We start from the raw sequence: 71910 nt of genomic DNA on the forward strand, positions 1-71910 counted from the left end.
TTTCTTCTGCGCTGATAGCCGTTGTGTCATGAAAGCTTGGTTCCAAGACAAGGCAGTCCGACGGGCTGACCAGCTTGCCTCGTTAGTGCTAGCACTGCGGGTGGGTGAGACTGCGGGAGGTCCAAGCGCTCCCTTCATCTGGCTGCAAGATTCAGACAGGCTTAAACTGTCTCGGTTATAGGAGCTGCGCCTCGCAGAAGAGGAGCCACACCTCCTGCTGCAATTTCACAGCAGTTTAAACCTAACTAATTCGGTGCTACAGTGGTCTCGCTTGCTTCTCACAAATCCCCTTTTCAGGACTTCACTGGTGTCTGCGTGACCTTGTGCAATAAGCAGACTGCGTCCACGGGCACGGGGGAAGGCATGAGCACAAGCAGCCCTTTGTTGATTTTGGTGTGAGCTTACAAATTTGGGATCCCATCCTTGGTTGGTCTGTAGGCATTGAAATAATAAAGATCACTTAAACGATTACAGATACCTTTGAAATAGAAATGTATGTATTATACTTTGAGTTTACTATACTTTTACCAAAAGATGATAAGATTTTCATCTTGTTTTCACAGCAGGATTTCCCTACATACATATAAGGCACTGTGACTTTGGATGAAGCTAAATACTTCTTGTCCTGTGTGTACAATGCCATTTACTAAGAAAGATTGTGGAAAAAATATATAATTATGAATTTTTATTTATTTACTTTTTTTTTTTGAAAATGTGTCCCAAGAAACTGCTGGAAGTGGAAATATAAGCAGCAGAAAAATTAAAAAAAAAAAAGTGTCATTTTTTTCAGTGCATCGAAATCTGATTCTATGGTAGTGTCAGTTTAAAAAGTAAATTTCTTACTGTGAGTTTCAAAAGTAACTGCTGGCCTAATAGGATTGGCTAAAGAGAAAGTAACTGAGTTGATCATACTGGACTCTTGGAATAACAAAAAGCGTAAACAGTTTCAGTTCTGCAGACAAGCTTTCCAAAAAAAATCCCCTAGGAAATTAAAAATTAACCTTTAGTTGCAGTCCAAGTTAACATCAGTCTCTTAAGATAGGAACTCCTAAGTCAATAAGTGGGGGGAATCCCTTAGGACTAGCTTCTCTGAATTTCCCTTGATTCAGTGCAAATACATTGATGAGATAATCTAACAAGCTGTGAATGGCACTGACACCGAGGGGAAGGGTGAAGTATAATAAGGTACACACTTGAAATGTGGAAAATATTTTGTGAACTCAAAGACAACATCACAAAGCTATGCTAAGTGCAAAAAGCCATGCTGGGATATGCAGCCTTTTTTTTTTTTTTCCTTCCCCATTTCTTGTAAGAAGCACTTATTTAGAAAACATAGGAGGAAATATTTTTTATAGCCTTGCTGTAAAATCAGAGGATTGAACTACTGTATTTCCTTCTATTATTGCCTGCCAGCACCACTGCCTTTGTACTGGATGGGCACTGGTGATGGCCTTTTTGCTGCTGAAGTGTTGTTCATGGCATTTTCCTTTGAAATCCTAGCACTGAACGTTTTGTGGAGACAAAAAAAACAAAAAAAAAACAACAACAACAAAAAAAAACCCATGATCTATTTTTTCTCTCTGCAAACAAACAGCATTTTCATTTGGCAAGTAGAGCTTCTGGCTCCGCCTTTCTTTTTTTGGTAAGGCAGGAGCAGCACTCCAGCGTTGCATCTCGAGCAGCCTCCAGATCGGACAAAGGACTCAGTTCTGCCGTTAGATGTTCACACAGAGCCCTGGTGGACTTCATACACAGGGATGTGGGCTGGTCTCCAAGAAGAAGGCGTTTTCATTCAAGCCAAAGATCTCCTAAAGCCTCTTATGCTCGGTTAAGGAGATTGCTTCCTTTGGAATGCAATCTTCTTTGTGATAGGCAAGCATGTGAGAGTAAATCCACTACTCTGGTGTATTGGTAACAATGCATAATATTTTGCAGAGCAATTAAGCCCCATAATTGAATGCAGAATCAAAATTTCCTTCGTTCTTCTGCATGTGGGTGGCTAGCAACACAAGCAATTACAGCAGGAGCTGAGGTAAATGACAGTAATCCAGTGAGGCGCATTCCCAACCTCAACTGCACATCAAACCTGTTTCCATGCCCCCACTCCACCAAGTGAGCGGCACAATTATTGCATGTAATGTAACGTCCTGTTCTGAAAAGGGCAGGAATCGTGTGGGGAAATAGGCTGGGGAGGGAGAACGCCGCGCTCTTTGTCCCTTTGGTTAATGAGGAAGTGTGTTTCGGAGCCCTTCTGCCCTTTTCTTTCCCAGCGGTGCCTCCAGCAGGCTGAGGCCTGCGCCCAGCCCTGTTGCCAGCTCCCACGATGGGACTGTCAGTCACTGCAACAGGCAGGCTGCTTCCTCGCACAGACTTCTGACCAATCCTTCCCATACAGAAGATGTAATCCCACCGGTGAAGAAACCACAAAAATCCATTAAGAACCCCATGATTTAAAGTTCTCTTTATCACAGGCAGAAAGCACAGGCCCTAATGATAAAAATAGAGTGAATTTAAACATGAATCACGCAAAAGGTTTGAGTAAATTACAAATGACACCGCCTCAGTTTGAACTGGAGAAATCCATGAGAAAGTTGTCCTCACATTCCTGCCAGATTCCTCAGCAGCAGTCACAGTGCTCCTGCACCGTGCACCAGCTGGGCAGCGCTGGGATGTGGCCTTGGATGGTGCCCATCCGTTGCACGGCAGTGTGTGCTGGTACACCCCATGTGCTTGTATTTGTTTATAGGCTGGAGATCAGAGCACCCAGGTTTTTCTTCGTGCTGTCAGGAGGTAAAAGTGTTGTACTGTGCCATCTGAAGCAGAAATATGTCATTTTTTTTTGTTGCTGTCCGTGTTGTACAGGTATTTATTGTGTATCTTTTCTTACATTAATTGTAAAAGGATGATGTGTATCTTTTAGAGGTGAATTCATCACCACTGATAACTTCTAAGAATGGTTTTAATTCCCCCCTTCAAGGTGAATATCAGAATAGTTGAGTAATGCATATATTCTGAATGTAAATGGATTAAGACAGTAAGGGAGATCCTTCTGGTGATGTTGCAATGTCTGTAGCAAGTTGGTTAGAGTAAAAAAAAAAAAAAAAAGTTAAAGCCCATTTTTGTCACAAGGCATTACAAATATAACTATCTGTAACTGTCAAAACCTGACTCAGAGCCTTCTAACTTTTGCTACATTTGGGCTTCTGCCGCAGATGAAGTTACACATTTACTAGAGGTCATTTTCATGTGCCTGTTTATGAAACAGTCAAAAGTTGCAATTATTAGTCTTATACAACATATAATTATTTTTCTTATACATACTAAATGGATTTGATTGCAGAAATGAGTGAGGGCACACAGCCTGATGCCTGATTGCTGGATTACTCCAAGGCATTAATTTGTTCCTTATGGTCAAATATGTTCTAACATGTACATACTTCAATTACATAATGAATCCCGATAAATCTTTCATGAATCACTTGCTAACTTTCTTGATGTGTGTGATACAGAGAAAGAAGAATAAATTCAAAGGTAAAAGAAAACAATAATAACATAGATCAAGGATGCAGTGTCAGTGATCCAAGCTACTTGACCTGAAAAGTGAAAACCAGTCAGCACACAGTGTACTGCACAGCAGTATCAAGGGATGTGTGTAGCTGGGTATATTTTGGCCTTGGACCGGCAGAATCTCTGCTCTTGCAAAACAAGTCATGGCACTTTTATCATCTGCGTGAAACTTGCAAGACAGCAAGTGTGCTGAACAGCGTGAGAAAAAGCATTGTTTTGCTCATCCTGGTAATGCCAGCATGCCTGCAGACTGTGCCCACATCTACACAGAGCAAGCACTTCTCACTGCTTGGAGTTAGGTGAAGGGAAAGGGAAAATAGGTGTGTTGTCTCTGGGTCGGCTTTTTTTTTTTCTTCCTGTAATGCAAATCCTTGCTATAAATAGGACCAGGTTCAGCCATCATTTATTGCTTGAGAAATTCCTACTTTACCAGGACTGATCAAGAGAGGTTTTCTCACATAAGTAGAGTCTGCAGGATTCTTCCTCAATAAGGGATAGTCTTCCTTGTGTACGCACAATTTAATACACAGCTGAAGTTTCATACATATAGTATTAAATGTGGTGGTTTTAGTTCTTTTTTTTTTTTCGTAAGTAGTTGTGTGCATTTACATATTGGAATGAGTTTAAGCTGGCTGAAGGTTTTGGCAGTTGCCTAATTTTCATCGGCTTTTCCCCTGTCGGTGGAAAAAAACTGAGTGGCTGTGGAGAGCTCCCTCGTGTGGTGCATTTTCCTGGAGCCCTGAGCAAGTATTCCTGTCCAGAGGCACGTAGCTGAAACTTTACCTGCCCTATCTGTTTCTGATAACGCTGTGCAGAAAAGGAAAGAAGCCAAGACAGCAGTTGCTAGAAATATTTTCTGCTTGGCTGTCCGCCCTTCTCACATAGAAACTTACTAGGTTTGCACGGATGCAAATATAAATTGGTATTTTGGGCTGATACCTATAAACGATAAGAAAAAAAAATAAGTACTCATTTGTGTTCTAGGAAAACAAAAGCCAGTTATGTATATTTTTTTCCTTTTTTTAACCCTATAAAGTGTAGGTGGCTGTCCTTGTCTATAATCGTTTGGAATCCCCTATACTTGGGCTGGTGCTGAATGTGCAGTCTAAAGCGGATGCACTTAGCCGGGCCATCAGCAGTTCTGACCAAATACACTGTTATAGATCCATGCCATAGAAGGATGTGCTTTTACTCAGTCACTTTGCATTTCAGAACTCGGGAGGAGCACAAATGGCTTGGGAAAAGAACCTCAAGATGTCCTCCCTTCCCCCACATCCCCGCCTCCTGCGCTCATCTGGGAATAGATGCAGATCTGCTGCGACAGGGACTGGAGCAGCAGCCACGGATCCTGCACGTCTCTTGTGCAACGCAGTGAAGTCACGGGGACCGGCTCCGTGTGGCTCCTGGCAGAGAGGCTGAGTCACGCTCTGTGGTACCTCTGCACCCAGGGAGTGCGGAGGATGCTTCTGAGGATGCAGATGATGTGCTGCTCTCCTGTGGCTGGAGTTCAAGGCATTTTGGTGGTTTGTCCAGAAGCTAAAGTGAATCATACCATTTTAGAATGAAATGGAAAATGAGGTAACAGCCATAACTGCAGCTCTGAAAGTAACAGTGCTATAAATCAGGTAAAATCACTGAAAAAGTAAGGTGGATTACAGGGGAAGACAGTAAGGTTGTTTCTGTGTATATGTGTCTTGTGGGGTCTGAAATAGACTGTTTTAATTAAATCTAGTCAGATTCATAGTGTTTCAGTGATCAACAGAAAGCTTGCTTCATCAAGAAAATAAAGCATCTTGTCACATATCAGTATCTAGCCAAGAAACAGAACATATATCACAAAATATACAAGTCCAAGCAACTCAAATGCAAGCACTTTTTGAAAACTGGGGTTGGATTCAGATCCTATGGACTGATCAGTATAAGGAGTTGGGCTTGGTATTTTTTATTTATATATTTTTAATTTGCAGGAAGAGGTTGAGTTACTTATGTAGTCTTTCAATGAAAGTATGTGCAAATACCACTCAATTGAAATAACAGAAACAAGTAGAAGTAATCACAGAATCATGGAATGGTTTGGTTTGGAAGGGACCTTTAAGATCATCTAGTTTCAACCCTCCTGCTATAGGCAGGACGTCTTCTCTCTAGACCACGTTGCTTGAAGCCCCATCCAGCCTGGCCTTGAATGTAGTATAATCGTCAGAACATAAATGAGAAATGGCTGTATGTACACATTCACATGCAAGTTAACTTAAAGACAGTCTCTTTCAAAGAACTGTTATAACAACTTCTATTTGGCATTTTTTGAATCCACACAGACCTCCTCTTTGCTTTCCAGTATATCCCTTTGACACGCGCATATAAGGAATTCATTTATCTTAATCCCTAATGTTGCAGTTGAGTTTCATAAAATATTACAAGTCAATCTAGCTGTATTTTAATAATACTTTTAGGTATTTCCTCATTTCTATATTCTAGAATGGAAATGGTAAGAAAACCTAAGTTACAGATTTGACACATGGGCATTCGGGGCAGATAAGATTTCCTAAAGTTAAATTATCAATAAGGTTTTTGTTTCCATTTTAGAACCTCTATCTTTCCACTGACAAAACTCATTTATTCAAATTGCAGGTCTGGGGAATTATTTCATTATAGACTAGTCAAGAACTGAAAATATTGTACTACAGGCAAAAATATGATATCACTTTTTATATAATCCCAAGTACTGTCACATAGATCCATGATAGCAGAAGTGGACTCTTTTGAATATGCTTAACCTGTGTAACCATAGTGTCTGTGTCATTTAAAAATTATGTCTATATATTTTAAATAATATTTTATGACTCACAGCAGTAACATTGTTACATTCATTGCCAGTGTTTAAACACATTTACCTGCCTATTTAGAAGTCAATTCCTATTGAAATAAAAATTTCTGCAAATGGGCATTTCTGCATGCAGATGTATCCTGTACGCTCTGGATTTTCCAGAACACGTGCCCAGAGCACAAGTATGTGTGCAAGGGTGTATCAGCTGTCAGCATGTCATCAGATAGGCAGCAGTGTCAGTAGCAGCACACCACACGTCCACCTTTGCAGCGGATGCCTGAACCTCCCAGTCTATTCCTTCTCACTGATGTCACGCCAGGCACTCACAGAGAATCAAAGATGTATATAAATGGCAGTGATTAGCCAGCCACCACCTATGAACAGAGTTCAAGTTCGTCTAGCTTAGATACATGCTTCTTTTAAATGTGTTCGCCGATTATAAACTGGTTTACATACCAGTCTACAGCCTAATCCTTTGAGAAGGAAAAGATGGCAAAGCCTAAGCTAAAATAATGTCAGTCCAGTGACCAGCAGCTTGTTTTTTGCGATGAAACAGCGTTCTCCATTTTAAGGTCTTAGTGCTGTAATATTTACGGCATGGGGCAGCTGGGGCAGGGCACCGCCATACACAGCCCTGTGCTCTGCAGCATCTCTGAGGTTCCTGCTACTGCACGTAGGAGAACTTCTATCCCGCTTCTGTCACAGAACTATGTGGTAAAGAAGGAGTAGGAGCAGTAAAACCAGTCCATCTGAGCTACTGATTTAAATTTGAGATGGACCTGAATGACAACAACTAACATTTCCACACAGAGTCTGATTTTCCACCCACAGTTCACTTTTGTTCCTGTCTGTGGTTTTTCTGTGGACCATTGTAAGGGTGAGGAGTAGCTTCAAGACTTGAGCTGTAGACTTGGGCTGAGATTCAGAAATCCAGAAAATCCTGCTGTGATGAGGCTTAGCGTCAGTCCTTACCTAAGTACAACTTCCCTTGATTGCAGGGAGAGTTGCTTACGTATGAATTTCAGAAGTATGCCCAAAAATAGGAATGAAGAACATCTTGGCAATAGCTACAATTCCTCTTATTTACTCAAGCAATCCTAGGGCATGATGATATCCTCAGAACTAGCTTCCAGTTATATGTATTTTCGGGAAAAAAAAAATCAAGACATTCTTCAACAGAGGATGAGAATTTATTATTATCCCAGTCTGACTTGCCTAAAGTCAGATGAAAGGAAACAGCTTCCGGATCATCCATCTTATAAAAGCAAACATTTCAGTCAGTCAGATCTTGCTAATGGAAAAGACTTTTGGGGAGACTATGACATCTCTCGCATTTTGTAGCACTCCTAGGAGGTTCACACGAACTGTGCTCTCTGGGTTTCTCTGGGACAGACTAGAAGGGAAACATTTTCCCTTTTCAGTGCAATGTAATTGATATCTCGATGCTGCTTTGAGAAATGTTAACTTGAGCCTGGAGAATGAAACAGATACTCTGACTACGCCCACACCATATTTGAGGGTATTCTATCCATGTTCACAATGCAGGGTGCTTCTAGACTATTATGGAGATATCCATACATAGGGATACACTAAAGGTATGTCAGAAAAAGAAACCAGAAAGGGGGCATTGAAAGCACTTTTGAAAGTGTATTTGTGCAACTTTATTTGCACTTAAAGATGTGAGAGCGTGCAAACCAAAAGCTATCTCCAAGGCACCATTTCAGGCAACGTGGTGTTTGTATGGTTTTGTGACTGTTTTCCTGGCCAGACCCCAAAGCCAATATTATTCAAGACAAAACTCTTTTGCTGTCCTTAATAGCATAAGCTGTAGCCCAACAGAGGCTGTTGCAGTCAGCTCTAGAGAATGATGTTGCCATGATATTGTCCCCTGTTGTTCTTTGGAAGCCACCCAAAACCTAAATTGTGCCTTCCTCTGCGCAGTTTTAGAGTACCTTGCAGATTCTTTAAAATGCAACAGCTAACAGCCAGTTGCGGGTAAAAGCCAAAGCTAGAGTGTAGGTGTAGATGCGGTGGTTGTGTTTGTCTGCCAACAACAAGGCCTTCTGCTTGTTTCTGTAGGCAGAAGACAGATTCTGGATCCAGTGAGTCACCAAGAGCTTGGACCTTCCAGCGCAGGCGTGTGCTAGTGAGGTCCTCCCTTGTGTCTTGTGGGCGGTGTGGTGAGCACAGCAAACAAGGGCTAAACATCCTACCTGTGTGGCAGAATTTCTGAAGAAGCATGGCACGGGTGAAGGCACGCACAAATGTGTAGGCTGCAGCACAGTCCTGTTGGCTCTACGTTGTCCTAGCAGCAGAGCTCTTGAGAACAGATAAGACCAGGCCTCCTGACCATGTGTGCTGCTGGGCACTGCGAGGAGGATGCTCGGCTGGCTTCATCGGGCTGCTCGCTCAGTGCCTCGGGCATGCAGGAACAGTGGGCAGTGGAGAGCTGGGGCTTTTGGCAGTGTATGATGTGACTATATGCTACAGTTGAGAACACAGAACACGTACCACAATGCAGAGTTGCAGGAAGACTCCATAATTTCCCTGTCAAGACGTGCTCAGTGTGGGAAGATCCAAGAACACCGTTATCACGAAAAGTTTTTTCTGAGCTGTAATTGCTTCTGGTAGCCCATGTGAACAAATATTGAATCCAAACAATATTTTTCCCTGAAGAAGCACTTCCCATTGAAACATAGCACAGACAGCATCACACAGAACTACCCAGTGGTTATGTAATCTTTGCTTGAATCCAGATTGTCTTTATTGGCTTCAAAATGTGTCTGCAATCTCTCTTCACCAGCATATGGCTCTCGGCAGGTGTTTTTCCTGATGAGTTATACAGCAGTGAGCTGCCTGAGAGTAATCAAGCCAAGGCTCATCATAAGGTTTCAGTAGAAAACTGCTCCTGATAGTTTAAATCTTTTCCAGCTTTAATTAATTAAGTTGAACTGCCATTACAGACCCCTATTTAACGTACCCCATTATAATTTAATTGCAGATTTACTTTCTTTCCATAACCACTAAATAGCACTCGGTTTATGAGCCTTGTTTTAATCCCACGCTGATGAAAGTCCATTATACCATAAAATCTGACTTAACTTCAGATGTCTTCTGGTCACTGCATTTTTTTTCACGTGTCAGCAGATCTGATCCTGCAACAAGGAGAAAATCTGATACCAAATTAATACACAGCAGCTTTGTACAGCATAAGCTGTTGGCTCCGAGAGATGCATTTTGTTAGCATGACATTTGCAGTTGGTAGTAGATTCGTAACATACACCACTACTCTCAGGAAATAAATCAAAAGCACGCCATGAATATTATTACTTTTAGCTTTATCTTGTGGCTAGAAGAAAGGAGCTTCCTGTCACTTTTATTAGGATCCCGTATTTAATTAAGCAGTACTGATGGCAAGGGTGGAAACAATATTTACATGCTAATTGTTTTTAAAACCTTTTTCATTCCCTTCTGTAAATGAGTTTGTAAGATAGAAGGGGAAAAGTGCATTTTATTCCTGGACAGTAACAACGCTGTGGGCTGTACATTATGGCATTACAGCCACCTCTGTGCTGTCACCCTCCATACACCGTGCTGAGATGCAGAGAGAGTTGGGTTGGGGCAGTGCTGGTAGAGGTTTCCAGTTTGGGAACTGGTTCTGGGAGGACTACCTCAGTACCTGCACTGTGCCTCAGATAAGTAACCTTGGACTTTCTACCTGTCTTCAGCTGTCTGCCTTCATCATGTATGTTGTTTTGGACGGAATTTTTTCATTTGCATGTGCAGCACTTCAAGGAGGAATGTTGTGTCCTGTGACTGAGTTTGCCCTGCAGCACAGGAATAGAAACATTGGAAAACTGAGACAATGTCAGCCAGATCCTCTCAGGTGTAAGAAATATACAGTTACCTCAATTCTGAAGTTGCTTGTTTGGTCCCTGGAAAAATTCCAGCTACCCTAAGAGTTGCCCTAACTTGTACCATAATTGCTGTTTTCCATAGGACCTTTCAGCACTAAATGTGAGAAGTACTGAAGAACATCTCAGCCACACCTCAGGCTGCTTTCCTGCTGGCTGGCACACTGAAAGGTCCTTAGCAAATAGCCTAGGTGTTGCTTCATTTGTTGGGAAGACCTTGTGTGGTGCAGGTGTTCTTGGGAACGTGACGAGAAGTAAAAGGGGAGAGACAGGGATAGCCAAGGGCCACAATGTGTCAGTGGAATCTAATAATGGAGAAATACTTGGTTCTTATCTTGGGCCAGGCATGAGAGTTCCTCCAGCAAATGAATAACTTCTGTCCTATATTTAAGACAGGTCTATTAGAATATAATTCTTTCAATATATTGCCTATCATCTTTATTACCAAAGTGTTCCTAAATCTTTGCAAAGACCCTTGCAAATAGCTACAGTACTTTAACAGGTATTACAGCAAATGCAGCCACACTCCCAGTGTCCCTCACTGAACAAGTTAAAAGCTGGAAAAAAAATGGACTGGACTTGGTTGGGACACCCCAAATGTGATGCTTTTTCACAGCAAGTACTCTGAGTCATCACTTCAGCTTGCAATAATTGCCCACAGTCCTTTCTTGCCGCCTTTTCCTAAAGCAACAACATTCCTATTTCCTCTTTCTCTGCATGTAATCTGGCTAATGTGCCATTCTCTGACATGATTTATTATTCTGTGTGAGTCCATGAGAAAACAGGAGGGAAAACAAGTTGGAGCAAACTTTTTTCTTTGCCCGTGATGAGGTACAGCATCAGCATGCTGCTACAAGAGTGCAAATAAGTTCTGGCCAGCTGGAAGGTTTCATTTCAGTTTTTATCTTCCCACTTAACAAATAGTACACCACAAGCCCATCTCTCACCGGGCTGTTTTTCGGGAACGATGTGTATATATTTAGACTTCATGGGAGTTTTATAAGAAGAGATATGGTTAGCACTGAATCACTGCATGCCTCTCTGGGCATTAAAGCAGAATGTTTAAATAATCAGCATATAAACACTGGGTACGCTGAATGAAAATCATATTGAGTCATCTACATAGTAAAGAAAAAAATTCTTCATCCCAGAAAATAGGCACCTCATGAATCACTGATAAACTACTGTGCCAAGCAGGTAATACTGGTAAGGTTGAAATGGAAAAAAAAATGATGGTCATGAGATGGAGCAAAACACGACAAGGGAAAATGAAATGGCCTGCTCTGATGACTCACATTCAGCTAACCAACCTGAGCATAATGCCTTTGAGCCCTGTGGAAGGCGGAGGAAGTAGATGCTAGAAATAGGCAGAGAAGTAGAGACAGAATGCAAAAAATACAAGAGTGAAAGTAGGCAGACCCATGCACATCCAATGTTACTGGAGTTACAGAAAGGCAAAGGATTCTGCCAGTAAATAAGCAGTTGGTCTGTACTTTTTACTTTGAGAAAATCACTTGACTCCAAGGACAATTTTATGTCAGTCATCCCTCGTCACTGTCAAATTCCTAGCTCAGTAGCTCATAGGTAGTGACTGCTGATAAGCCTGTCCTGCCTGCATGAAGAATGGAAAGTAATTAAACATCATTTAAACATAATATTTGAAGCAGGAGTATACTATCTTGTGAAATACCTTATTTGTGCATGTCAGCCTCTGTCTGGAAGTAGGGGAAACTGCGTCCAGTTGCAAGGCCAACCAGTTTGGAAGGAATGCCACGCTACAGTTGATTCCAGTCGGTGCAAATAAAAGAAATGTTGCATACGCAAATCAGCTGAATGTCTGATTCCACAGTTACACAAATTTCATTCTGCCTGCAGGCCAGTAAGAACTTCCAGGGCCTGCAGAGGGAATGCCAGGTGTACCAACCTTGGAATTGGAAAGGTAATCACCAGGGGTAATATTCTGAGCTTTGCAGAGCATGGTATACGTGCTAAATTCCTCACAGTAACATTTTAGGTGCTAGCATAAGTCAAGCCATGTCCAGATACTTCATGCCAGAATGAATCATATACGCCAACCAGTGAACTGGAATCTGCCCTAATTTATATAACTTCTGCAAAGGTGTTGTTGCCTGAAGTGCACTCTTCTAACGCCAGCCAGCCCTCTCAGTGTCTCTCACACACTCCTCTTTAATGTCTGAGTCAGCCTCTGTGATGTCCTATAGATGTCCTACCATGATTAAAAGCCACATCAGTCACACCTATCTCCTTTTGTGAGACAAAAAAAAAAAAAAGAAATAGACACGTATGGTAAAAATGCCCTTGGATCAAACCATCCTCCTTTTCCTATTTCCGTGCAATTGGAGTGCACTGCTGATGCTGCATCTCGTTGCCTGCTTGTACCACAAATGTCCATGCACAGCCGGTAGTAGAATGATGAAATAGATTAGACCACATATTCTGCATCTTACGCTTTGAAGTCTGCACCAGTCCAAGTTTGTGTATCATTTCGTCTTTGAAAACTGCAAAGCAAGCATTTTTAGAAGGAATCCTCTGGCAGCACTGTTGGCAAATCCTGTTGCCACTTCTTTATCCCTGGATTTTTGTGGCTGGACAAAACTTTGCAAATGAACTGTCTGTACTGGCTTTTGTAACATTACGTAACAGAGAAACTTTGTTCTGATTCATAACGTTTGGAATGTGTAAGATAAAAACCTGACATTACGGGCAAGTTTAACAGCGGGATACGAGAATCTTTGCTGCTTTCAGAAGTGGATTTCCTGTGTTGTTATTAGTGGTGGCTCCTTGTAACGCTGTCAGTGTGGGTGTTAAGAAGATGTCTTGAACTGGGAAAAGGCACAACCCCTTCCGTGCATGGACCATGGAACAATCATGTTCTCAGCGGCTTCTATGTTTGATTTGTAACTTCCTTTTTGCAAGGTCTCAGGCGTTTTTGGAGTTGTTTCCACCAAATAAGGCCTACAGATGTTCTTTCCATGGTGTCTTCCTGGGAGCAGTTCCTTCAGTTACCACATTAAAAGGAGATATCTTGACTTTACAGCTCTTAAAACAGGTTCTTTCTCTGCTCCTTGCATCCTTGCCATCCCCTTGGATGTAACATCAGGCCTTGGCCCCTGCTGGCACCTCTGAATACTTCCCCAGCAGCATGGGCCTGTTCCGTCTGGCCCATCATGACAGACACTTCCCTCCCTGAGCTTCTTTCTGCTTAACAGACTTCATCCATACACTGCCAAGGGCAATGTGCCTGGGTGGGGATCCAGAGGAAAGATCTGTAGGAGCATGCGCCAGTACGTCCAGTTTTGGTCATATCATGTACACTCAAAACACAAGGCTGGCTTGTGCAGTGATGGAGCTGCAGATATTTGGACTACGACTTTCTACAGCTCTTCTCTACTGGAAATGCTGAAAATATAATACTTCCTTGTCTGTAGAGAGGATTGCACAGCAATGTGAGCCTCCCAGTTGCCATAAAGAGACCTTAGAACCACAGAGCCGAATTTCAGCAGTGTTTTTGGGTGAACTTGGCCAAGTGATGGTATTTCTGTTGGGATCTTATTTACCATCCTGCTCGTTCCATGTAGCAAGATGTGATCTCTCTATATTAACGCACATTATGCTGTCTAATGACTACATCCATTTCAGACCTATTTCAAGCTCTGTGAAATAGAAATTATTTGAATATATCATGTTTCAGGATAAGAAATACTCCAAATAGAAAATACTATTAAAATAAATGCTAAGTCAAAGATGACTTGTAAAGGATCTTCTCAATTAAGCAGATCTAATTTCTTTCGTATTTTCAGTGCAATAAACCTCCTAGTCTTCCAATTACACATGGAACTTTCTAGTCAGACTCTGTAGTTGCAATGTCATAAACAGGAAGAGGAAATTTTCTTGCATTAAATATATAGGCAAAAACAATATACAATTTAATTACATAGTGCAAAACACCAACAAAGGAAAATATTAATTCCTACTTCTTTGAAGGCTACTCTGTCCTTTGAGGCAAAAAATATTTGAATTGGATTGATAACATATTTAGACCAAATTATTTATAAAATGTGAAATGCGATGCTTTAAATAAAGAAAGCAATATCTTACAGTGAATAAAACAAAGTTGCTGGTTTATGTATACCCTGTATTGCAATAGTTGAGTCAATGTTGTCCAACTATATTTCATGTGTTTTGTTACTTCCCATTACTGACATCTTTGCACTATTTGTTAATACAGAATTGAAGTGAAAACTCTCTGGCTTTCAGATCTTAAGGGTCAGCTTAATTAGCCAAGCTTGTGAGAGCAATTTGCAAAATTAAAAACTCATCTCTTTCTGTCATGAATAAAGAAACACATACTTAAATTTCGATTTAAATTGGAAACAGTAGAACTATCATATAGTTACGGGAAGAATACATTAGAAAAACTTATGTTTCAAGGTTATTAATCCTTTATTCTTCTAACTTTTAATCTAATTAAAGATGTGATAACATTAGAATGCCATCCATTTCCTCCTGGGGGCTTCTGAAATCCTATGACAGTTCAAGGAAATGTTCATAGCAAGAATAAGTGCAGCGTAAGACAGAATTTTGTTCAAAAAGCAGACGTTTGATTTTTCATCTACTTTCAACACAGTATGACAGGTACTTTGTTTCCCATTCCTAGGGGTAAAAATTATTTTAAATACATAATCTATGTATGCAAAGCAGAACTAACCATTTATTAAGCAGCAGTTCAACACTGACCAAAGGTAGAACAAGTTTTTTTCCTTCTTTCAACAAACTTTTGTATAAAACCTCTGAATGTTTTTCAAAACACACACCATAAAGCTTGCACCAAAATGCAAATGGCTACAAAGTTGTCATGCCAAAATCAGATTCAAATAGTCACGCATGAATTTTTCAGAAGATTATATATGCAGGATTGGGTTCAGTAAAGGGCTGTGCGTGTAACCAGGATCAAATGACGACGATATTCCCCATTATGCTCACCTCTTCTTATGCATAGCTGCCCCTCAAGCAATAGCCAGGAAACAGGAGGTAAGCATGTATACGCACAAACACAGATGTACTGACTTGCGCCAGTGTATCTATAGCAGTGCATATGTGTTTTGCATTCCATCAGCATAATTTCCTATAGAACCATTGCATCATTTTAAGTAGAAAGTACATATCCAGAGGCAGAATGTGACTGTACCTTAGTTCACAATATATAGGTCTATGGCAGTATAAGGAAATCGAAAGCAGTTTTGATGAATACATCATAAGGAGAATTTTAAATGTTTGTATTGACACATCTTGCCCTAATCCTGACCTTCAGCTTTTGGAAGAGATGTTTTAATTGCTCCTCAATTATTTATTACTGAGTGTTGATGCTGTCTTCTACAAGCTGTTCTGCTTTGTAAATCTTCTAAAACCACAGATATGAATTGCACAAACAGTAAAAACAATGTGTTAAAACTCTTAAAAATATTTTTGCACAGAAGAGAATTTTACCACATTTTTAATAAGATATATAAAAATAATTTAGCAATGGCGCATATTATGAAAACCCAATCCTATATAATATGATGTTGAACAAGAGCAAGTGCTGAATTCTGCAACTGGAAAAAGGCAACCTTGGCTATACATAGACATTTGGGGGCCCTGGTTGACCAAAGTTGTACATGAGTCAACAGTGTGCCCAGGTGGCCAGGAAGGGCAACCATAACTGGGGCTGCATCAAGCACAGCATTGCTGGCCAGTTGAAGGAAATGATTCTCCGGCTCTACGCTGCATCGGTGTGACCTCACCCTTATTAATCTACTTGTGCATAGATTTCTTTAATTGCATGTAACTGGAAGCTTCCTAGTTCTCACTCTTGCATGGTTTTTTTTTGTTTCTATATTTTCATTGAGTTCACTCTCAGTCTTTCTAACATTTTCCGTATGTCACCATTGCTGAAGCTGCTGTCAGTTCCTAATTTACACACAGTTTCCACCGTGACCCCACCAATTCATCTTAAATTGGTCACTTTCAGCGAGTCACAGAGTTTCTGTGGAAAGCTGAGGGCTGAGGAGATGCTGGCTTTGCTCTCCTCCAAAGAAATGTGAGAGAAACATGTGGTTTGTTCTTCATCAGAAAAAGTTTGTGAATCCTTTTCTTCCTTTATCCATGCTGCAGCAGCATCCCAAATTGTTCCTTCTCATCCTGTCAGGAAGGATGAGGAGAAGGGGAGCCTGAGGACTCAACCAGCTTCTCTGGCTCAGAAACAGAAGACCTTTCTGATTCAGGTGGTTCAATTTTAATTTTTCTTGTCTCTGTTTGACTGAAGTTCTCACATAGAGGCATTTCTGTGATGAGCCAGTCTTTGCCCTGCCAGTCAACAAACAAAGTCCAACAGAACTACCGGGGGGTTCTGTTGGGCAATGCTCAAACGTCACGTTGATGCCCACATGTCATCACAGTGACATTGCTGTGTGGCGCCCAGGGCCTGGCTGGCTGGAGCAGCCAGAGCAGGTATCGCCGACCAGCACTTGTTGGTCCTGCACAGAGCCACGGGTGTTTGAACTTGAGTCCAGAAGCAAAGAAAACTGTATTTAAAGGGGATCACTCCACACCTGGACCTTGCTTCACTTTCCCTGTGTGGTTCCTGAATAGCTCCCTTCTGGTCTCCTTGGTGTCTCTCTGGTTCTCCAGATGGGGTGGAGGGTATGTGGGGGGAATCAGTTTCCCAAGCAATATTAACAAAAGAGAATAGCGATCTCTTCCCAGTTTGTCTCCATGTCTTGCAAATGTTCCATGATTTTAATAGCAGAATAGCTAGGAGAATTTTATATTTTCTTTTAAATGGGTAGTAGGACTAGACAGGTTATTTAGTCCAGTCAGAGCCCTTTCTGACTTACAATTTGTTTTCTGCATTCTCTGGTTTTGGCAACTCGGGCTGCGACTCCTGAAACTCATGTCAAAAGGTAGTGGTGATTAAAGGTTTGGGGATTACTTTTTGTCGCCAGAAGTTTATCTCCGGAGTGACAAAATGACGTTGAATATGAATGATGAAATGAAGTGTTATGCAAGACGTCCATCAGATTTAATGAACTGAACAACAAAGTGCCTTATCACTTCTTTTTGCTGATTTTTCATTTTTGTAGAGCATCTGCCTGCCAGCTAGTGTTTTTGCTACAAGGCAACCCTTACACTATGGAAAAAAGGGCAAGCTGAAGATCTACAGAATAAAATCTTGCCTTAGTGAAAGGTCTGTATACAGATTTTTTGCACTCAAAGCAAGTGTATAATAGAACATCAGTGTTCGGTGAAAACTTTTACGTCCAAAAATCCTAGACAAAACATATGAAGCATGCAGAAACGCCAATAGCATACTGAAATCAAATCTGCCTTTTAGAAACACTTTAGCAAAACTGCCATGTTCTATATACACATAATGGTTGTTTAGGAAAGAGAGGAAAACCGGGGACATCTAATCATCTGTCTACACCAAAATTAAGTATATCAGTGACCATGGTTGTGCTTACATACAGCTAGCTTGTTTATGCTGCATTACCTTAAACATTTTAGGGGAAAGCTGTTTTTAAGTAGTTCCTTTAGATGCTATCATGAATTTGTTGAAGAAGGAAGTATGATCTGCTGTTTAAAGCACAGCACTCTGAGTCAGAAGATGCAGATTATGCTCCGTGTGCTGCTAACTACTATGTGCCTTCTTCATCTCTAAATTGGGAAATAATACTTAACTGGTTACAAGGTAACAAGGAGACAAGTCAGTACTACTTATGATAATTGTAATAATCAGAGCAAAGTTATCGGAGGAATACTGACTAAAAAATCTGTGGGAAAGAAGCAAACCACCTGTTTGTTTGAATTTCTGGGAACTTACTCTGAAATAAAGTGAAACTTCTGTGCTGTGTTGGTGGGCGGTTTAGGAATGAGAAATATCGGTGGTTGCATGTGTTAAGCAACATCAACTAAAGGTCACGGGGGTTCCAAAGTAAAAGCATGATCTCATGGCTGCAGTCTTTGCCCTTCCCTGTTCACACCCTTTCCGTGTTTATGACTGTTGCGCAGGGAGATATTCATGGCCTCCCCACCCTTATACAGGCAGCCACGCATCGCGTAATGCCGTGTGGGCTAACTATACCTCATAAAGTCTTGATGCCGGAAACAAAGAGAGGCAATTGCTAGGCAGGCTCTATCTTGAGACTGATCACGATCTGAGCTTGTGAGGGTGGAGGTTTTCTCTGGGACTGGAAAATGCCTTCAGTGTAAGGCTGCCTGGCTGCCTCCGTCCAAGAGGCAGAGTGCTCCCAAGTGGGCGTGAGGCAATAAGATCTGGGGAGAGGAAGTCACATACCAAGATAGGAGTAAGGTGGGACAGCTGTCTCACTATATTCATTGTATGATAAAATTCCTTCTATATTAAATGTAAAATTCAGTCAACTACAGTATGTTTTGGATTGAGCTATGAGAAATTGAAGGAGGAAGAAACTTACCTCCATTACAGCTGAAACCAGGACAGGTGTTTACTGCGTGTGGGGCACCAACACACAGACATACATACAAATATACCACGTACAAAATATACAGAGAGATTTTTTAGTGAACATAAGTTTGCAACAGAAGGAAGGTGCTAGGGCTGTAAGCAGCCGCCTCACCGCGCTGCCCCCGCATGCAGCACCAGGAGCCCGCTCCGCTCCCCCTTCCCCGCCGCCTCGCAGTTCTGGGCTGCCGGAGGACCGCCCCTCCCAGCGGCCGCGCAGCAGCTGAGGCTCTCTTCAGGCTCTCCCTCCTCCCCCTGTGCCACTGCTTCTCACGTACACTGAGCAGCGATGAACGTTGCCCTGCTTGGCATAGCTACCTCCGGCAGGAAGCGGTCCTCGGCTGTGCTTTATAGCAAAACTCGTGATCAGTTTATAGCAAAACACAAGATGCAGAGGAAACCCTTTAACCTAATTTTAAAAACAATTTTTACCACTTCATCGAGTATTTGTTTTCAGCTGCCAGATGAGCAAGCCTCCCAGGCTGCCTTGCCTGCCTGGCTGAGCCACGCTGGGCTGAGTCTGCAGAAAGTGAGCGCAGTGTGCCTGACATCTCCGTGCCCACAGAAACTGTGAACCTGCCTTGTGCTGCCAGCAGAGATGTCACAGACTCACAGTGGGTCTGAGGTGGGCAGTATCTCCAGGTCCATCTGGTCCAGCCCCCGCTCTAGCAGGGACACGCAGAGCAGGGTGCCCAGGCCCACCTCCAGGTGCTTTTGGAGGTGTCCAAGGAGACGCTCCAGCTTCTGGGCAGCCTGTGCCAGTGCTCCATCACCCACAGAGAGCTACCTGGCGCTCAGAGAGAGCTCCTGTGCTCCGGTTTGTGCCCATGGCCTCCGGTCCCGGCGCTGGGCATCGCTGAACAGAGCCTGGCTCCGTCCTCTGTGTGGCCTCCCTCCAGAGATCCCTGAGCCTTCTCCAGGCTGAGCAGGCACAGCTCTTTCAGCTTCTCCTCACAGGAGAGGTGCTCCAGGCCCTTCATCATCTTCACGGTCCTTCAATCCCAGCATTTGCCACGAAGAACTAACGCTCCAACTTATTTTTAGGTTGGATATTAGGAAAAATCCCTTCTCGCAGCAGTGTGGCACTGTCACAGGCTGCCCAGGGAGGTGGTGCAGGCACCGTCCCTGGAGGTGTTCAAGAACTGTGTGGGTGTGGCACTGAGGGACACGGTCAGTGGGCTGGTGGTGGTGGGCTGGTGGTCGGACTAGGTGATCTTAGAGGTCTTTTCCAACCGGAATGATTCTGTGATTCCATACACCAATTTTTAGGGCGCTTAGGACCCTTCGCTTCCCCATGCTTCCCCGAACTTCTAAACCACCTCCACACGACCGCCTCAGCATCTCGCACCCAAGACGCAGCCGCAGCGACCGCCGAGGACCGACGGCGATTGGCGCGGGCGGTGCGTGAGGCGGGGAAAGCGCGCGGGGGGCGTGCGTGCGTGCGTGCGTGACGCCGCTGCGTCGGGAGCGCGCGACGATCCCGGAAGTGCGCGGCGGGGAAGGAGCGGGCCGGCAGGCCGGGTGCGGGGATCGGCTGAGGCGCGGAGCGAGTGCGAAGCGGCGGTGAGTGCCGCCCGTCCGCGCTGGCCATGACGAACTTCATCTCGGTGCAGCTGAAGAAGGCCTCGGAGGTGGACCTGGCCAAGCCCCTGTGCAAGTTCATTCAGCAGAGCTACCCGAGTGGCGACGCCCAGGCCGAGCACTGCCGCGCCGCCGAGGAGCTCAGCAAGCTGCGCAAGAGCGCGCTGGGCCGCCCGCTCGACAAGCACGAGAGCGCGCTCGAGACCCTCCTTAGGTAAGGCCGAGGCGGCCGCGGGGGTGGTGCCTGCGCCTCTCGTCCCGTGCTCGGGGGCCCCGGGGCGCGGTGGGGCCGGGCCAGGTGCGGGCGGGGTCCTCGGGAGGCGGCCGGGGCTGTTGGGCCGGCTCTGGCGACCCGCGGGCTGCGCCTCGGGCGGGCGCCTGGCGGCTCGGGGGCCTGGGCCGGACGTAGGGAGCAGGCCTCGGCCCTCCCGGCTTCCCCTTCCGAGTGGGAGCCGGGTAAACTTGTTACTCTGGGAACTAGGTAAACGCCGTTGGCTTTACGGGATGTGCCTTCCATTTCAGCGTTACATCTCGCTGTTGCTGCTGACGGCTCCTCTTCAGCTCCCCTCTCGCTCCTGACCGTGTTCAGCAGCTGTTCAGAAACTTCTAAGTATATTTGCAAAGTCACGGCCTTATTTCCCTACTTGGCATTTTCAGTTTGCTAAAAGGAGGTTTTGCTAAGAGGAAGTATAGTGGTGCCTCGTGCTTAAAGTTGTGTGGGTTGGATAAGTTTCAGTCTGAGCATTCTGCCTATTAAACAGCACGAGGGCTGCTTTGGGACTCTCTGCTCGGTAACCTGCAAAAACTCTCACTCTTTTGCATCTCTGTGTAATGCCGACGCATCGCAGCGTTGGCTTGCTGTGGTAATCCTGCTGCTCTGTCTCTGCGTGGGAAACGTTTCAAGCTCAGCTATTTGTAGCTGTAATCGCTGAAGGCACTGTGATTAACCCAGTGATGAACACCAAGCACAGACTTCAGTATTCATGGTTAGAATCGAAGATTTGATGAGTTTTTAGCATTAAGAGTCTTTTTTTTTTTTAAGAGAGAAAAATAAGTAGGGGGATTTCCTAATTCAGAGAGAAACGATAGCCATGAGGTTGATGTACTTCTGCAATGTAGTCAGGAACAAGCATATTGTATGTTCATTGGAGTTTGATTTCTAAACTTTAAAAGGAATGGAAAAGATATGTGACATAGGAGAAAGATAGTTACTGTTTTCTGTTGTTTAAGAGATTATCAAGCCCACACTGGGTGTTTGGACTATGAAAGCTACACGTTTTACAGTATCTCTGCAGCTTCCTGTTCTATTCCTGCTTATTGCCATGCACGCTTTTGAAGGTATTGCTATGTATGTCTTTTGAAGGTCAGAGAAATAAATGAGCATCTATGAACAGAAAGATTGACTCAGCCAAGTCGAAGGGTGTAATGTCCCCTTCCCTCAAACATTGGAATTGAGCTCCCTCCCTTTTCTGATTGTGCCAATCAGGTTTGTGATTAATTTCTACCTGAAATCCCTGTTTGGCCCAGATATGTCACATGAGCTCTCCTCATCTAACTGAATGGAGAAAGCGCTGCCGTATCTCTTCAGTTCTGGTCTTTCTCTTACTCCAGTTCTAGAAAGCAAAAGGTGTACGTGGCTTTCTCTCAGGTTTGAAATTTGAAAAGGAGCTCAGCACGAGGTCAGATGAACATCAGAGCTGGAACAAAAGAGGATAAGAGGAGTGTGGCTGAAAGCCAAGGGCTTAGGGAAACCTCCCTCTTTCAGGCCAGGTCATTACATTAATTCAAGCCATGCTATGCAACTACCTCAGGTTTCCTGTCTGAATTATGAAGGGAAACTGATCGCAATTAGCTAATTTCCAAGTCAGTTCCATATGCGGAGATCTGTTCTCTGCTATCCATCACTAGATGACTTTAGTTTGCCCAGGTGCTGTTGCAGCATTCAGAGATTGAGTGTGGCTATACACTGCCCCATTATGTATGAGCAAGTCATGTCCTTAATGGAGCTGCTGTGGGACAGGCCTCCTCTCATGAAACACCTGCGTTTAAGATGATGCTGCTTGAGAATGTTCCCTTTATAGTGGAAGTGAGATACGATGGTCTGAATTATCTGTAACTTCGGAGTTTATGACCAAAATCCTTTCATATTTACTTCAGTCTTGTTCATGGAAACAGAATAGAATAGGCATAAAGTGTACTTAAATGAGAAATAAAACTGTCAATTTTTTCTTCTTTTTAACAAAAAGTTTTTGTCCACGTCTGACCATTTATATCCGTTCCAGTTGTTGGAAAATAAGTTCTTACTCTGTAAGAATATCCTGCTGTATATACTCTGTTCTGTAAGGTGCCAGCAGCTGCTGACAAGCTGGAACAGAAGCATCCAGCTGAGCTTTGCTGGAAGAAGCCCAAGCTTCCGCCTGCCTCGTGGCTCCTGGGAAAGCTCTCAGCCCTTCCCAGTTCCCGGTATCTTGTTGTTGGAGCCGTACGAAGTCTCATGTTTCAGTTAACAGCTTTAACAAGGTCTGCGTTAAAGCTGGATTTTACACTCGCTGCGTTTAAAATGGGTTTGTTAGTGAAGCAAAGTTGGAAGACCTAATAGCAATGTGCGTTCACTTCTTTGTGGCCTTTCAGACCATACCTAGTAGAGCGCTGCAGGCTCCTTAATGTTAAGAAACGAGGACTTAATCTTCTGCTAACGTGTCTAGAGCTGTCCGCTGTTTTGCAGTCTTTAGAAGCCTTGTTTTGCTGCGTTGTTCCCGCATATTTATTCTTTTTTGAGAAAACTCACTCGCTTGTGGCTCCATTACCTAGATAAACCCAGAACAAAAGCGCTGGGAGCGGGTGGTAGGCCGGTTGTGTGGCTGATGAATGCAAGTGCTTCTTGGAGAAGTACTTGAGGCTCCCGGTGAAAAGGGGGGAAATGTAAGCGGCAAGGACCCCTGCCTGCTGCCAGGCTTTGTGTTTTGTGAGAATCGGAGTGCTCTGAGGGTGACGTAGGAGAGCTTGGACACATGTTTCTCCTTAAATTCTGTCATACCCAATCTGATGTAGTGCTCTTTTCCTTAGCCTAATAATAGCTTCAAGGGGTTCCCCGCTTCCTCTCTTAATTCTGAAGATAACCAGGACTCCATTTCTGTTCTCTGGAGTGTTGGGGCAATGGTATGAGTTTAAATGGTTGAATTTTGCTAACAACACTTGCAGATTTTTTTTTTTTGATTGTGTGTATGTGACTTTATTTTGAGTGGTCAGGTTTTGTGGAGGCTGAAGGCAGCTCTGGTTTCCAGCTGTGAGTTCAGAACTTCAGTTCTTATCTGAGAGAGTGGGCAGATCTTGGCCTCTTTTATCTTCTTTTGAAGGAGATTTTCTTTGTGGTTCTTTGAAGGAGAAAGAGGATTTGAGCTTCTTAATGTGTAAATCATATAGTTACATTTTAATGAAATTTTAATTTAGACCTTGATTTCCAACTCATTTGACTGCTGTAGCTCATTTCTGTAAGCATTTGGGAGCACGTAATGCCTGTGCTAGGGAAAGAGCCCTGTACTTTGAGCTAGGTCTGGGTTGCCAACATCTGTTCTGCCTTTGCTGTAGCTGGAACTCTGGCATACATTGATACGTTTGTGTGACTTTCTTTAATCCATCACATTAGCACAGCCAAATGTGCAGTGCCCATCTGTGCTGCACAGCAACTTCTGCTCTTTGTGTCTCGACAGTTAGAAATTACTGTAACTTTGTTTTAAATGGCACCTTTATGTCAACCCTTAGCCTTCCCTGTGTTACTGACTCATATATCAGATGTGGCCTTTCCTTTAATGTTTTCCCTCGGTGCTGTACTGCTAGCTTGATGCTGTTCTGTGGTTGGTGTCTTCATTTACCCTTATCGTTAGGTTTAGTCTCTGCTAAACAAAACTTTTGTGGAGCAGGAAGGTCTGCGGAGTTTTAAAGAAATCTCAGTCTTGAATAGAATTTCATGTTCTTCAGTAAGAAGAAATGACACCATCACGTGCTTCAAACAACGAAAAAGATCTGAATTTGTTTTTAAAAAATACAGCCAAACAAAAAGCCCTCTGTTGTTGGTATCCATGGATGTTAAGTGGAGCGACCTGTGTTTGTAGGAGCTCGCACCTCTTGATTTCTTTGTGGTTGTCCTGTGGCCATACAAAGAAAAGACTTTGCTAGCAGCCAGTGCTTACACCACCCGACTTGCAAGGCCATTTAACGAGCTGTTAACCTACTAGGAAATGGAGGTGAGGGGGAGCGTAGTTGGTGGTGATGAGGTGACGATTCAGACCAAACGTAATCTAATGAGAGCATCGCCATGCAAAACCACGCTTCTTTTAAGTACGAGAGGACTGCTGTTCTGTACGCTTTTACAAGATCAGGTCTTGGATTAAGGTCGCTAAAAAAGCTTAGTCATAAATTCTATATTTAACTACTGCTTCATTTCAAGGGCTATGTGCTTTCAAACGATGGTCAGCTAATGAAAGATGGAAAATAGCCAAAAGCAAATAAATAAATAATTACCAAAAATAAACATTCTTTTAAAAACCGCTGCCTTTCATGTGCTAACTTCCGGAGTGTTGAAATAAAGTAGTTACCTTGCTATTACAGTCACGTAGTTTATCAGCTTATTGCTACTGTTTTAGTTCTTTTGGGAAAACACCTTTGATTTGAGTAGGTCTCTGAGTGGAAGCATATCTCAAATCCGACTCCATAACAACAGCTCTTATAGCAATATTATTAGTGAAGTATGATAGAATAGAATGCAGATTGATGGGTTTGTGTAGACAATGGAAAAATTGTCATGAGCTTTAAAGCTTGTATGAAATGTCTTAAAACCCTTTGCCTTTTACATATTTGATAAGTGGCTGTAAGTAAAAAATTAATCTTGAGTAAACTGCTGTCACACTAACACCTGCAGAAATCTTTCCTTGGGAGCAGTCTCTTTTAACTCAGTTTTATTGGTCAAAGACCTTCTGCAGAGTCACTGTAGCAGATTATTGTAGCTTTTGATATGGCTTAGGGTGTTGTGTTTTGAATTGCAGTGCCTCAGTTGAAGCCATAAACCCGTATCATTATATACATTGGCAGATGTAATTTACTGAAGCATATGCTAATGCTATACTTATTGTATATTAAAAATGTTTCCCAAATTTTTAAACGTGCATTCCTTGCCTGTGGAACATCTGTTTCGTGTCCAGACCTAGAGCGGTTAATATTTAATAATGTAATCTAAAGAAAGGGACAATGTTAACTGTGTTTCACAGATTGTGAAATTAGATGTTTTGAATATTGGGAATATAAATTGCTTAAGAAATCCTGCCTAATACAATGTTGGGTATGTGCCCGTATGGCAGTTCTTATAAGGAAAAGTGTAGGAAACAGGCTTCACATGGGATGTGTTTGCAGTTCAGTGGTTTTGTGTTCTGCGTGCAGCCTGCCACTTAATTACTGGTGCAGGTGTAGTGTGTGACTTGGGAAAACCTTCAGCTGCTAACTGTTGCTTGGAGAGATTGTGTGGGGAACTGTGTTGCTCTTGCCACCTTTCTGATACTTTCCCAAACATCTTCTGCTGAGTAGACAAAATACTGCCGCTGAGATTTGGTTTTAGTTCACAGTGACTGCGATAAAATACTCTAATGACAACAGCTTACAACTGAAGAATTTTATCAAGGATTGGGCTTTTCAGCTGATAAACTGTGAAGCAAATTCTATTTCCAAGATGTTGAAGTTGAAACGAGTCAGAAATTAGACGGGATTGGGTTATAATGTTCAGAGCAAGAGCCCACTGAGTAGCACTAAATGTTGTACTTGTGCAGCATGATTTAATGTCTAATATATTTCTGTGTTTTTATGTATATGGGGGCTCCTTTGTATAACACTTTTTTTTAATCCATTTTCTTTCAGAATGTGGCATGGGAGAGCTTAATCTGTGCTACACTTCTGATTGATTAATTCTTTCACTGTCACAGAATGTTCCTCCCTTTGAACATGTTCCTCTTCTGAAAATAATTATTTTAGGCAGAATTTGTCCTACAGATGTCTGCCATAGCTGTGAGCGAGCCCCATAGTGTACTGGCTGGCGATGGGGAGCTTGTGGTACCCTCTTCTTTACCTGGAAATGTAACAGCTAAGGGTCTTGGTTTGAATTCTCATCGCTTTTTCTTTTTTTTTGTAGATATTATGATCAGCTGTGTTCGATTGAACCAAAATTTCCATTCTCTGAAAATCAGGTAAGGAGATATATCAAACCCTTAAACAGAAGTAACTGTAATCATGGCAACTAGGATGTGACTTCCAAGCCTGTGCATAATCCGCTAAACAGGACTTTGCTCAGGCAGGGCACTTAATCTTTGATCCTTATTTTTGTAACCTTTGTTTATTTTCAGTCTGTACTCATGTAATCTACACTAAAACTTCATCTCTGGTGGTCACGGTCGCCTTTGTATTAAAGATTGAGGAAAGTTTTAGCATTGACTGATGGCTGTGGTTTAAGTTAGAAAGAGTTGTGCTTGGTTGGAAGATTCTGCTTCAGCTCTCCTTCTTCCAAGAAATCTATTTCAGACCACGTTATAAAGGCTATTTTAAAACATAATTTTTATGGGAAAACCTTTAGTTAGTAACGGATGCAATATGATGGTTTTTTTTTTGAGGCAGAACAGCCGTTTCATTCATAGCGGCAAAAAGACTAAGTCCAATGAAGAGCTTACTAGTTTTTCTTCCTCTGCATCTATAAATTACATAGCTTCTGAAAGGTGTGGCGTTTTTTTCCTACCAAATTTCTTTAGTATTTTGTGATTTAGAGGACAAATTCTGCTTAGCTTCTGCGTACTGAGATAAAAAAAATTTCTTTCCTCAGATGGAGACTGGAATACGTTTATAGACTATTGTATTTTGGGAGAAAAAGATGTAGGTTGTTTTTCAGAGGCATTTACAAAAAGGACAGAATTTCAGACTTGGAGATTGCAAGGGAGTGGCTTTGATGCAATTCAAACTGATTTGAGTTTTCTTTGTAGCTGCCTTCACTTGTTTGTGAAGCAAAGCCAAACTATACTTAGTTTTAATTTGCAATAGTTTTGATGTGGTGATCTGCAAATCTTGAGACAGGGTGAAATGAAGAACTTTACAAACAGGATCTACAGATCTGTTCAGTTAAATAGAAGTAGTCAGTGGAAGCAGGAATGAGGAGTCGGGGACCAGAACTTCCTGAACCAGCATTTCTGCTACAGGAAAATATGTTTTTGAGCAGTATTGTGCTCTGTCTCCCAGAGCATTTTAAAATGAAGTGTTTTGCTATCTTTTCTGGGCTGATACCTGTGGCCTACAACCAGTTTCATCAACTGAATCAAACTGTGGAACTTCAAAGCAGGTTCTGTGAAGGATTTGTATTGTCTTTGAAATACGTGCTGGAAATGTAATATAAGAAAGCATTGTTTTTACCTGCTTTCTCTTCTGAGTGCATTTCCTGACAATGTCGCTATTGAATTCACTCTAAATACAGTTTTTATGACTCACATATTACAAAACATTTCCAAGTATGCTGGTGATTGGGAATAGTGGAAGCTGCCTGGTTGGGTGGTTTCTTTTAATGGTGACCATGCCTAGTTGTGATGCTTGGTGTGAGGGGAGAAAGTTTGGAAAAAAAGTGTCTGTCACTCAGAGTAGGAGCAGAGCTGAAGAATTATTTTTAGAACTTCTCTTGCTTGCATGAAAAAATACTTTGGAAAAACTATCAGGAAGGAATAAATATGGGATAAACATTTTAAAGTAATGTTGATTATTTCCGGAAACTTCCAGAATGTGTGTAATGTCACAGGTGAAGTAAATGCTTCACGTAGTTAGAATAAAAAGGGATAAATAGTAACTTTGGGATATTTTCTGAAGACTTATCATTTGATTTTAAAAACAAACATCTTTTTTTTTTTTTTATACCTTTCAGATCTGTGTAACATTTACATGGAAAGATGCTTTTGATAAAGGATCACTTTTTGGAGGCTCTGTCAAACTGGGTATGTAGTTGTACTGAAAATACAAATATTAAAAATATTATCTAGATTTAATAAAACTATATAACTTAAAGGTTAATAGTCTTTATGGTATTTTCAGTATAGCATTCCATGAGTTCAGTAATAACAGATTAACCTCTTAGAATCATAGAATGGCCTGGGGCCATTCTACGATCATCTAGTTTGAACCCTCCTGCTGAGTGCAGGGTCGCCAACCACTAGACCAGGCTGCCCAGAGCCACATCCAACCTGGCCTTGAATGCCTCCAGGGAGGAGGCATCCACAACCTCCTTGGACAACCTGCTCCAGTGCATCACCACCCTCTGTGTGGAAAAACATCCTCCTAATATCTAACCTAAACCTCCCCTGTCTTAGTTTAAAACCATTCTCCCTTGTCCTATCACTGTCTACCCTTGTAAGCAGTCGTACCCCCTCTTGTTTATACTCTCCCTTTAAACATTGGAAGGCCACAATGAGGTCTCCCCGGAGCCTTCTTTTCTCCAAACTAAACAAGCCCAGTTCCCTCAGCCTTTCCTCATAGGAGACGTGCTCCAGCCCTCTGATCATCTTGGTGGCCCTCCTCTGGACCTGTTCAAGAGCTCCATGTCTTTCTTGTGCTGGAGGCCCCAGGCCTGGACACAGTACTCCAGATGGGGCCTCACAAGAGCCCAATAGAGGGAGATGATCACCTCCCTCTCCCTGCTGTCCACTCCTCTTTTAATGCAGCCCAGAACACAGTTGGCCGTCCGGGCTGCAAGCACACACTGCTGGCTCATGTCCAGCTTCTCATCCACCAGGACCCCCAAGTCCCTCTCTGCAGGGCTGCTCTCGAGGAGATCTTCCCTTGGTTTGTATAAATACCTGGGATTGGCCCGGCCCAAGTGCAGCACCTTGCATTTGGCCTTGTTGAACTTCGTTAGGTTCACATGGGCTCACTTCTCCAGCCTGTCCAGGTCCCTCTGGATGGCTTCCCTTCCCTCCAATGTATTGACTGCACCGCTCAGCTTGGTGTCATCTACAAACTTGCTGCGGGTGCGCTTGATGCCATTGTCTGTGTCACTGACGAAGATGTTGAAGAGCACTGGTTCCAAGACCAAACCCTGAAGGACACCACTTGTGACTGGCCTCCACGCTGACATAGAACCATTAATCACAACCCTTTGGCTGCGTCCAGCCAACCAATTCTTAATCCACCGAACAGTCCATCCTTCAAATCCTTATCTCTCCAGTTTGGAGAGAAGGATGTAGTGAGGGACCATGTCAAAGGCAACATAACTAATAAGTCAGCACCATGCAAGTGATTTCTATAAAATTGAAATCGAGATTCAAGATTAGTTTTCCAAAGGCACAAATTAGGGAAATGGTTTTAAACTGGAAGAGGGTATATTTAGAGTAGATATCAGGAAGAAATTCTTTACAGTGTGGGTGGTGATGCACTGGAACAGGTTGCCCATTGAGGTTGTGGATGCCCCCTCCCTGGAAGCATTCAAGGCCAGGCTGGATGGGGCTTTGAGCAACCTGGTCTTGGGGGAGATGTCCCTGCCCATAGTAGGGGGGTTGGAACTAGATGATCTTAAAGGTCCTTTCCAACCCAAACCATTCTATGATTCTATGAAATAGATATTCAGTCTGATAATAGTTCGGTTAACTTGTACATGCCAAACTGACATTAGTCAAAATCGTTCAAGTTAATGTGAAGTTTCAGTAGTAAGTTATTGGTTAGCCAGCCCTTATGCTTTACGTGAATTTGATCCTCTTGAAATGTGCTTGTTTTGGTGAGTCTTTACCAGGAGAAAGCTGACTTCAGTGACCTAATTGGACATCACATTTTGTTCAAGAGAATAGAAGGATCTTCCTGCCCATGCATTGAAATGATTATTACTTCTTTATAAAATGTCTTCATACAGTGGTGAACATTTAGAAGAAAAAGAAATGATATTAGTCTCCTGCAGACTTGAAGGAATTTGAGTCTGTTTTGTTCTAGTTGCCTAAGGAGAATTCTGCACTGCAAAATCATAAAGTGGATTTGGAACACTTGCCAATGCAGAAACTGAGACTAAATCCTTTTGAATTAAGTGAGAAGCTTTTCAGCCGTGTCATCATTCTTTAGTGTTTCTATTTATACCTAAGCGTTCATCATGACTTGCATTGCAAGGTGACCATTGCAATTTTGAAGCTCTAGCCTAGCTTGAAAAATGTTAGAAGACCTTTTTTTGTAGTTTTTTTTAAAGCACTTTTATCTTCTGAATACAGCTGCAACAGCTGTGCTTAGATGAACTATATGCATAACAACATACCACGTCCCTGTGTCTAAGCAGATGCTACACATCTTTTCTCGCTCTGTTTTCTGAACTACTCTAGCAAGTTCTTGTGGGTAATGAGAGACTGTCCTGAAGATGCTGTCTCTTTCTTTAAAGTTTGCTTGGCTCTGATTTCTGGGGAGCTACCACTTCACAACAAATAACTTTTTTTCATAATGAAGTTCGGAATATTTAGTCGTTTCTTAAAAAGTCTGTCAATTGCCACAGATGTGTAAAAAATTAGGAAAGAAAGTCAGTAATCATAAGGTTGGTGATTGTCCTGAGAATCTGAATACATGTAATGTTACAGCAGTTTGAGAAAGCTTGCTTGTCTGCAGGTTAATTATATATTAGCCTAAATAATGTGAGGCAAATGGCCAGAGATTTATGCAGTAGTCTGTGTGCAATATCCAAGAAATCCATAATTGAGTGGTGAGTAATGGTCAGTTAACGAGCAGCAGAATAAAATTTATTTTGAAGCTTAAAACTGACCTTAGTGGGAAGAAATTAAGAAAAGGAGTTTACTGGTCTGTAGTTTTAGCGCTCTATTGCAGATTGTCCAGATACTGCTCTCCAGGTGAAATACAGCACGTGTATGAATCTTTCAGGTGAGAATTAGCAGTGGAGTTTATCAGTATAAGGCAAAGTGTTCCGTTATTGAGGGAGTAAAATGAGCTTACCTCTAATGAGGAGGCAATTCTTTCTCCAGATGAAAATTCAACGTGAAACTCCTTGGACTTCTGTGGAAGTGAGATCCAGGGGTGTGGCTTCAGAGTTCTGGCTTGCACTGTGGTGACTGCTTTCTTCCTGTCTTCCCCTGTATCCAAATCTGTATCACAGGGGTAGCTAGCAGATACTGTGACTTGGAAAAGTGACCCAGTTCGTAGCATGGCATGCAATCTGAAATATGTTGGCTTAAGTTAATAGGTAGAGCTATAAACAGATGAGTCTGAGGAAAAGCTATATTGCTTAACAGCTGTTCTCACTGTAGTAAATCACACTTGAGACAGTCCAAAGTGTAAAGTAGTTCTAGATACAGAGCACTTCTGTTCTTCAGAAACATGAAGACTGTATTTTCTTTACTTCCTGTGTTCTGGTTTTTGGAATTAACATGTAACCTGTACAACATGTTGTTTAGAAAAATTCTGGGAAGTAAACTTCAAAGGAGGAATGATCTAGATGAATGACTATCACCTAGATGAAATACAATGGCCGCTTGTCTTAAAATTTAGTGTGGGTCAGGGAGTAAAAACTTGAGAGATACAGAAATAGGTAGCTGTATAAAGAAGCTGACTGATAGTGAAGCAAAACTATGTGCCCCGTTAGTACTACTTCTGTGTTATAACTAGGCAGTTGGACCGGGGTTTGTGAAATTGGGAATTCGGTAACTGAGTTTTATGTCTTGTCCACGGAACACAGGAGATCTGCAGTCTTTGGCTGTATGCCAGCACTGGAAATTCTTAATAACCTTTGGAAGGCAATCAATCAGTAGATTCAAAATAGTTGCTGTTCAGGCATAACTGTTTCTAGAACTGTGGGCTCCATCCTCTGGGGCTTTGAAGTACTGCAGGAATTGAGTCTGAACAGGCCATGCTGCTCTCTAGTGACCGCATGTTTTAATTAAATCTGTAGCTGTTTCAGTGCACTTATAACCAGAATACATCCTAAATATTTGTTATATATTCAGTGTGAAACGGTATTTTTGAGAGGTGGGAAAAACTCCCTCTGTCTCAATGTATAATAAGACAGAGATTGTGAGTCCATTTGATCTCAATGAGAAAAGGGCAGTTTGCATTCAAGACACAGTAAGAGTGTGTGAATGGGTGCTTGCTGCAGAGTGACTGATGCTTAGAAGGTCACACACATTACTGAATGATTATCTGAAATATGTTCTTATACCTTCAGGAGCGCCCCCCCCCCCCAAAAAAAAAAAAAAAAAAGCCCTGCATTCTAATTGTAGCAACTTTCTAGCTATTTCATGTATTGTGTAGATATTTATGCTATGGCTATAGTTCCTTACTTTGAAACATTTAGTGGAAGTATTGAATAGGCTCTGTTCAGCCTTCAGGTCAAAGATAATTTTTACTTTAAAAGTTCATTACAATTGTTCTATTTTTTGTTTGGAACTATCCTTTTGTCTGTAGGATGCTCAAGTACTGAAGATTATTATTTTCTTAAAAGTGTGGATAATTGTTTTTCTTGATTGCAGCTCTGGCAAGTTTGGGGTATGAAAAGACCTGTGTTTTGTTCAACTGTGGAGCATTGGCAAGCCAGATTGCAGCAGAACAGAATCTAGATAATGACGAAGGACTAAAAGCAGCAGCTAAACACTACCAGGTATAAAGACTCCCTGCTTATGCTTTGGAATTCAGAGTTATCTATCTTAGAACATCAATTTTACAGCTGCATAGTTTTTTTTCCTTTAATTACAGTGGTGGATTACAGGTGATTGGCTTACCACCTGGCATTGGCTCATGCTTATTTGCTAGTTTTGAGAGATTTCATTCCATAACGGTTTCCCTCTGCCCTTTCTCCCAAGACTGCTGGTAACTAGTAATCTTTAACTAAGCACTTAGTAATTGTAGCTAATATGAAGTTTATTCTTAATAAGTTATACGGTAGTACTCACTTGAATTCTTCTTGGTAGAGTCATTACATTTTTCCTGTTCTTACATGGTTAGCTATTGCCAGTATAGTTTGACTTGTGTTGTATGTCTTGATAAAAATCTCTGTGTGAGTAACAGCAAAAATGAGAAGTTGCAAGTTGGAATTGGTTCTGGCAATTAAACAATAAATGGGAGACTGTGTACCAAAGAATTTATCGTTGTATATTTTATATTTGTAAGAGCAAAAACCTGTTTGGGAATATGAAGGGTGTTATTTTTCTATTTTGTTTAGTTTGCAAGTGGTGCTTTCCAACACATTAAGGACACCGTCCTGTCAGCGCTGAGCAGAGAACCTACAGTGGACATCTCTCCAGACACAGTTGGAACTCTCAGTCTTATTATGCTGGCTCAAGCCCAAGAAGTGTTTTTTTTGAAAGCAACAAGAGGTATACTTTAATGTTCAGGACATGTATTTATGTGCTCATTATAGCTTCCAGAAAAACAGAAAAGGATTTTAAATTATTAAGAGATGATGATCGGCCTTTCAGAGATTTTCAGTTTTGCCTTTACTGATTTCCAACCCTCCTCTGCAAATACAGGTCATCAAACATGAACTACAGATGTCAGTTTAGAATTTAAGATTCATTTGACAATGCATTTGTTCCACTTTCCTTTCCTTTCGTATTCAAAACAATTAGTCTTTCTTTACAAAGGATTTTGCTGGATTACCTGCCTGTCCGTCTTGGAAACAAAAGATCTTGACTTGTATGTTTCTTCACAGGGGAAAAAATCTTGTAGCCTTTTGTCTTTTAGAGAATCTCAACCAGCAGCTAATGTCCTTTGGCTTATTAATATGCTGCGTTTATGTTCTTTATCATGCTGGTAGCAGTATTTTGGTGTCTGGCTAGCTGGACATGGATTTCAAATACTTTTGTGTAACTAATACCTGAAACTTTTTTCTTCAGAGAGAAAGTGGATTGAGTGCTTATCATTTTGCGTGGAAAACAGATCTTTCTGTCCCCTTCTTCATTTCTTCTTTTTCAAAACATGATAAAGCATTGAAATCCCACATGCATCTGGTTAAGCAGTAAATTTGGTTATTCCTAACGCCACAAGTCTTCCCACTTGGGAAGCACAGGTTCGTAATAATCTGACTAGGAAGGCTGTAGATTTTGCCGGATGTAGAGAGGTTCTTTTCCCAGGCAGGAAAAGAAATGCGCTGTGCTAAGTGTTGTAGTTGACAACATGGAAAACCTGTTTTTCAGGTGGAAGTGCTTCACAACCTGGTCTCAGAACTCCAGCTCAGCTTCTTGCTGCATTGTCTATTTGCATTACTTGCAATTTTTCTGATTTGACTCTCATGTGACATGGGTTGTTCAGTAGCCTTACTCAACTGATAATACTATATCTGATGAAACTGAATTTTTTCACAAATTGAAAGTGGAATTGTCCGACAAAAAAAAAATTGGTCAGCTAAGTTCTTCACTGCAGAACTACAGATTAGTTCTTCCATTTCTGAGCCTTTCTTAATGTTTTAAGTGTCTCTAAGTCTACATGTATTTGCTATTCCATCTCTAGGCTTGCATTGTAGCTGCAATATTTTTAGGATGTGTGAATGAAAACTAAAGCCTGTAACAGGGAAATATCTATTCCAAACTGTCTGTGTGGACAGTCTCTGATATTTACACTGCTAATAGAAGTGTGGTTAATCTGTCAATATTTATTTTTCATTAGAGCTCAGGTTCTATGAAGGAAGGTTAAACTACCACACGCTAGGTGGGACTAGAAGAATATTCTATTTAGATGTTATGTGTTTTTATTAAATATTTAGTTAACTGAAGAGGAACACTTCAACAAAAAAGTTGTCAGATCACATAAGCTCCTTTTTATCCGTTTGTCATCTCAATCCTAATCCACAGTGAAAAATCTACAGTGTCTAGGATACTTTAAATGCACTGAAGTCATAGAACACAAATGTGTAACATCATAGCTCATATCTGAAGTGTTGTAGATGTGTGCATGTGCTGGAATGAGCAGTGCATTTGGGATTTCATTTCAGTGATTTGAGTACTCCAGGCTTTCTAGTCCCCTCCTCTCCTGTACCTCCTCCTAATGTGTATCAGTCTGGCCATACATTTAAAAAAAAAAAAAAAATCACGTGAATCATAGAATACTTGTAAGAGCAGCTGTTTATGTGGTCAACATATGCATTGCTTGCTTGCTTCATCTTTGAGGGCTGAATTGCTAGTGTAGGCCAGAGATGATTATAAAAGGAGATAAGAACAGATGCCTGTTCTTTTTTTTAATAGTTCTGACTTCAGAAATGAGGTGAGGACAGGAGGCAGGGAATGCTTCTGAGCACATGTGTCTGTGATGTAAAATGGTGGACACTATTTGAAGAAGCTATGGTTACTGATGTTTAAGAGTGTTGTTACTATGCTTGCTGTAAGTTGACCTTGATGTATACTGCTGTGGAAGGACCAATCCTTTCTCTTCTGTTGTTCTGCAAAACTTTGGATCTTGACATTGAGTGTGCATAGAGAACAGAATCTTCTGAAAATCAAGTATGTTTTCTGCTAGCTGTATTACAGCTAAATTCTTTGACTATGGCCACACAAATGTTTGTGCTGGCACAGGGGAAGATCTGAGAAGGAGCTGCCAATGCTTGGGTGTGTCTTTTATTGGCAGCCTATCCTTGGTTACAAGGTGAGGCATCACTCCGTAATTACAGCTTCATGACTGAAGTGGAATGTCTGGAAACTGCAGCTGCATGTCAAGAGAAAAAAGTGAGAGCCCACCCTTGTGGGAAAAAAAAAAAAGAATTAAAAATGTATATATATACGTGTACCTCACGTGTACCTCACCCTCACCTTTTACATTATACATTTATCATATATAACCTTAGTGGTTATTGCTGTTTGAGAATGAAATAATTAACCTGTTGAGTTGGGAAAACTGATGATGATCATAATGTTTCATTTTCTTCTTCCCCCAGATAAAATGAAAGATGGTATCATAGCAAAACTAGCTAATCAAGCTGCAGATTATTATGGTGATGCTTACAAACAATGTCAATATAAAGATACTCTGCCCAAGGTTAGTAACTCTCGGAAATAACATGGGATCTGCTGCTGTTGTGTACAGTGTGACTTGATGAAATATGCATCACGTGGTATCCTCAAGAAAAGCTGACCATTGTTGTTACCTTTATGTTTTGCGTGAACCTGTAATTGGAAAAACTGAAGAATCTAGGAAGAAAAATGTATCACTTATTTGAAACAATTATTTAAAAAAATGTAATTCCATGAAGTGTGTTTACTTGGAATGTTTGATGCATTCAAGGATATCTTCTTACTTAATATCTTACTAAATCTGGTTTTCAGACTAACATTTCTAATGGGGCTTAATTGGTTAGTCGTCTCAATGTTTTTATGTGAAATTTGCTTCTTGATAACAGGTTACTGTGGTGACATTGATCACCTACGTGTTAAAGAAAAGCATGGGTGAAAGAGTGTGTCTCCTCTTCCTGCCTTCTCCTCTTCCACCTCCAAAGCAATTTTGATATTTATAAATTACTTCAGTTTAGACTTGACTGTTACAGTGCTCTTAATTTTTGGAAGAAATGGGAAGATTGTTTTTACTACACTCTTTAAAGAACAAGTACTTTAAGAATGAACAAGTTGGGAAGGTTCTGTTGGCTATATTTAAATAATGAAACAGTAGGAATTCTTCTGTATTGTGTGAGCTACAAACTTTAATCTTGGGTAAGAGATGCTTAATTCTGATATTGTTAATCTCTTGAAATTTATATGTAGTGAAGTTGGAGTTTGTTTTCTGAGGTGATTTTGGTGTGAATATCCATGGGAGCATCTTAGACTGCTAAATCTCAGTTATTTTCTATTAATAGTTTCTAAAACTGTAGTGGTCGGTTATTGTAAAAGTAAAATGTGAAATATACTAGATTTACTAAAACCTACGACCACCAGAAAAAAAAAAAAAACACAAAAAAACCCACAACCCACCAGAACCGAACAAAACACAGAAAATTTACTAGAAATATTTTTACCAGTGATGAAATGATTATGTTTGGTCCAATAACTTCATATGTGCTGTAAGCCACATAGGTGTCTTTAGCAAATACTTAGGCAGTTGTTTTCTCTGGAATAAATCACGTCAGTTTACTCTTACTTTTTTCCTATTTTTTCTGCAGAATAGAATCTTGAGAATTATATGAACAGTGTAAGGGCTATTCTGCTGAAGTAAAAATAACATACGTTCTTATTCTTAAGGGGTAAATTGCACAAATGCCTTTGCTCTAGACCATCGGAGACTTTTCAATACATGTTTTGGAAAAAAGATAAATTGATATTTTACTTGACTGCAACTTTGGATTCTTTTGTGTGCATGTATTTCTTCTTGGACGTGCAGTGGCTTTTTACAGATTGGACCAGTTTCTTGCTTAGGTGCTGCGGCTGTAATTGAATTCTGAGGGGTAATGGGATATAATGGAAGCCCTTGTTTTGTCTTTTGTGATTGTGGATCTTTCTAAACTATAGACTTGCTCCCTGTTCCAGTTTTACAGTAATCTGTCAATTGATTATTCGAAATAACGTAAGGCTTGCTGATTCTGTGAGTTAATATCAGCTCTGAGAACCATTATGTGTTTAGGGCTGTGAAATAGAAGTCAACATGATGCATCAGATTCCAGTTGCAAAGCTTCCCAGGCTGCTGATCTTTCAAATTGGACTTCTCTTTTCATCTCTGGGGTGCATCAAGGTTGCACAAGTGTGAAGAAGCAGGTTTTTGTATGCTGAGTTCATTAAAACATCACTCTGCTTTTCCAGTGCTCCTTGGTTTAAGAAATAGAACAGTAAGGCCAAATCCTTGATCAGAGACTATGCCTAATGCTGTTGCCTGCAATATAATGTTTTCTTCATGTCTTGGTTGGTGTTCCTGTGAAGATAAGTGTATTTATATGAAAGTCTAAAATGACTTTTTAATGGCTTTACATCTCAGTATTTTTGGTTCTTTTTATTTCTTCTTTGTTTTTGTGGTTTTAGAGTTATTTTCTTGATAACCTCTTGCTGTTACATGTAAAAAAAAAAAAACAAAAAAACAAAAAAACAAAACAAAACAACAACAACCAAAAAACCCACTGTTTTCCCCTTCTACCCTTTCCTCCTTTTTTAAGAACACTGTCTTGTCTTGGGGCATTTGGGTGTGTTCTTGTAACTATCCTTTTTAATATATGCATGCATTCCTAATCTTTGGACTAAATGTTGCGACTTCATGGCTTGAATTTAAATTGCAGTTCATCTAATACAAGAGACACTAAGAAATTTACAGCAACAGATTGAAGAAAAAAAAAAAGAAAAAATTGATTCAATCCATGTGAAGTCGTGTCATCTCTGACATTTACCTCTAATATTTTAACCTACCTAAACCATTAATTGGGTGATTCTAATTTCCTTTTCTTCTTCCTTTTTCTTCCTGCATCCCATGTTGTCTGTGGTGGTTTGTGTGGTTGGACTTTCCCCTGGTCAGTATTTTTATTTCCAGGAGGTGTTTCCTGTTCTGGCTGCAAAGCACTGCATTATGCAGGCCAATGCAGAATATCATCAATCTATCCTGGCAAAACAGCAGAAGAAATTTGGTGAAGAAATCGGGAGGTTGCAGGTGGGTAACTTGTATACTTTTTATCTTCTCTGAAAAATATGGGAAAACATTAAATCCTGAAGTGTTAGCCGAGAGTCTGAAAACTGAAATAAGCAGGACTGAAACATTCAAAAATTTTAGAGCATATTTATCACGTGAATTAAATTATTAGTAGCTGCAAAGATGAGAAATATATCTGTAGCTTTTATAGTGATGCATTTTCAATTTGGAGCGCGTTGATACTGCTTGACACGTTAAATCTATATCTTTACATTTACTCATGCTTCTTACCTCAGAATAGTTAGCAGTTTTGTTAATAAATGTTCCTAAGTAATTTTATCATAAAAAGAAAAATTCAGCTTTGTCTGTCTGTACTTAACTCTTTTCCTGCAATCCTGATACAAATCTGAATTATTTTTCAAAAACACAATTGTATTGTTAGCCTTTTTTTTTTTTGCCTGTACATCTGATTTACAGAGGGACTTGGATGTGCCTCTTAGACTATAGTAATGGGGGGAGAGGGAAGCAACAAAACTTCTGGTGGGTGATTTCTTGCAAAAGTCTCAGCAAACTTAAGTTTTACTTCTAATACAGAAGCTTGAGTTCTTGAATTTCTGCAGGTTTATGTAGGCCTTGATTAAAATTTCCTCTTAAATATGTTGGTTTTATGTATTTGCAACACAAATGTGTTCAGGATGGAACAAATGCCATCTAAGGATGATGTCTTGTCCTGCATTTCTCCTGCAGTAACTTGGGTGTAGGAAGGCCGGAGATCTTAGTGTTGTATGTAGGTTTGACAAATGAAAGTGAAGAGGCAGCAGGGTTTGTGTTTTTATTTTAGTATGCAGTAGGACTCCAGCAACACTTCTGTAGCTTCTGAGCTTGAGGTTAGCCAGGTATTAGTGGTAGGTGTGGAAACCAGGACTTTGGCTTTGCTTCTTCTGTGCATGTAAGCAAGATTTGAGGAACTTCTGTGATATCTGCAATGGCAAGCTTTGAATTTAAATTAACATGGAAATGACACGGTGACTTCTTTTGTGAACAGGTTTTCGAAGTGTTATTGCCTTTAACCTGTGATTACTTCTATAGGATTTGGGGGATTCATAGGCTATTGTGGGATACTAACTTGCTCACTTTTTTTTTTTTAATGAACTACTTCAATTAATTTTTAATCTTTATTTTGATACCCAGGAAAAAATTCTCCCAGTTATTTCAGGAAAGAATAATATTAATTGTATTCTTTGGCAGTAAAGAAACTTGACTAACTGAGAAGCTAATCTTTCTCTCTAATATACTTATTTAGAAAAAAAAAATACTGTTCTAATTCTAACTCTTTTAATTTCCTAGCATGCAGCAGACTTGGTGAAAACGGTGGCGTCTCGTTATGATGAATATATAAATGTTAAAGATTTGGTTGACAAAATCAACCGTGCACTTACAGCTGCCAAAAAAGATAATGACTTCATTTATCATGACCGTGTTCCTGACCTGAAAGATTTGGAGCCCATTGGGAAAGCCAGCCTTGTCAAGTCTACTCCAGTTGCTGTGCCCCTCAGTCAGAAATTCACTGGTAAGCGAAGTTTGCCAAGCACAGGGTAATTGTTGCACTGGAAAATGTGTGAGGCCGCTAAAGCTTGTTTGTGCCATGAAAAAGTGTTTACTTTTGGATTGTATTAAGTTCACAGCAGTGTCTTTGAAAGTATTATTTTTTCCAATTTGATGTTTTACTGCTTGAAGATAAAACGTACTGGAAGAAAAAAACACAAGTCATTATCTGCAGTGTAATCTTAAAGATTTTCATGGCAGCTGTTTTTTTTTTCCCTATAATAAATCAGTCTTTATAACTTCAAAAGAGCAATGATGCAGGGGAAAAGTATCAAATTATACAGTCTTCGCTAACGTAGTTGCTGACCTTCCTTAAAGCTGAAAAATACCAGTTTGGCTGAGCCAGGGGATCCTGGAAAATGATCTTCTCCTTCTCCTTTTCTTCCTTTAAAAAAAGCCTGAAGGAAGGTATGATTTGTAGTCCTACAATTGTTAATGTAATGCGTTTAGATTTCTTGAACTGAATTTCAGTCTTAGGTGGAAATCGAATGCATTAAGCTAAAGACCTTTAGAAATTTATTCTAATGCACCTTAGGGAGTGGAGAAGTATCTTAAACTATGTGGACCAGATCTCTGTAGTACAGCCTGTACTAAAGAGCCATGAAAATGGTTGCATCCTCTTACCTTCACAGTACAACTTCAGTAATTTATACTTCTTTCATTTAGACCTGTTTGAGAAGATGGTTCCCTTGCAAGTTCAGCAATCTGTGAGTGTTTATAACCAGAGGAAGGCAGATCTAGTAAACAGGCTAATAGCCCAGATGAGAGAAGCCACAAATTTGGCAAATGGGTAAGTATGGCTGCTGCTTAACTTCATCAAGAGGAGTTATGGAACACTCTCTAAACACTAGTTGCCTTGTACCCTGTATGCATCCAGTTTACAGGGAAGGTTTTTTAATGCTGTAGAGTAGGCTGGCAAACTTCAAATCCAGCAGGGGTGTTGAGAACTACTTGTCTGCAGGTATAAAGGCTAAAAGTATCTAAAGAACTAATGGCATTTCATTTTCTTCAGTCTTTCCTGAGTTTCTAAGAGTCTGGTACTTGCTCTGAAAGAATTCCACTATCATTCATCTAAAGGGATTTTCACATTTCACTGGTCAGCTTAGCTGAACCAGTGATGCACGACATTATCTCCTCCTCACCTCCAAATCTATATATTTTTAATAATAATAATAATAAAAAACCTAATGAAGCTGAAAAATAAGAATGCAAGTCAAGGCAGAAGGTTGGATATTTATCTACCAGGTAGTTGCTACTGAAAATGTTTGCCATATTTCTTTCAAGCTGGAAGTCTAGGATTTGTTTAGCTTTTAAGATCTTTGAAAGAGAGAGCTTTTCTTGAGAGGGTGGGAGGGGGGAGGTGTACTCCAGGAATAAGTTCAAAATTCTCACTTTGACCTTTTTGCCCAATGGTATGCTATATACTGTGTTTCCATTCTTACTGACTGTGTGAATGTTTATTTGAATAGCAATACTATTTACAGGATAAAATTACCTTAACACTGCAGACAAGGTTCTGTATAACATGTTGACTCTTTCAGAGTGTTGGCTTCGCTCAATCTTCCAGCTGCTATAGAAGATGTGTCTGGTGATACTGTTCCTCAGTCTATTTTGAACAAGTCTAAGGCTGTGATTGAACAGGGAGGAGTTCAAACTATTGATCAGCTGATCAAAGATCTACCTGAACTGCTACAAAGGAACAAAGAAATCTTAGATGAAGTAAGCTCAGCAACTTCTAACACTAAAACATCCTTAAACACAACCACCTAATTTGTTTTCTTTAAATGTCGATATCAAGGTGCATGATGATCCAGAATGCTTGTAACTTGAATAGCTTCTTAAAATCACAGTGCTTACAGTAGCACTAAAATTATGCTTGTGATAGCACTTTAAAAACATGCTGATTAAATGTTTAGTCCATACATGGAAAAACCACACTGTCATGTAAGTGAACACCCAAACAAGTATTTTGTTTTTTAACATGAAGGAGAAGGGGGGAAACATTATATAAAAACCTGGATCATTTATGCCACATACATATCCTTTTCTATTGGCAAATTATATTTATGAAAGATATGTATGTGTTCTTTTTATTTCTTAAACTAGCTGTATACTTTGTAGCTATTTCGTGTTTATAAAGCATTATAATGCATATGACACTTCTAACTCCTTCAGTCACTGCGGTTATTAGATGAGGAAGAAGCTACAGACAATGAACTCCGAACAAAATTCAAAGAACGTTGGCAGCGAACACCATCCAATGATCTCTATAAACCTTTAAGGGCAGGTAAAGTTCATACTTCATGACTTGAATCCAAGGGATGTTCTAAAATGTCCATTCTCTTGTAAATTAAAATAGTTTTTACGTATTGTGTTATATTATCTTTAAAGATAAATCTCAATTTAGGAGAGAGTGTGCTAAAATGTCCTTATGGCAATCTGTGCTACTATTTGGAGTTGAGAGTTGTTGTTATAGCAGTGAAATTTTTGATGCTTTAGCATTCCTGCAGTGAGTGTATGTGCTAATGTTTAGAAATTATATATAACAAAAAATGGCTACCCTTCTAAGAACTTGTTTTCAGTTACCACTTCAGTGGGTCTTTTAATTTAGTGCGTCATTCTTTATATGTTCACTTTAAAAATTATTATTTCCTAGGGTGTGTTTTTCTTTGATTTGTGTAGGTTTTTTTTTTTAGCAGTTTGTCATAATAGTTACGATCATCACCGTAGCAGGCTTTCTGTTCTTGATGTGTGTTGTTGGGAAGGTAGTGAGGGACTGCTGCCACTGCCTTAGTTAAGCAAAGTTACATTTTTACTTTAAAATCAGAGTGGTTCGAACTAAGTGTTTAAGATGCTTTCATGTGCCTCTCTGGATAATTGATATAGCTGCCTTGTTTGTGTACTGTTTCTAAGTGAAACTTAAAACCTTAAAGTCATAAAAGCGTCATTGTGTGATTGTATACCCTGGTGCAAGACAAGTTTTGAAATATTAACACTTTTTTCTTCCCACCACCAGAGGGAGCCAATTTCCATAATATCTTGAACAAAGCTGTGCAAGCAGATGGACAAGTTAGAGAAGGCTATCAGTCTCACCGGGATACAATTGCACTTCTGTGTAAGCCAGAGGCAGAACTCAATGCAGCCATTCCTTCTGCCAACCCAGCAAAAACATTACAAGGAAGCGAGGTAAAGCATGGAAATTAGTCTCTATTTTGTATAGAAGGATTATGCATCTAACCAAGTATACTCAAGTGAACTGATGTGTAAGCTGTTCCTTAGCTGCTCTTGTTTAGTCACAATTAATACAGGGGATAGCACTTCAAAACATTCTCTATACTTCATTTTGTGTAAAGTCTGCTTAAGTATATTTTTTGGTTAGTGTAAGCAATATCAATTGTTAAGTACAGCAGGAGTGGCTGACAAACTTATAAGAGGAGCAGTACTAGATGTGTACTTTGTTATAGGGTGGTGTAGGGGAGTGCTCAGGCTCTTGGAGCAGTTAGACAAAAAAATCCCAGTATTTCTAAACTTGGGCAATTATGCCAGTCTGCTTTTGAAGGAAGTTAAGGAAGTTGTGGCTCATTAACAATGATATGATATTTGTTTTCTTCTAGAAGTGGTTTGAAATCAGTGTATTTGGCTTGCCATGTTTAGAATATCGTATTGGAAGGTATTTGATCTTAAAAAAAAAAAAAGTAAAATTGTAGTAATTCAATGTTCTTAGTGGAAGCAAATCTGTAGAAGAGAAGAGAATATAGCTTGAGGAATGCTTGAAGATGCTTGTTTCTTTGCACTTTGTCCTTAATCAGGTGTCCTTAAAATGTGTCATTTTAAAGACATTTATAAACAAAAGCTCGTACAGTAATGTTGCTGGCGTTAACGGTGAAGAGTGCAATATAGAAAATAAATAAAACAGTATATACTTAAGCAATAATTCTTCTAAACATATTAATATCTGACAATTTTATTGCCTAGGTTGTTAATGTATTAAAAACTTTGCTGGCTGGTCTGGACGAAGTCAAAAAGGAGAGAGAACAACTGGAAAATGACCTGAAATCTGTAAATTTTGACATGACGAATAAATTCCTGACTGCGCTTGCACAGGATGGTGCTATAAACGAGGAGGCTATCTCTGTGACGGAGCTGGACAGAATTTATGGAAGTTACACACAGAAAGTGCAGGAATCCCTGAAAAAGCAGGAAGAACTTCTCAAAAACATTCAGGTACAATAGCTAGTCTGTGTATCTTCCTTTCTCTCAACACAAGCATTAACAATTCTTTAACCTTTCCAGTGCTATAGAAACCTCACTTTGCTTTCTATTCTGTTTTGCTTTGGACTCTTATAGACCAATTGATACTCCTTTTTCAGTGAGAAATAGCTGGAAAGAAAAAGATTTCTAGTGAACTCTGCCAGAGTTGTAGTGTAAATTCTCTTAGACTGTCTTTCACCAAGTAATGCAGATTCTTTTGCCTTAGAAGAAATTTATCTGTTATAAAAAGTTTTGAGTTGATTTCATTTTCATTCTCCTTACCCTGTCATCCCATCTTGATAGCCATTTGTGAGATAACAGGAGACCTGTCTTTGCTTTCTGCTAGAAGACATTTTTTTTCTTTCTAATGCAAGTATTGGTTTATTCCTGGCTGCTTGACTTCCAGCACCTATGAAGTTCAAAGTAAAAAAATAAAAAAATAAAAAATTTCCCAAAGCGTGAATTATAATCTTAACCTTAATTTGTCAATAACACTGGAGATGGGTGTCTGACAGCAGAGTAAGTCCTAGTGCTTAGTCAAGTAAGAAGAGTTACTTGAATAATTATGGAGCCTATTTCCTTCCAAATTTCTTGCAACTTCTGACTGCAACTGGTATTTGGAAGAATATAAATAAGAAACTCTTCAAAAAAGAAAAAGTTGTTTCTAAGTGACCATATGGCCCTGTTTGACAGGCATTTTACATTCATATGTTTCTGAATATAGATGCTTCTAAAAATCTTGATGGATATTACTTTGATGCTTGAGTGTCCTGGAATTCAAGTTTGGCTGCTTCTGGCAGCTGAAGCAGTCTTTTAAGTCTGATTTTTCCCAAAGAAATGAGATAGAGGTGATCCTTCAGTCAGTTTTCCACTTCCCTGGCCTTTTAATAACTTGCCAATGTCAACCAAATTGGAGGTAGAGCTTCTTAAATATACCAGTGCTCAGTATGATTTCATGAATATCAATGGAGCATAGTGCAGCAGAAAGAGCCTAATTAGTATATCCTCTGAAGGAGTGTCTACAGTAGGAGCTAAAGAATTATCTGGAGGCCAACCAAAACAGAACAGATAATTAGTTGAAACCTACTGCCAGTTAGTTAATACATACATAATTCTGAAATAGCCCCTGAACTTGGCAGTTAGCGTGTGTCAGGAGGTACAGTATGTGGCTGGAAGGTGATAAAGGTAGGTCTTGGGAAAAGAGGGTAGAAGCACTGAATAAAACCAAAAACAGAAGGTACAGAATCTTACGTGGAACCAGGCTGCGTTATTTTCACTGCTCATTTTTTCCCTTCCTCCTTTTAAGAATGCACATCAGGATTTTTCAAAGATGAAACAATCAAACAATGAATCTAATTTGAGAGAAGAAGTTTTGAAGAACTTAGCTGTAGCAAATGACAACTTTGTGGAACTCCTAGCCAATTTAAAAGAAGGCACAAAGGTACAGTAATACTTAAAGAATTGGAAGAACATTTTATTTACGCAGTAGGATGTGAATCAAAAGTCATAAACTTTGTAGTTATGCTAAGTGGCAGGTACATTTTAGAGGATTTTACTGTTGGAGCGAGGACAGTGAGTAGCTTGAATGTTGATTGTTCTGACAACTGTGAAAGCACTTGTTCCTCTGAAAAGTGAGCTTTTCTGAGTGTTGGGTTATATTAAAATAGGAAAAGCTATTAATTACAGCTGACTGACTAATGCTGAATTACCTACGTAAGCCATTTTATCTGAGGAATTTATTCTATGGTAATTAATCACCTTATCAAATTTGTGTTTTATATACTGCTACTATGTACATGAGAAAAGGTGGGAGGAGGGTTTTATTCAGGCTGCTTTTTTCATCTAGTCTTCTAGAATGCTTCCTGCTGCTTTAATATTAGGTACTTTTGCTAGTTAATTGAATTGATAACCCTCTAGAGGGAAAAAAAATTAATAATAAAATGCATGGAACTGACCGAAGGTGGTAAAATAGTAAGTCAAAAATAATAATTAAAAAAAAGCAACAGAAAACCCCACTTAATAAAGTTAATCAACTGACAGTGATTCAAGTTTTGTTCTGTTTTTTAATAGATTTTCCAATCGTTTTGAATTATTTATGTGTTTTAATGTTGTTTATGTGCAGTTGGATGATATTACAGACATGGGCAGCAGCTGACTAGTATGTGCTTTTGCAAAAAGTATAAAATGCAGTTGTAAGTTCTGCTGGAATGGCAGGCTGTGATCAATGTAGGAACATAATGCCTGTAACAATCTCTATGTAGAAAAATGCTACTGCGGAATCTGAAACTATTGGTTGAGCGTGTTTAATTTTTGTTCCTAGTTTTACAATGAGCTGACAGAAATCCTTCTGAAGTTCCAAAACAAATGCAGTGACATTGTCTTTGCTCGCAAGACTGAAAGAGATGAACTGCTCAAGTAAGATTGAAATATTTTAAGTGTTGTAGAAATTGTTAAGCGTTTATCAGAAAATAATAATTGGAGGCAAATTTATTGTGCTACTTGATAACATGAAGTAGTCCACGCACATCCTTCCTTTCGTTTCCTCTTTGCTTTGCACGTTAACCCTACTCTCATGAAATTCAAAACTAGAAAAGTAATAGAATAAATAAATGGTGAATTCTGCTTTGAATTCTGTTCTCCTGTTCCCTTATACAGCTTAGTATGAATCTGTTTCATCTTAGCATGATTTTGCTCTCGTGCATTTTTTTTGTATGTTTCTGGTAATCATATTCTTCCTTTCAAGGAAGTTTTGATTTTTGCTCCTTGCCTCTGCTATCATCTTGGTTTGGGAGGTCAGCTAAATGATTTAGCATCTAACTGCTGTTCATGCCCCTCAGTGCAGTGGAGGGAAAGACATAGATATTCCATCTATGATCTGGTCTGTTACTTTATTATTGTTTAGATTATGCATGTTGTCCTTGCTGCTGAAGGAAAGGAAGCAGATTTTGCCCTTCATGTGAAGGAACGAGTTTGATGTTGTCATGGTCTCATGCATGTGTCCAGGCTAGTATAGTATACTTCAAACGTAATTTTTAGGCACTTGGCTCGAGAGGAGAGGATAATTGAAAATACTTACTGTTCTCAGCTGTCTTCAGCAAAGCACATAGCCTATTATAAAAAGGGCTAATTAGTAAAGTTTCAGTTGGTGAAAATGCAGTTGTTCTGTGCATCTGCCTTGTCATGAATGATGCTCAGTCTTCAAAATATACCTTTTCTAACCTCATCCTTCTTAAAACTGCTTTTTATCACTTGGATGTTGTGCTTTCAAATAAATTCCTAGCAACTGTATACAACGCCTTCCATCTCTTCTCACCTTCATTTTTCCCCCCTTCATGCACAAAATGAAGTTCAGAAGCTCTAAACTGCCTAATGAAGGCTTAGTTCTTAATATTTTTACATCTCTTACATGTTAACAATCAGTGTTAAAGCTTTACATTTACTGCCTCATACATAACCTGTTCACTGACAAACTCTTGTCAGTCAGAGACGATCAGATTTGGGATGCCTGTAGTATATGTCTACCAAATGTATTTCTCAGTTTGAGTGACTAAAATAGTGTGGTGACCACTGTGTGTCTCCCCTGTTCCTCCATTAAAATCAAATACTGGCTGTGTGCTGTGACTTCACTTACTGAAAATTAATTTGTTGATCTGGTGTCTCATTTAGGTAGTGTTCTAAGCACTGTAGTTGTTTGGTCACTGGGTGCCAAAATACATGCTTGACTGTGAAGCTTACCACTTCTCTGTAGGCCACCAATCTCTGCTGTGTAATTTTAAGAAGAAAATTGTGAATTCCTTCCCTGAGTTACATCTTTTTCTAAGATGTTAAGATTAGTTTTGATAGTTTCCGCATAACAATGTTGAAAAGTTATTCCACTGTCTGCAACAAGTAGTTTGACATATATGTGCATGTATGTAACAGTTCAGCAAAACAATATTTCCAGCTTTTCCCCCATAGTTCCCAGAGAAACTGGAAAGATGATTTCTTTGAGTTCTTGTTTTTTTTTCCCTGCAAATTAAGTTGCTGGTTTTGTTCTCCTCTGGAGCTCACCTTTGCATGGTATATAGTTGTTGCTGCCTAAACTGTATGCTTTTGTCAGTCTCACTTGTCTCTTGTTTCAGAATGCCAGATGTGATGTGCTAGCTGCTGCATATTGTTACGTATCTCATCTATCGCTTTTTTATGCATAATTTGTTCCAACTTCAAATGCGTCCTAATGTGTTTTGGAGGCTCTACCAAATCTGAAGTGTTATATTTTTTGCATTGAGAAATACACTGTATTCATCTGAATACGTAGCTGTGATCTGCTTCCTCAGAATTTTCATGATGAACTGACTGTAAAATCCCACGATTTAGCGGAAGCTAAACATGATACCAACACTTCCTTTTATCTTATCGAAGTAGTGTCCAGGAGTCATGATTTGTACCAAGTATTGACTTGATATATAAAGATATTATTAGAAAATAAATATAACATTTAATCAAAAGTTTTATGTGATGAAAGTGATATAGACTCTAAATTGTTTGAGCTAGCTCACTGATTGAGCTTTAAATACTAGGTTTAGTTTGTCTTTCTTTTTTAAACTTAAAGTGTATAACAGTTCTTTTTTATTTAATGAAGCTATATGTATGCTTGTCTGTTTTTAATAGAGATTTGCAGCAAAGCATTGCTAGGGAGCCCAGTGCACCCTCAATTCCTCTGCCTACGTATCAGACCACGCCAGCTGGAGGAAGTAAGCCTGGTGCACCGTCGACTCCCACACCAGCACCCAGAACCATGGTGGTAAATATATGCTACAGAATTAGTGGGTTGAAAGCAGATCTGTTCTTTGAACTCTGCGCCGATCTATAACCTTACATATATTGTTCCTCAGTGTACTGGAGGGTTTAGAAAAGCGTTGAAGTAAAATAGAGGAGAGAATCTGAAAACTCTGTGGGAGGGTGTATTATATACCTCTGGTGTTAATAATTTATATGTCTGAAATGGAATATTTATTGCTTAGCATTATTATCTATGTAAAGTAAATAATAGAATATGTATTTAAGAAATGAGAAATAAGCCAACCATATAACCATAGGTTTTGATTCTACGGCTTCCTGAAAGAAGCTCCAATTTGATTCATCTTCTTTTGTTAGGGCACTAAACCCCAGCCACCAGCACGGCCACCACCACCAGTGATTTCTGCAGCGAGCAGTTCCTCTTCTGCAACAGCACCCTCTGGTACCGCTGCAGCACCTCCTTCTGCTCCTACTCCTGCTGCTCCTACTCCAGCTCCAGGAGCCAGTGCATCAAGCACTGCGCCTTCACAGGCACAGGGACCTCCTTACCCAACTTATCCAGGTTACCCAGGGTATGTTACGGGAGCACTTATGTTGTGGAATGTTAACATAGTCTGAAAGCACTTGTTTGTTACTTGTGATGTATTTAAGTCTATTATCATTGAAGGATGTGTTTAGTATTCTCGAGCCACGATGGTTTTTCAGCTTCAATCATGTAATTCTTGCTAGAATTATTTGCACTTAGCATTTGTGGGGGTTCACACTGGTTGAGGACATTTTATTTATTTCAACATTTTCCTGTTTAAAAGGGAAAGGGGTATGGGACTGCAGTTCATTAACTGTGGTTTGCGGACCATTGCCATTCCTTGCATTAGTTGGTGTTTACCTCCTACATATTGGCGTATCATTTTTCAGTTCCCAGTATCTTACTAAAGACAACAATATACAGAAGAAATTTCATTTGAGTAGTGTGCTTTCTTCTCATGCTTTTTTTCATCTTTCTGGAGTCATTGCAAGAATTTTGAGGCAGCTGCTGTCTCTTTCAGAAGCAGACTCTTAAAATGTTAAAATATATATAGAATGATATTAAACACAAAAAAATCAGATCACTTCAAATTCCAGCAGGTTACTTTCCTCTACCTTCTGTCTGCATTTCTGTTCCATGCATTATACCTCTTCTGTCCTTAAAAGTTGTCACGCTTTCTGCTGCACACAAAGAAGCACGAAAGGAAGGCATTTGCAGTGATTGCATGTCTTTTTATGTTTATTAATGTGTTATATTATTTGCAAATTAACATAATCAGTGCTTTGCAACTAAAGTATGTTTTTTTCTTCACGCAGGTATTGCCAAATGCCAATGCCAATAGGCTATAATCCGTACATGTATGGCCAGTATAATCTGCCGTATGCCCCATCACCTGTATTTCAAAACCCTGGACAGCCGCCATATCCAGCACCTCAGCAGCCTGGATACCCTTTCCCTCAACAGCCTTATTTCCCACAGCAATAATATATCAGCGAAGAAACTCTGCTTGTTAAAAATCTTGGAGAAATTTGCAATAAGCATACTAAAACTTTAGCTTCCGTTAATGTACCATACTGAACTGTATGCAGTCTATAACTCTTGTTTATCGTTAACTGCTCAAAAATGTCTAGGTGGGTTTCTGATTACACTAAACGCTGAGATCAAGTGTGGCAGTATAGACTGTATAGCAATGCCAGAATTAGAAGCTTGTTCAGTGGTCTGAAAACTCTACACTACATGTTGGCTAGCCCAAAATGTTTCTTTGCAAAAATTCTATAAATAACAAATGAGATCAGATGAGAAAAATGAAGCAGTGCGTGCACTGGGTGTGATATATTCTATGAACCTATTATAGCCTTTCCTTCTATACTCTATTGGTTTGTATTTTTTTGAGTTTAGTTAAAATATGCTATTTTGTCTATTAATCAAGACCTTGTAAATCATTGGTTAAAAATAAATTACGTAAGAACAGTTTAAATATTTAGCATTTTCATTACCAGGAAAACGTATTGTGATGTATTGTCTCTTTTAGATTCTTTTGGTTATCCCTTGACTTACACTTGACCGTAACACAAAATCAGCTTTGAGTGCTTAGCCTTACAATTGAATTTCAACCTCCTCTTGAACTTTTTTTTGTGACAGTCTGTAACTAACCATTTAGATAGCAGATAAAGTTGTGTGGGTAGAATCCTGTACCTTTGAAGTGCATTGGATAAAAATGTGCTGATCACCACTTTAAAACAATGGTTGCTCTCATCTCAAGAACCCTTTTTAAAAGAAGGGAGATCAAGGTCCTTGTTAGAGGAGCAGTAGTTGGTTGGTATATAACCCACGGTTTTTCTGAGAGAAGTTGATCAGAAATGTGTAATGGCTTAACATAGGACCACTACTGATTGTTGGAGTTTTCCAGATTTTTTCATACAATTTCCCCTCCATCCTCTCAAAACTTAACACATTCCCTCAGGGAGCTCATAGTCAGTAGAGAAACTGGTTTGTTTGTTTTGTGGGTAAAAAATCATCTTGCAAATCACAGCACGTGGAATATTTACTTTTGGATCCATCGTCTCAAAGGACTAATGACCTTGCACAACATTTTACATTAGTTAGTGAAGAATCTAAGGTTGTGGTTAATGGCTTCTACCAAATATTTGTTAAAAATTTTTCAGTCTCTTTTAAACTTGTTTGTGTAGTACAGGACTCTTTTCCTTTTAGCCCTTTACGTGTGTTACTTCGTTCTTCGGGGCAGTTCATTTCTTGAGTGCTTCATTCAAGATGTTCTGGCCTTACAGAATAGCTATCTCAAAACTATGTTAAATGTTACAGCTTTTATTTTTCTATTTAAGTGCCTGATTAAAATAGCAAGGTATATTTTAATGTAGAGGTCTAGAGGGTGCCAGTTTTTGTAGCATCTGGGTGGGAACCTCGCTAGATCTTGAGTACTCTTCAACTTAAAAGAAAGCAGCATACATATCCATATGAGCTCCTTTCTTTATCTCGAGTTCTTGCTATGAGATCACTCCAATTACTTTGTGAAGACTAATAGTCTTTTATGCTCCCTGTCCCCAACAGAAAATGCAAATCAAAAGGTGTAAAGTACTCCTCTCTCAGAACATGAGTATCTAATTCAAAATAAATTTACTACTCCTGTAGAAGCTCAGTGACATGGGGGGGAAAGGTAGAATAGGGGGGGAATACAGCACCGTAGGTACGACAGTGCACGAAGACGGATGCTTTGCATTTCCTTTTAAAAAGGGCTGCATGGGGTGGCACGGGAACTTCTCAGACTTCTTTTTTTGTAGTAATGTATAAGAGGCAAGCAAGGATAATGAGAAAAAGCTATAGGAAGGGGACTGATTTGAACCAACATTCAGAACCTGATTTTACTCGACTGGAAAAAAACAGCAGTTTTCCACTAATTTCACTGTGATGTGAGCAAGCGCAAGTCTAATGCCACCATTTGAGTTCTACATTTCTAGTACACTATTGCCTGTAGATTGTTCCGTTCGTACATTAGATGCTTTTGAGTAACTGTAATAAGTTTGTTTCTAGTGCCTCAATTTACAGAATTTTAATGCTGTATAAAATGTAACTTGTTCAGCATAAGGATTCCTAAAACAGAAATTTTTGTTTAAATTTCATAGATCTGAAATCACTGTTAAAACATTTTTTCAATTGTGTTACTGTTTGCTTTAGTCTGCTGTCAGTTGGATATGTATAGAAATCTGTGCATTACTTTCAGATTTCACATGACTTTCTTTTTTTCAAAAGAGAACAGAAAAACCCAGAGACGTGTCTGTATCTGCTTTTAAGCATGCAGCTATCATGACTTCAGTTGAAATGTTATCTTGTTCTTCTATAGTTTATTAAAAAAAAAATCAGTTAGAAAACCTCATTTCATGGCTTCTCTCTTGAGTACTGTGGTTTCAGACAAGTTGTTTCCTGGAAAAGAATGGGAATTAGTTATGAGCCTCAAGTGAGTTTGTGCTGTGGTGAACACACCTCGTGTATTGGCTACCGTGTGACATGGCGTTGTGTCCATGCGGGGGCTTTACAGTGCTGCAGCTGCTCTTAACAATGGCCTTGTTTAAATCTTGCTAGTCATACTCATTTCCAAGGCTGATGGAGAGTATTTCCCTTTGATTGTAAGAGGAAGAAACGGTGAGGCCTCCTCAGCCTTTCTGAAGCTTGGACTCTGTTTCCATGAACTCACTACTCTGGTTTGCATATGGCTCACAGCAGCGTGCTTTTCCTGGGCAAACCTTGCAAGCCTTTAGCTTGCCCCAGCAGATCAATGGCCTCCACGAATACTCCAAGAATCCTTTTAATTTTTTTTAATAAACTTCTAATAGTGTGGTTTTTTGCAACTGCTGTATGGAGACAAAAGTTTAGTTGTGTTCTCTCAGAGGTTGTGAAGTCAAGCATTTGTTTTGTCTTCTGTAAAAGCTTCCTTAGCAATTAAACAGAAAAGCAAGTCTTAGGAAATGAAAAAAAATATATATATGAATCATCAGTGAAATACCAAACTATTGCAGGGTTACTTTCCTCAAAACAACAAAAAAAGTGGGTTTAAGTCATACGAAAATTAAGTCATATGAAAAGTATCTTTTTTGACCATAAGCTTCTACATTGCCAGCTAATGCTAGTTCCTTTGCTGTAATCCTGAATGGGATGTAGGAACTATTCAGAGCGCTTTTAGGGGTGATCTGTGGGATTTAGTCTGAATTATGCTGAAAGTAGTCCATTACTGTTTCAAAGAACCCTGAGGCAGTATTTGGGCCTGGACATTCAGAAATGATGTTACCAATTGCTAGGTAGCTGAAAATGACAAGAAAACTCTGGAAAGCAATTTTTTTCTTTCTATTAGCTGAGTGATGCACTTACTTGGCATTAATATGTGTGGTTCTGAAGTGACTTGCCACTCAGAATGTGTTCTCTGGCATTTATCATGATGTAACACTGGAAAAGCCACAGCAAAGTGAATTTTAAAGTTTTGATTCCTTTACTATTGAGTGAAGTTAGTTGAGTTTTCTGGAGTTTGTTCTGATTAGTTTAAAAAATGTTTTGGAAAGTTCCAGCTCTTGAAAAATTAATGCTCAGAATTGCTGATTTGTGCATTTTTTTAGGGGGAAACATGGGAGGATTTGAGGGTTCTTTGTGACATAACTTATGGCTAGTGTTAGCCACCTGGTAGCTTTAGATTTTTTTTGAACAACTATTTGATGTTGTATTTAAAGTGGTTAGTGTCTAATATTTTAAAAATGTTGGCATCGTGTTTGTCGTTATAGTTTAACTACTGATAGGCCTCATAATTCACAGAATGTATTTGAATTTTTTTTTTTTCATCAAAGTACTTTGCTGTATGCTTTTATGCTCTGGCAACCCAAAGTGGTATATATTCAGTTAAATGTTTTGGACTTGAGTTTGGAGCTATGCTAACCTTCATTGTTGAGCATTTGATTACTGTTAAGTTGTAGTGATGGCTTTGGCCTTGCATCTAATTCCTCTATACTGGGTGTAATAGTCATTGGTGGTAATACCTATTTCAGTTTTAACTTTTTAAAATGAAGTGGAATGATGTTTCTAAATCTTGGGGAGTAGCTGGCCACTGGTTCTATTAACTATGTTGTAGAGAAAAAAAATTCTGTCAAGCATGAAAGAGAAGACTTTATTTTGAAATCAGTGCCAAGTCATAACAAATTACCACGAACCAACCACTGCCAGTTCTTCCAGCTCTTACATCAGTTCAGCTGTCAGAGTGTGTGCATGCTTTGCTCCAGGTGCTCTGGAATGCTGGAACACTGCTCTCCCTGTAGCGAGCTGCTGGTGCTTGCTGTAGGGGCCTGGCCCCATTGCAGCTGCATGGCTGGGCAGGCCTGCTGGGACCTCTGGATATCACGTAGCCCAACGCCCTTCCTGCTGCAGCAGGTTCTCTACAGTAGGTTGCCCAGAAAGGCATCCACAGGAAATCTCCAGAGAAGGAGACACCACAACCTCTCTGGGCAGCCTGTTACTCTGGCTGTAATGGGATCCCATCTCAGCCTTTTCTCCAGGCTGAACAGCCCCAGCTCACTCAGCCATTCCTCATGAGGGAGGTGCTGCAGGCCCCTCACCATCTTCATGGCCCTCTGCTGGACTTTCTCCAGCAGTTCCCTCTCTTTCTTGAACTGGGGAGCCCAGACCTGGACACAGTGCTCCAGATGTGGCCTCACCAGGGCAGAGTAGAGGGGGAGGGTCACCTTCCTTGACCTGCTGGCCATGTTCTTTCTAATGCGCCTCATTATCTCATTGGCTTTCTTGGCCACTAGTTACCTACTCTAGCACTTAATTTAAATTCTAAAAGTAAATTAGGCTGACCTGAAACTCTTCAGTTGAATTTGTATACGTTTGGATGAGGTGGAGGAAGAAGAGCAGACTAGGTTCATAAATGATTGAAGAAATGGAGAGCAGTCTCTCTAGCTGATTGCTTTTGGCCTGGAAGTTCAATTACCTTTGTTAATGTAGTGACACAGTGAAAGAGATTATTTTCTTCTAAGTTTTCTTAAAGTAACCATGCTTGATTGGAAGCCTGAGAACATTTCTACCCGACTTTGGGATGCAAAGTGGTGCTGCTCAGTGCTGCCTGCTCTGGGTCTGGGTGAAGGCTGTGTATATGGGTGCTGGGAGGCTGAGCAAACCCATAGCCATCTGTGCTTAATGTTTTCAGTAATGGGCTCCACTTTCACAACTTTTTTGAATCTGCTGACTACAGGAAGGCTCAGCCTGCTCTCCAGCACTGTGGCCAGCAAGTGGGCCTTCTGCCTTGAGTGGCAATTGCTACCCATTGAGAATAGTCCCTGGACCACTCTTGCTCTCCAAGTATGCTTTAGCCATTTCTGGCAAGAAGTGTTACCTGATCCAGCCTGTGGGAGTACTGGGCTGTCCTCAGAGCAGTGCTGAGCAATGGAGTCCTGTGCTGTGGCTTGGCTTGATAGATGCAGCCTGAGTCCAGCCCAGCTGGGACTTCCCATGTCCTCCTCAGGCACTTCTACCAGTGGAAGCATCTGAGAATCATAGAATAAGCAAGGCTGGAAAAGACTTACAAGATCATCCAATCCAACCGTACACCTACCACAAATATTACCCCACTAAACCATGTATCTCAGCACAACGTCTAAATGTTTCTTGAACACCTCCGGGGCGGTGACTCCACCACCTCCCTGGGCAGCCCATTCCAGTGCCTGACTGCTCTTTCAGAAAAGTAGTATTTCCTAATGTCCAGCCTAAATCTCCCCTGGCGCAACCTGAAGCCATTCCCCCTCGTCCTGTCACTAGTTACAAGAGAGAAGAGGCTGACCCCCAGCTCACCACAACCTCCCTTCAGGTAGTTATAGAGAGCGATGAGGTCTCCCCTGAGCCTCCTCTTCTCCAGACTGAATAATCCCAGCTCCCTCAGCCACTCCTCATAAGGCCTGTGCTCCAGACCCCTCACCAGCTTCAATTCCCTCCTCTGAACACGCTCCAGGGCCTCAGTGTCTTTTTTGCAGTGAGGGGCCCAAAACTGGACACAGTACTCAATGCTGACCACATGTTCTTCTGCAGAGCTAAAACCATGAAGCAGAGGAGGAGGGAAGGGGGCTGCGCTCACTTTGTGGGTGAGGTTGTGCAGACTGGGCTTTTGATGCTGACTGCCAGTGGGACCGCCCTGTATTTTGTTCAGCACAGGGTTTGTGGCTTTCTGAGCTCAGCTGTTGGTTTGTTTTTCGGTGTGTGATGATGTTTAGAGGAAGCTGCCGTGCCAATGTCAGATCTTTGGTCGACGGAGATATAACATCAGCATCATCTGTGTGCTGTCTGCAGACTGTCCAAACCGTTTTGTAATTCCTACTTAAGGGTTCCAAGTCTCCTCGCTGCCGCGCCTCGCTGAGCCTCCTATTCCGTGTCTGCTTAAATCTCTCCCGGGGCGCGTACCCACGTAAGAGAGGGCCCTCAGCCCCTGCTCTCGGGCAGCAGAACGCGTCGGGAAGCAGCAGAGGGCGGTCTGCCACCACTCGTGGCAGCCGTTCCAGCCGTGCCCGCGCGCGGGGAGAAATCCCGGAGCTCACCTTGCTGGAAGGACAGGCGAGTCGCTTTTAATTAAGCACTGCCGATTTTAAGTGGATGTAGATATCCTGGCATCTCCCTGATTGATGACCTGCGGCCTGAACCGCAGAGCCTGCAAGGCACAGAGATAACCACATCTTTTGCAACAGACCAAGTGCAAAAGACGGCGTGTGCTCCTTAGCTCATGCAGTGCAGTTATCTGATCGTGGTCGAACTGATGCTGTGAGGAAGCAGTGCTGGAGCAAAATGAATGCAGAGTATTACTGACACCCGTCGGAGAGTGGGAGCAGAATAAAGCAGCTTGTTACTGGCAGGAGGAAGGTGCATCAGTAGCAGCAGCTGCAATGTCGCTGTGGGGCAACTCCAATAGGGACAGCAGATGAGGGAGAAAAACACTGAGGGAGGAAAGATGTCAGTGTGGTCAGGCAAGAGCCAGGAGCAGGTGGGATGGAAGCTGAGGGGCAGCTGGAGGCTGAGAAACAAGCGTGCTCATCAACCCAGGTGAGAAAGAGGAGGCAGCATGGAAGAACTCAAATACTGATAGAAAGTGATAAACTTTACCACTTTAGGTGGTATAAGGGAAAGAGAATTCAGACTGAAAGGGCTTCAGAATTAATGGAAACAGAAGATACAGAACAATTATAGTAAAAAGAAGGGAAAAAGAGATGGAGATTTAACTGCATTGGCAGAGAGGGAGAAGTTCCAGAAAAGGCTTTAATGGTGAAGGAAGCTTTTTTCCCCCCTCATTCTCCTTGGACAGTGGGAGAATTGATGGCAAGGAAGGGTATCTGGAGGGTGATTTCCAGTGGGACAGAAGATACATCTGGAGGGCTGGGTGAGAGCAAAGGGCTGGTGATGGGCAGAGAGGGTCTTGGGAAGGGAAAAGGAAAGATGCAGCAGATCAGGCAGATTTGGCAGTGTTGGCACAGGCTGGCTATAGCAAGGAGTCAGGCTTTTGAAATGGGGAGGGTCACCCTTGGAGTGACCGATCTGGGCAGAGGGATCACGGTCGATGTTGACGTGCCCACCTCTGGTACTGGAGACAAAAGGGTGGTGAAAACCAGAGCCCATAAAGGAAAGGAGACACAGCAGGATGAGACACAAGAGCATGAGAACCGGTGGTAAGATAGGAGTGACCTTATGGGATTTCTTATTTAAATTAATGGAATCATTAAGGTTGGAAAAGACCACTAAGGTCATCTAGTCCAACTGCCGACCCATCACCACCATGCCCACTAAGCCGTGTCCCCATTTCAAACTCAAAGCTGCCTCTCTTCTCCATTCAGCCTCTTGCTGCCACTAGTTACACTTTATTAGTGATGGAGTGTTCCACATTCTGGAATTTTCATCATTTTCCTGCAATTACTAACTTCCTTGAGCAGAAAAGGAGTATGAGATCTAGCACAGAAACAAACGTCGATCTAGCAAATACACTGTGTGGCTTTCTGCTGTTTCCTGACATTGTCATATGGCCACGCTGAATTCTATTTTTTCTTGTTGCATTAAACGAAACTTTGCAGTGCACTTCCAGTCCCTGAACATAATGGAGGAATGAAGAGTGGCTGGCAATTTCATACCGCTGGGTGGCATTGTATAGAAAGACAAGACTTTATCCCCCGCGTACTGCACTGCCGCTAAATCCTTGTGTCTCGATGGCATCATCAGTTTTGCGTGGAAAATTTTGAACAGCATTGTTAAGGGTCAAGATGAAATGATACAAGCTTCTGGAAGGAAAGTTTTGCTATGCTATAAAAAGATTGCTGTGAAGATACCAGAGAAAGCTAAACAGCACCTGCACATCTCCAGAAGATGTTATTTTGGATTTAAAGGTTTTTTCCCCCCCGACCTTTGGCCATGTGAAGCACAAGGTATTTCACCTGGGGTGGTCAGCGGGGACAGTGGAGACATCCCCACCCTCTGGTTTTCCATGCAAGGACACCTTCTGCCCATTATTTTTAATTAAGGGGCAGCAGGGCAGTAGGTTGCTCGACATACTGATAGCAACAACCTGCAATAATTAATAACCTTTCTACACAGAGTAGCATAAAATATTTACCCCAGTCTCTAAAGAGGAGATAACAACAGATGTGCACCCCTTCCCTGCAGGCAGGGGCCACTGCTCAGACCACACTGCCCATGCTGGTGGGCATCCAAGCAACATGTGCTACAGGTGGCCACACAGCGGGACGTGTGCCGGTTTCTGCAGGGCTGCAGGGGACAAGAATGCTGCACAGCCTGTAGCATGTTATGGCAAAGGAAGCACAAGGGACAAAGGGGCATTTGGGCTGTGCCACGCTGTGCTTGCTTCATGGTGGCTGGGCTCTGTGTGGTCTCAGCGCCACGGGGAGGAGCAGGAGGAGCAGGGTAAGGGAAGTAGAAACTTCTCGTGCCTTTGCACGCAATTCACTGGAGCTGTACTTGCTGTACCTCCCTCACAGGAGGGTAGTGTTCATATCACACCACACAGCAGTGTGGCAAAAGTGGGCTGGCAGTAGACCTTACCTGTTGCTGAATGTTCCTTAAGGACCATCTGTGAAAGCTATCTGCATGTGGCAGAAGGCACAGAGACCTCACTGCAAAGAGGAGAATCCTGATACGGCTAAACCGTCATACAGATCACTTTGAAAATGGACATGGGTGCGAATAAAGCTGTTTTCCACTCATAGCACATTAATTACAGTTACAGCAGCTTTCTACAGCTAACCTTAGGCATGGATGAATTTTTTAAAGCCTATGTGAGGTAAGGCTGATGGCGCTTTGTGACAAAGATCTTACATGATAAACTGCTCCCTGCAGCTTTCAAATAAATGCTAATGCTTCAGTGAGCAGGTGTCTCACTCCGCCAGCTTCCTCTGCCTCCATATGTGCTCTTAACAGTACCTGGTAAAGGAGCGCTGCTTCGCACACTGTGCCTCAACACCACGTGTGTGAAGGCCAAGTACAAACAGAAATTTTCTGTTGGGGTGACCTTCAATGCGGACTGACAACGGAGGAGTAAGAGTGAGAGCAAACCCGGGCTCTGTGGGAAAGCATCTGGCGTGTGTCTCTGCTGCCAGCCTGTGCTGCAGCGAGCAGAGCTGTGGCTGCCAGCTCTCGCAGAGGGCGGATTAGGGATTAGAAAGTGCAGGAAAAGAAGACAAAGACAGGAGCTCTGCGCTTGCAAGCCCTTGCTGCCTGCTAGGGTGCAGTCTTGTGTAACTTAAGTCTTGTGATTGGATTAACACTTGCGACTGAGGGGTGTAAAATCTAGGAATATAAAGGTATGCTAAAGGATTCGGCAACTTTCTAGAATGAGAAATATGAGGACAGATGATCAGCATTTCTCTCTAGTTTAGATTGATGAACGAACCTGTCCTTTATCTTGCATATAAGGCCATGAGAGGTGGCACAATAGATCTTGCTGAAGAAATGGTCCAAATTTGGTTGGCTGCTTCACCTTCTATCTCTGAATTGCTCAGGGTGCAAGTCAAGACACCCCACAAGATGGACAAAGAAGGAAGACGGACTTCAGTTATTCTGTTGGCATGCCAAGCCTTCATGCGGGATTCTTGCACTTTTCCAGTGTCTGAACAGGAGCCTCGATTTCCAAACGTGGGAGCAGATTTCCCATGGACATGTGGCTCACGGCTGGCAGCGTGTCTCAGAGGGGCTGGTATCCCTGTGAAGATGGGCTTTGCTGCGGAGGCTCCTGGAGATGCGGCAGTTACGGGGTGGCCTAACTCTTGTTCCCCTCTTGGCAGGCTCTCTGCCCTCTGTTGCGATTTCTTTGGCTGGGGAACTGCACAATCACTTCTGCCTTACCCAGGTGCTCTCTCAAAACTGGTTGCATCTGGCTATCTGTGGAACTTTGCTGGCAAATTCATTCAAAGCTTCAGGACGTAGGGAGGGGGGAATGCACATATGAACATGCACATGTGTACATCCACTTGCTGCCTTGCAGGACAGTATCATCATAAGTGCTGTTTCTATGGAAACAAGGCTAAAAATACAGGATAATGGAAATTAGAGACTCATCTAACAAGTATTTACTATCCTGGACAATGTTATTCTCATTTATATACTGTGCCTGCACGTGTTTGCATGGAGACAGGGTTTCATTTTGTTTTGTCGGTACTCTCGTCTGCTCTCACATGCAGAGCCCCTCAGCACTAGTCCTGCTGTTATTTCTTCCAAAGAGAAATGCTGCATTGCATCACTATGTGCTGCTGAAGCACCTCGATGAGATCAGGATGGATGTTAAGGATTCTTCCCCATCTCAGCTGCTCTGCGGCCGCATCCCCAGGGCACAACAGCAGGTGCTTGAAGCAGGAGGCTCTTGCCCTGTGGCTCAGGGCAGCCACCTGCTTTGCTCCAGTGCTGGGGGTGTCAGAAAGGCACTGCAGGCACTGATCTGCCCTCACCCCACAGCTCTCCCAAATGGGCCTTTGGGACAGCAGGGCTCTGAAGCACCAGCAGTGGGCTGTGTGAGCCCCGTGCCCTGCCCCACATGAGCTGCCTGGGCCCAGTGAAAGCTTTAAAAGCCCATGAAAGTGCTCTTGCAGTTTGCATATAAGCAAGACTCTGCACTTCAGAAAATCTTACATTTTACTTCATAAACATAGGCATCTGCTGCTAATTAAAGTAGCAGCATATAATTATACCCTTTCTTATTAGTAGATATAGAGTCTGACAGTTGCTTAGCTACAAAATAAGCAACTACAGATTGTCTTCTGCACTTTAACAAGCAGAGAGAGCAGGAACAATAGAAAGGTAAACTTATTCTACATTATCTCTGGTAAACGTGCCTGGGAAAAATGTTTAATCTCATTGGTAGCTTGTAATTTTAGCTCTAAGGTTCTTCAGCAACCCCTCTGCTTTCCTCAATAAAATACCAACCAGAAACTTCCTCTGGAGAGAGCAGCAGAGCTCCTCGGGGAAGGCGTCAGGCGGGAGGAGCGATAGTGGAGCTAGCAGCCACCATTTTGCTGAGACCCCATTTTCTGGCTTTTTCTTTCCAAGGAGGTAATGTCTTCTTACTGATTAAAATAAAATAAGAGTAATCCAGGAGCCAGTGCAGTTGTCACTGTAGACAGTGGCAGATAAACAGGAGCTTCACAAACCGTGCGCAGAGCATAGATAAGGTTTTTAAAAGGCGGATGTTGCCAAATGTGGCTGCCTTATTTTCTAATGGGTTAAGTATGCAGCCAAAGCAGCCAGGATGTGACAAGATGGATCTTCAAAGTCCCCATTGCTTCTCATCAGAATACTCGTGGTGCTGTATTGAGAAATCACTTCCCTGCCCCACCGAATATGTCAGCTGCATCCTGAGAGGCACATTTCAGTGCATGACCTTTTCTTTCCTCTCGTTCTGCTAATAACCCCCAACTTTCCTTGCTCGCAAATCTAAAACTCTGTTGATACACCTACAGTCTAAGTGCTCTTGTTATTAAACTGTAGGGAAGGTAATCAGAGCAGCTAATGCCACGATAATCCCCCTGATCCATACGGTTATCTTTGGAGATATCAGAAATGATGCTGCCTGTAAAAGCGATGATGTATGTTCTGGTTAATTCTGCACGGGGAAACATTTGGAGCTAACCTTCAGAGTGTTACATGCTGGAGGCTGCAATGGGATTTCAACTGCCTTTCTTATTGACTAACAAAAAGTGCAGTATTTCTCGGTGGAAACTGCTGGCTTATTCCTAAAAAATAATAGTAATAATAAGAAAGTTCATTTTAGAAAAGGTCTTTCTTCCCTCCACAGCACCGGGGCACCAAGGCAAGGGGCTGAGGCTCACAGGGATGGGCAGCAGCCTCCCTCCCTTCTCCCTCTGTGGAGCATTAAGGGTTGAGGAAAGACATGAAGCTTCCCCTTCTCTTCACGATGTCAGCTGGAGCAGCATTTCAGGCATGGCTTCCCATGCTCTGAAGGCAGAGTCACCCCTTGCAGGGCAGTTTTGGAGATGCTGAGGTGCAGCTGGCGAGCCAGCACAGCCCTTGTTTGCAGTGGTTGAGGGAACAGAGTGATTTTCCAGTCAGCTGTGTGATTCCTAAGGTCTTTGACTGAGGCTGTCTGCCACTCTGGATCAGAGGTGAAATAGCCCTCCTGCAGAGGGACCTTAACTTCTGGCTTTCCTCCTCCTTCCCAAGAACACGGTTACCAGTGTTAAATGTTCAGCCAGCAAGGTGTCAGATAGGAGCTTGGATTCAAGAGAGAGGTTGTTGTGTGGTTTGGTGGTTGAAGCTCTCAAGCAACAGATCTTGTTGGTAACCGAAGTCAGGCTGTGCTGAATGCTTATGTTCATAGGTTTGTTATCATCCCACATTAAAAAAATAAAAAGAAAAAAGAGGTTTCTGAGCTTGGTGTAGTCACTGGGTGTTAACACAGTGTAAGTCCCCCATGATGGCTGAGTGCTGGTGGGTTCCCTGCACTGTCTCCAGATGGCCTTTTAGCGTCGGTGGGCTGCTGCTGTTCTCTCTCTTCTGAAGCATCACCAGTTTTAGGTTCTGTGTTACTGTTTTGGCAAGTATGTCTGCCAGGAGCTGGCACAAACACCTTGTCAGCCTACTTGGTGCTTTCCAAGCTGGCCAGATTGACAGCATGGGCATTTTGGGTACACTTTCTGGTTCAAACTTTTTCTGCTATGACAGCGTTGGGATGCCAGTAGAGAAAGGCCAAGGCAACTCTTTTTCTTGCTATGCCAGTCCCTGGAGACCACCTTCCCATCCCCTCCCAGCCTGAACACAAGCCGGTTGATCTGCTCTGCTCTCTGAGCCTCCTGGCAACCCACTGCGAGCTGGCACAAAGAAGGACACACAGATCAAAAGAAACCAGCACAGAGACAAGGGGAAAGCATTACAGGAAAGCAAAGTGCTGCAGTGAAGTACTCTTAACATCTTTTTCCATCTCTGTTTTTGCTGCTGGGCTATTTCCTTTTCCTTCCCAGTGTGATATAAATTTTATCATCCCAGTAACATTAATTTGCTAGATTCACCCCTCTCTGAAAGACTCCTGACAAGAGGGCTGCACTGCAAGCTCCTGCACTCTCTGTCTCACCGTCGGGTTTCTCAAATATTTTGATGCTGGCTCAGAAGTGCCTTTCTTCTGCTGTTTTTGTTTCTCAGCATGAACTTTATGGTTCCCAGAGGTAGATTCAGAGTTTAAAGGTAAGCGAAATGCAGTGTCACTAGGTATGCTTCAGGCTCTTCCGCATGAAACGCAGAAACAACAATCTCTTCACCTCCTTCCAAGCATAACTAAAGCCCTATTTTCAGTAGGACAAAGTCATGCAAAAATTCTGTAAAGTTCTTAGTAGAGCCAGCTGAGTTTGCTGCTCCCTCTTTTGATCTGTGGGCATTTGACAGTCATGAGATTATGTTTTTTTAGCAAATATCTGACAAAGAGTCCTGTAAATATTGCCCCTTCCAGAGCACCATGCATATTTTTCAGGAAACCACATTTCAAAATAAGGTGATTTCAGAGGCTGCTACCGCAGCCGTGCTTGACATTTTGGCTGCAGGCGAGACATGCGAGCACACTGGTGTGCTGTGCCAAAAAGGTATTTCTCTTTTTTTCTAGGTGTGAAGTCTCATCTAACCCAAGCACAGGTGACGAGGTTACCCAGTGTTAACAACAGTGGGCTCGCTCTGTACTTGCTTGCAGGTGCAAGTTCTATTGACAATCCATGAGAGGGTCATGTAGTAAGAAAAGCAACCTCCAATGAGCTTGCATAGTTTCTCTGTTCCTTACAGAGAATGGGATACCATTTCTTTCATAGACTTCTCATTACAGCTCCTTTTTTTGTACTTCTCTGATCCCTCATTCTGTTTAATAAGATTTTTTAAATAGCTTTTAAAAATACAGCTTTCTTATAAGATAGGCTCATGAGGCAGCATTGCTACTCTCTAGACAACGCAGTAGGCATCTTGCACAGAGCTCTGAGAGGCTGTGGACCTCCTGCCCATCAGTTCAGTGTCTGCTTGCCCATCACCAGTGAGAGTTTTGCTACTTCAGTGTTGCTACAGCAGCAAATAGACCTCATCTGTTTTAGGGCTTCACAAGGCAAAGGGTGGCAGCTCCCAACTGTCTCCATGGGGCTGCAGGAGGAGGCTGTACGTATGAGCAAGTGCTGCCCATGGATCAGCTGGGGTGGAAATGCTGCTTCCACAGGTCCATGAGCTTTCTGTGCTGGCAAGTGTCTGTGTAGCGTGAGGAAAGGGGGTCACGTGGGGGAGGCTGTAAAGGAGTTCAGTACCAGAATAGGATGGGAGGTCAGGGAGCATTCTTTTGCCTGCACCTTGGGGGGGTCTGTGTGGGCTGGCATAGAGCTGGTACCACTTCACTGCATGGAGGGGCTGGACTGAGAGCCCCCACAGCAGATGTCTCTCCTTACACACACATTACAATTTGCTGTAGATCCAGGAATGAGTTCCTAATGCAATTTGTTCGATCTGGGAAGGAAGGTATCTGAGAGGTGGAAATGTAATCCTCCAGCTAGAGTGGAGGTAAAACATCAGTGCGCCAAAGGGCTCTGTACATCCCCACATGGGCTGAAGCAATATTTAATTTGTGCTCTCACAAATGCACAGAGCTCATCAAAGCTGTAAATGCAATCAGCTTCTGTAAACTGACTCGCAAGAAAGGAGGAAAACTGGGGACCTGGGAACTGCTCTGGAGATTCAGCGTGTCACCTCAATAAACTGCTGCTACCATCAGTGTGATGGAGAGCCTAGAGCAGGGTCCCGTTGGCAATGTTTCTCTGTTGGCTATGGGATGTCTGAGAGGTACAGCTAATTGGGATACCTTGCTGTACCTCAATGTATCTAGCATCTCTAGCATTAGCAGTATCTCTGCTAAAAGGTGTCTTGAAGAAACCTGAAATAATTATTTGGCAGAAAATTACATTTCAAATACATGATTGTTTACCTTTTCTCACTTCATGCTTTTCTTTTGTGACTTTATTACCAAGATGTCACTTAGGAACCTTACCCACTGCTTTTCCAGAATATCTGTTGTTTTCCTCTGAAGCTTCTTGGCTGCTCGGCATGAACTTCAGGGAATCTGACAAATCTGGGATGCTTTTGCTTCAGGGGACTAAAACATACCCAGATAAGTGCTGTTGCACTGAAAGCTGTTTTTGTGTCTGCAGTCCAGGCAAAATGGGTAAACACCTATATTGTCACAATGGGGTTATGTTGCTCCCTCTAAAAAAGTAGGGTTTTCACAGTATAGGTTACTAAAATTTGCTAGTCACAGCATATTTGAAAAAGAACCTCCAGTTTTCCTGTTAGCTAGTGCTCCTTCTCTGCTGTAAACAGTAATGCTCGATCAAACATCTTGATGCTGTTATAATGAGCTGTACCTAATACCTTAATGAAAACATCTGTGTAGGCTAAAGGGGAGGACAGACTTTCTGACTGTCAGCAGATTCCAAGCTCCGTATCTTGTGCAATCCAGCCAGATAACCTCTGTTCATATCTTTCCCTGTCAGCTTTCTTCTTTTCCTACATCTGCTCAGGCAGCACTGGGTGTCCACGTCCAGTCACAAGTCACCAGCCTGCACAGAGGTTCTGCTTAAGGCTGTGCTGCCCGTGGAGAGGAAATCCAGCACTGATGGGAGTTAGTGGTTTCTTTGTAAGCCCACCCCATGTGCCGTGTTTTCCTCTCTTCTGATCCCCTTGAGAAGACATTTGGTTTCTCTGCTGTTCAGGAGCTTTCAATTTTCTGTTTCTCCAACTATTGGTACCTTTTTCTTGCATTCTCTGTGTGCCTCCATGCATGAAGGCATCACTCAGCATGTAGTACCTCATTCATAAATTTTCCCAGGCACTCTTCTAGACCCAGCTAGCAAGGGCATTTGTTAACTGTGACGGGATTTCAACCTGTGTGATGCAGTATCTGTGGAGTTGACAGAGCCTGCGGAAAGCAGACAAGAGATGATTTCATTCAACTGTGAAGCCTTGAACCGTGAAGATTGCAGCATTGCTCATCCTTTCAGAGCACTGTCATAATTTGATAGATTAATCAGGGTTACTTAGCAGGGATGCTTACCTGGCGAGGCAATTCCTTAGCTTTTGTGCCCCTTGAGTACAAAACTCAAGGCCAACGAGCAGCTGAACCTGGCTCCAATGGCACTATTAAACTTCAGTACCAATGGGGTACTGAAGGGTACGTGGGCTCTATGTCTTACAAGTGATTATTTTCTCCTTTGAAGATACCTCTGTATTTTGTCTTTGCTGAGGTGCAGACTTCATTGTAACCCGCATTGTTGCATCTGATAACATTTATAGAGCCTTCTGCCCCAGCAACCTTGAGGAAATTTCTGTCTCTGGTATATATTTGCTATGAGCAGACCAGTGCACGTTACCATTGTTGTTTAAAGGATATTTGTGCTTCAAGTCCTTCTGTGTAGTGTCTGTTGCCAGCTTTGGAATCAGACTTTCTGCTCTTTTCCAGTAGTTCTTCAGGCTTCCTAAAGCCTGCCCTTGTGAGATGACTATCTCTCAGGCACAAGATGATGCACAAATGTGTGCCACTGTCCTGAGGCTCAAATGCTTTTTGTCCTCAGGAAAGATCCTGAAAAGCCTTTTCCTAGTGAATCTATGGCCTTCGTCTGGATTGGCTGAGAGCTGGCAGAGACAAGATCCTTACTGCTACCTGCATGCATGCTTAGGTTGGATTTTATGGCTTGTGAATCTCTGCATGGCAGCCTGACATTTAGGCTTCTTTCTTCTTCCATCTTAAAGAGGGGTCAAAAGCAAGTTAGCTTTTTGCTTTCTTTCCTATCTGATCTGGTCTTTGTACCATGATCTGTGCTTTTGTCACCTGGACAAAAAAACACATGGACAGCTTATATTAACACTCTGATTTTCATTTCCAGCCTTTGATCTGCTCTCTTCTAGCTATTAATCGTCTTATCTCATTCATCAGTAAGACTGCTTTTCCCCTGAGGGGAGATGCTCTCTTCCTCTGCCCTGTTTTCCTTCAAATTACTGCTACAGCATGTTCACAGTGCCTGAACTTGGCTCTGCAATGTATTTTTCTCTAACTTCTTGCTTACAGATGCAGATTATCAAATGACATCCCATCTGCAAATGGACTCTCTTTTAAATTAAGTTTCTTAGTATCTGAATATCACCATGCTGCAATCACATCAAGACTGAAGGGAGAAACATGTTTTGCAGAATGGTAGTGTTGTATTTCAGATTGGAGTCAGCCTCTCGTGAAAGCAGACAACAATTTTGCTCCAACTAGAGTATGCTGATGCCTCTCTTCTGTGACTCACTTGAGGCTGCAAATTTAGCTCAGTAACATCTTATTCTTGGTAACAGTGATCTTTAGGATCTCTCCAGTTCTGGAGGGCTTATATCACATTTTTTTCCCAAGGGAGCTCCAGTGGATCAGGATTGAGCCATATGGGTGGGCTATGGCTTCTAGACTTCAGACCTCGTGTCTATTTTATAAGTCAAAAAGAAAGGACTAATCTCTTTCCTAGACAACTTAGTACAAGTTGTGCTATGTTACTTGAAAGCCCTTTCCAATTAACATCTTCTGTGTACCATTCTTCAATGGCCACTGATTTGTATTTGCTCTATTTTAGCGTAGCAGTGTTTAAAATGTCAGTTTATTTATTTAATTATTTTACCCACAGCAGTGCTGAAAGTTCTCGACCTCCCAGATATACTTCTTTCCCACTGTCCAGGTAGCTTGGCAATGTGCATATTGTTAATGCTTTTTTTTTTTTTTCTTTTATTTCCTTTTTTTTCTGTTTCCCTGCATTTCTGCTGCAGCCAGTCCTAGAAATATCCTGAACCATAGATTTCTTCTCTGTGCTAATTCTTTAAATGCCAAAAAAGTCTTCCTGCTTCCATATGGAGGCTTTTAAGCTTTTTCTTATGAAGAAAACAAACATTTTCTGACTGCTGCGGAGGAATTCTGCCTGCTCTGGCATTTCAATACAGACACCTCTTCACTTGCTATATATCCCACTTCGGGATGAGAGGCAGCTTTAAAAGTAGATTTTTATTGAGTATTTCTTTCCTTTCTCATAACGAAATACAAAGCCTTTGGTCTTCAAATACATATGACTCGTACCAGCCTCACTGCTGCTGAGTGTTAGCAGCAGGGTGCAGTGAAGCCTTGTTTTTCTAAGTTACAGAAGGTCTTCTCCACCTGTACAGAGGGTTTTCAGGACAGCTTTGAGGCTGGCACTTGCAGTTCCTCTGTAGCCCCTTTGCTTTACTTGTGGGTCCAGCTTTTAATGGGACTGTGCTTATGGATTACCTCTGGAGGTGACTTGATGTAAGCAATGAAAGTGCCTTTCACTGAAAAAAGACCCTTGCAGATATTCACTGCAGATACAGCCCAGCCTTCCTGCACTGGTTGGTCAGGTCCCTTGGATAGGGCTGGCAATCAGACATGAAGAAAAGGAAGGACCTCACCAGGCAGGAGCCCATCATGCTGCCAGATTTCCACCTGTTCTCACTCCACTCCTCCCTATGCTGTGTGGTGCTGCATGCGGGAAGCCCCAGCTTGTGCGTGAACTTGCTCTAGCGCTGGGGCCAGCTTTTGAACTGGTAGAAGTGAGCATGAATACCACATGCTTGGGTTGGTTCACGCAGGGCTCATACCACTGAACTGATGTGTCCCTCCAGCCTTTGAACCAGCATCTCCTGCTACTGCTGGGCAGCGGGAGTCAGGGCCCATTTGGAGCAAGGACAGGTGACCTCTGGGTGCTTACAATACAGCAGAAACCCCAAATACAGAGCTTGCTGTACCTAACACATTTCCTTTGCAGAGCCCCTTTGTTCAGACCCATCCTGCTGCACAGAGTGATATGCCTTATTCTGCATAAAGATGGGTCAGGCTGCTCCTGGAAGTACAGGCTGTACTGCTTTCTACTCTTCTGACAGCATCACGCCTGACAAGTCTCTCTTCCATCTTGCTAGCCTCTAAGTAGCTTCCAGATCTTCAGACAAGAATAGATGCCAGGATGTTCTTTCATTCCTCACTGTCAAAAAGGATCGCAAGACCATTTTTTCCACAGATGGATGTGAACTTGCCCTATCTATCCAAGCCTTTTCCATCTTCATATTAAATTACTCCTGCATATTTCTACATCAGCCTATGATGAGTACAGCATCTGGGAAAGTTAATAATGAAAAAGCAAAGAAGTTAAAAGTAAATTTTGAGTTTTAAATTCATTCACGTTAATAAGCAAACTGCTACTTTAAAAATTATTTCCTATGTTTTTACAGTATTATTTCAAAAATATCTCCATTAAGAAAGCTAAAAATCAAATGTGAGTTGTAACTTTTCAAGTTGCATATGATGTTAATGGAGAAGCTCCCGGTGTCCACTTTAAAGGAAAAACAAGGACAAGGTGTCCTTGCAAAATAAGCTGAAATTTGGGAAGAACAAAGGAAGGATAGGGGGTCCCTGCAAAACAAGATAAGGAAAAGCTGAGAAGAAGAGTTTCGGTTGCAAGGATCTGGTTAAACAAACTTATCTTGCAGGTATATGGCAGGAGATGCTAGCTTAGCACCTGTGTGTAATCTTGTTTGCTGGACAGAATGAAGAGTGCTAGACTTTACAGGATACAAAGATAGTTCCAGTTGGGCAAAGCAACAAACTCTGCAAAGTATATATAAACAAAGGAAATGAAGGGGGGGGTACCTACTGGAGGGGATGGCTGATAGGCAAACCAAAAAGAATGTGAACCCCAAGTACCTCAGCCAGTGGGGAAGGGGGGAAGGGCTCACTAGCACTGGGTACAGGGATAAAATAAAGGCTGCGTCTCTCAACACTTTGAGAGATCCCACAGGGGTATGCCCCAGTAGACTCTCCCTTTATTCAAATAGAGAAAGCTGAAGACTCTTCTCTGTCTCTTTCTGGGATAAAGATGATTGAGTAAGCCTATTGGAGCAGAAATTTTCCTAACAACTGGTTCAGTGGTTCATCCATAGGTCTTAGGAGAATGGGAAGAAATTGAGGAGAGGTTTCTACATTTCTTTCTGCTTTTCTCTTGCCTATGACACAACGGTAGCACTGCAGCAGGTGGAGAGGCTGCTCTGTTGAAGAGTGGTGAGCATGCTGCCAGCTGCAAAAACTGTCATAGCGTGAGATTTAAACAAGAAAAAACAAATTAGCTCTCCCCATCCTCTCTTGGAGTTTTGAGGTGTATGTGGGAATATTTTCTAA

At 41.5% G+C, this 71910-nt stretch overlaps 1 protein-coding gene across 2 annotated transcripts; it reads left to right on the forward strand.

The window, feature by feature from the left end:
• Nucleotides 20299–53544, forward strand: PDCD6IP (programmed cell death 6 interacting protein). 2 transcript variants are annotated; one of them, XM_021386486.1, is made up of 18 exons: nt 20299–20642; nt 26604–26658; nt 28365–28434; nt 32941–33068; nt 33630–33783; nt 36333–36433; nt 38897–39013; nt 40340–40562; nt 41264–41387; nt 42139–42316; nt 42773–42884; nt 43614–43783; nt 44573–44821; nt 46155–46289; nt 47169–47263; nt 49499–49631; nt 49985–50199; nt 50969–53544. In XM_021386486.1, exons 1-18 carry the CDS (start codon nt 20437–20439, stop codon nt 51135–51137), a joined length of 2634 nt encoding a protein of 877 aa, XP_021242161.1. In that variant the 5' UTR covers nt 20299–20436; the 3' UTR covers nt 51138–53544. The 2 variants fall into 2 exon arrangements, with proteins under 2 accessions (XP_021242161.1, XP_021242162.1); XM_021386487.1 differs by having other exon boundaries at nt 49499–49628.

This window comes from Numida meleagris, chromosome 2, assembly GCF_002078875.1.
Source record: "Numida meleagris isolate 19003 breed g44 Domestic line chromosome 2, NumMel1.0, whole genome shotgun sequence".
Lineage (NCBI taxonomy): Eukaryota > Metazoa > Chordata > Aves > Galliformes > Numididae > Numida > Numida meleagris.

What these genes read in the sequence shown, in the direction of transcription:
- PDCD6IP (XM_021386486.1), top strand. Translation starts at nt 20,437, where the DNA reads ATGACGAACTTCATCTCGGTGCAGCTGAAGAAGGCCTCGGAGGTGGAC. An exon ending in AAGAAATCGGGAGGTTGCAG is followed by an intron (nt 39,014 to 40,339) that starts GTGGGTAACTTG and finishes TTAATTTCCTAG; the next exon opens with CATGCAGCAGACTTGGTGAA. An exon ending in ATTTAAAAGAAGGCACAAAG is followed by an intron (nt 46,290 to 47,168) that starts GTACAGTAATAC and finishes TTTTGTTCCTAG; the next exon opens with TTTTACAATGAGCTGACAGA.